Source organism: Peromyscus eremicus, chromosome 8a (assembly GCF_949786415.1).
Source record: "Peromyscus eremicus chromosome 8a, PerEre_H2_v1, whole genome shotgun sequence".
Taxonomy (NCBI): domain Eukaryota; kingdom Metazoa; phylum Chordata; class Mammalia; order Rodentia; family Cricetidae; genus Peromyscus; species Peromyscus eremicus.
The window spans coordinates 42,673,502-42,729,121 of NC_081423.1; the positions used below are offsets into that span (position 1 = coordinate 42,673,502).

Sequence of the window (55,620 nt, forward strand, 5' to 3'; positions counted from 1 at the left end):
ATTTTCTGTAGTCCCATGGTGGTTTCTTTAAGACATGCATCACTTTTATTTGAGATAACAATTTTTTTCCCTCTGTTGGGAAGTGTTTGGCGAGCTCAGGAGGCAGAGGCAGGTAGATTTCTGTGCGTTCAAAGACAGTCTGGTCTACATTGTGAGTTCTAGACCAGCCAGGCCTACATAGTGAGAACCTGTCTCAAACAAAACAAAACGAAATGAAACAAAACAAAACAAAAGAAAGAAAAGTACTTGGAAGGGGCTGGAGAGATGCTCAGTGGTTAAGAGTACTTACTGCAGCAGGCAGCCTTTAATCCCAGCACTCCAGGCAGAACCAGGTGGATCTCTGTGAGTTCGAGGCCAGCCTGGTCTACAGAGCAAGATCCAGGACAGCCAGAGCTACACAGAGAAACCTGTCTTGAAAAAACAAAGAAACAAACAAACAACAACAACAAAAGAGTACTTACTGCATCTTCAGGGGACCTGAGTTTGGTCCCCAGAACTTAAGGGAGAAAAGGATTATTTAAACATTAATTTTTTTTTTTTACTCAATGTGTGTGAATATTTTGTTGCATGTATGGCTGTGTATGGTATCCATGGAGGCTAGGAAAGGCCATTGGAATCCCCAGAACTGGAGTTACAGAAGGTTGTGAGCTGTCTCTGTAAGGGCAGCAGTGTTTTTAACTGCTGAGCCATCTCCCCAGCCCTGGTTTATTTTAACTCCAGGTTTCAGAGGAATTTCAGTCCACTGTGGTGGACAAGGCAAGGAGCCTGGAATAGCTCCGTCTGTAAAGGTGGGAATGTGTGGTGGCCTGCTGGAGGCAGAGAGCAGTCCTGATTCAGAAATGACTCAAACCTTCCAGGCTGTCTCTGGCCACCAGGTCCCATGCTCTGGATGTTCTCCAGCCTCCCAGTACAGCACCACTGGGGTCAGAGGTGCGAACACATGAGCTTCTGGGAGACATTTCACATTCGAACCCTAACCCTTATCGTCTGGGGCTTACTTGATGTAGTTGAAAATTTTCTTCAAGGAGAGGATCCGTCTTTGCCTCAGGCCCACAGTGAGGCGGTGGGTGACACAGGCAGCGGAATCCAGCCTTCCTGCTTTCGTCTAGTTCCTCTGCTCTGCTCTGTGGGGTGTGGCCCTCTGAAGGCTGATGAGAAGGCTTGGCTCATGTCCAACCCTGCACACCACAGATTTCTTGTAATTGAACTTGGCCTACTCAGCTGGCCCACAGCAGCAGGTTCCTCTCCACACTGATCACGGAAAACCTGCTCCTCCTATAATATATACACACTCTTCTCGGCTTGTCAGAACGGTGGTCCACAGTGGTCAAGGCCTTTTTGGGGGTTTGCTTGCAATTCAGCTTAGCATTTACAAGTAGGGATCAGAGGTTCAGAGCTGCATATTACCTATTATTATTATTATTATTATTATTATTATTATTATTATTATTTGGACCAGAGTAGCCCAGGCTACTGAGTTCTCCATGTAGCCCCAGCTGTCTTGGAACTTGCTCTGTGGACCAGGCTGGCCTCAAACTTGCAGAGATCCACCTGCCTCTGCCTCTGCCTCTGCCTCCTGAGTGCTGGAATTAAAGGCATGAGCCACCACCACCGGGCTTGAGCTCACTATTTAGACTAGACTTGCTTCAAATGCCTAAGAATCCTTCTATCTCAGACTCTTGAGTGCTGGGGTTACAGGCATGAGCCACCACACTTGGCAAACATTTGTTATTCTTTTTGACATGCAGGGATATAACCCAGAACCTCATGCATGCCAGGTGTATATCTATCTCCCCTAGCCTCCTGTCTCAGAATCACACTCACATGAAGGCAGAATTCTCTTCCTTCTTTCCACCCAGTCTCCTTTTCCAGTGGTGACCTAAGAAGCCAAAGGGTATGTATGTTCTTTTTATGTTCCCTCCCTTGCTTCCACGAAAGTATCAGTGTGTAGTCTGTAGCCGGAGAATTTTTCACCAGCTCCCACCGCCAAGTCCCGCCAGTCCCAGAGCCCACTTATAAATAAACACACAGACTCTTACATTATTTAAACTGCTTGGCCATTAGCTCAGGCCTATCATTGTCTAGCTCTCACTCTTATATTTAGCCCATTTCTATTAATCTTTACTTTGCCACGTGGCTTGTGGCTTACTGGTACTTTACATCTTCCTTCTCCTGGCGGTGGCTCCAGCTGGTCCCTCTTTCCTTCCTCCTTCCTCAATTCTCCTCTCTCCTTGTCCCGCCTATACTTCCTGCCTGGTCACTGGCCAATCAGTGCTTTATTTATATAGAGTGATATCCACAGCAGTAATCTGCTTTCCACACACAGGCAAGTCTGCAAAGTGGACGCCTCAGCTCGTGCTAGCCCTGGCCATTTCACAGTTCCTCCTGTCCTTGGGGTAAATGAGAGACCAGAGGAGGAAATACAGAAAATGACTGTTTTTCTTACTTTGGAAAAATATGTGTAACAGAAAATTTAGCATGGCCTGTTTGCAGCAATAGCTGGGTAGTGGTGGATATACATCGCCTGCTGCACAATCGTCTCCAGGGCTCCTCATCTCACAAACCTGAGAGTTGGCAGCCACTAGGTGCCACGTCCCTCCCACTAGGTGCCACATCCCTCACTAGGTGCTACATCCCTCCCACTAGGTGCCACATCCCTCCCACTAGGTGCCACATCCCTTTCACTAGGTGCCACATCCCTCTCACTAGGTGCCACATCCCTCTCACCAGGTCCACATCCCTTCCTGCCCCACCCTGAGTCACAGCAGCTACCATTCTGCTTTCAGCTCTGGAACCCCAGCAATCACCAGTTAACATTCAGCCTCTAAGAACCTGTGTTATATGCGAGTAGACTTGCATAGCCTTTGTACTGTTCCATTTCATCCCCAATTTCTATTAATTTGAGTATTCTTTCTCTTTTTTATTTTTGGCAGTCTTCTTGATGGACTAGCCCAATATTTCATAAACCATAAACGTCTGATACTACTGACTTCTTTTCCTTTTTTTGTTTTGTTTTGAGACAGGGTTTCTCTGTACAGCCCTGGATGTCCTGGAACTCACTCTGTAGACCAGGCTGGCCTCGGACTCACGGAGATCCGCCTGCCTCTGCCTCCTGACTGCTGGGATTAAAGGTGTGACCACCAGGCCTGGCTCTCTTTATTTTTATTGTATGTATATTATTATTTCACCCGTATGTGTGTATGTACACTGCAGGCTTGCCTGGTGAGAAGAGGGTGTTGGATTCCTTAGAACTGGAGTTGCAGGTTGTTGTAGCTTCCTGTGGATCCTGGGAACTGAACCAGGCCCTCTGCAAGAGCAGCAAATGCTCTTCTAACTGCTGAGCCATGCCTCCAGCTCTAGCTCATTCCTTATTTATTTGTCTATCTATCTATCTATCTATCTATCTATCTATCTATCTATCTATCTATGTGCATTGGTGTTTTGCCTGCATATACGTCTGTGTGAGAGTGTCAGTTTTGGGAGTTACATACAGTCGTGAGCTGCCTTGTGGGGGCTGGGAATTGAATCTGGATCCTCTAGAAGAGCATGCAGTGCTCTTAACCACTGAGCCATCTCTCCAGCCCCCTAGCCAATTCCTTTTAAAAGTTAGTTTATATTTGTTGTACAAAGCAAGAGCTTTGTAATAGTGCCCTTGCGCAAGCATTATCATGTACTTTGACCATATTTACTAGTCACTTTCTGCTGACCCCTCCCCTTCTATCACTAGTCCTTTTCAATTCCCAAATGGTCTTCCACCTATGACATATTGTGCCTGCACACACACACACACACACACACACACACACACACACACACACACACACAGAGTACGTATTTACTATGGTTCCACATATGAGGGAAAACATACAATACTTGTCTTGCTGAGAGGCTTAGTTTGATTAATATGATAGTCTCTAATTCGTCTTAGAATTGACAGAACTGTAGTCTTTATGACAGAATCAAACTCCACTGTATATGTAGCCCACATTTTCTTTATCTCTTTATGTGTTTCTGGACATCTGGACTGATTCTGTAACTTGGCTATAGTGAACAACGTAGCAATAAACATACATGTGTAGGTATCTCTGTGGTGTTCTGATTCCTTTGGGTATATGGTATATTCCCAGGGGTATGGTTAGGTCACATGATTTTTAAAAGAACCTCCATGTTGATTTTTATAGGGGCCGCCCTAGTTTACATAACTCACAGCACTTTATAGGGTTCCCTTTCCCTTGCATCCTTAAAGCAGTTTAAAAAAATGATAGCTCTTTTGGCTGAGATGAGATGGAGACTCAGTATAGTTTTGATTTGTGTTTCCCTGATGGCTGAGGATACTGAACACTTGTTATTTGAGAAGGTGAATCACTTTGTAGCTCTGGATGTCCTGGAATGCTCTATGTAGACCAGGCTGGCCTGGAACTCACAGAGATTTGCCTACCTCTGTCTCATGAGTTCTGGGATTAAATACCTGGCTCAGATTCTTTTACATGTACTTATTGGCCATTTGTACTTTGTTTTTGAGAAGCAACTGTGTGTTTTCTTTTCTTTCTTTCCTTTTTTTTTTTTTAAAAAAAAAAGATTTATTTTTTTTATTATGTATACAGTGTTCTGTCTGCATGTGTCCCTGCAGGCCAGAAGAGGGCACCAGATCTCATTATAGGTAGTTGTGAACTGCCATGTGGTTGCTGGGAATTGAACTCAGGACTGGAGGAACAGACAGTGCTCTTTTTTGTTTGTTTTGTGTTTTGTTTTTCGAGACAGGGTTTCTCTGTGTAGCTTTGCGCCTTTCCTGGAACTCGCTTTATAGACCAGGCTGGCCTCAAACTCATAGAGATCCGCCTGGCTCTGCCTCCCGAGTGCTGGGATTAAAGGCGTGTGCCACCACCGCTCAGCCAGACAGTGCTCTTAACCTCTGAGCCATCTCTCCAGCCCCAAGTATTTATTTTCTTTATGTATTTTTTGATTGGATTTGTTTTGGGTGTTTGATTTTTTGAATTTTTTGTGTATATTAGATATTAATCCCTTGCCAGATGCATGGCTGGCAAGGACTTTTTCCCACTCTGTGAAGCGTCTCCTTTTGCAGTGTTTCTTGATTGTCAAGCCACATGAAGCTACCTCTATTCTGTCCTCCAGAAATATGTACAGGTATCTTACCCCATCTGCTCTGGACATGGTTAGTTAAGATCCAGACTCTGGGGAATGTCAGTGTTAGGTCCCTTGCATGAGGTCTAAACCCTGCTCTCCCCTGTGGGAAGCACTGCATTTCTGTCCTGGTTAATGGCTCTGAAATTCTGTGGCCTCTCTGCTGCTGGCTCCTCACATGCCCTTGTGATCCATGCAGAGGTTTGCTCTGTTGCCTGGGGTGTAAAAGTCTTTCAACTGGATTCTGACTTCCTCTCAGGGGCACCTGATCTCAGGCCTTGACCAGGGTGGGTGGAGGGAGAGCGTTGTACCCACCTAGTTGTAGTTCAAGCCCTGTGTGGATTTGAAGACTGGGAGGATGAATTCTTGGAAAGTAAATCAATTTCGGAAATGTATAATTCAGAAAAAAGTCTTCTGTGTTCTCTTACTTCCTCCTGTAGTTTCAAATGTTCAAAATTTCTCTATTCATGTATTAATAAGTGCCAATATGTGTTTTTTAATTTAAAAGCCTCCCTTGGAGGCTCCTCCTTCCAAATCTTCAGATATGAGTACATGTCCTGGAGCAGCTGCAGAAACCAGGAAATTTAAATGGGACATTGTCAGGACAGGGGATTGGAGAACCATAGAGAGGGGGTATCAGGGGACCAGTGATCTGACCAAATAGGAAAGGGGGCCTCTTTAGGGACAGGGAGGAAGATAAACACAGAAAGAGAGAGGAGGGTAAAATAACAAAAAGGATGTCTGAAAAAGCCAGAAGGAATCGTATATTAATAACCAATGCTATTAACTATTTACCTAAAAAGACCCTATAATATACAGTTCTGTATATAAATATACATACATAATATAATTTCTCTTTCTTTCCCTTTCTTTCTTTCTTTTTTTTTTTTTTTTTGGTTTTTGTTTTTTCAAGACAGGCTTTCTCTGTGTAGCCCAGGCTATCCTGGAACTCACTCTATAGATCAGGCTGTCCTCAAACCCACAGAGATCCGTCTGCCTCTGCCTCCTGAGTGCTGGGATTAAAGGCATGTGCCACCACCGCCCGGCTTACGTACATAATTTCAATGACCTTTTCTCATTTTGAGCTGACAATGTTCCTTTCAAAAGCCAAACACCACCTAAAAAAACCCAATAGCAGACACGAGAAGCCCTCTTTCATGGTACCAGAAGGTGCCATTTAAGCTTCCAAAGGAGGGAGGCAACCAATAGTCCTACCCAGCTAAGACGCCTATGAACCACATCAACGACCAGTGTGGCACCATAACCCTGCGTACAGTAGTGGCAAGCATACCTTGGTGGTAACCAACAGCTCTCTAACTGGACTTAAGTTCCTCTCCACAAGAGGGAAACCACGCCTGGTGCTAGAAGCCTAGTGAACTCACAGTGCTAGTGAAGTTATGGATCTTGGAGGAGAGCCTCTAACCACTACTCTATGAAGCCAGCATGCTGTCTAACGACAGTCTAAACATTCATCCTAATGTTTACAGATAGTGTAGCCTTTACTTCTCATCAAGGAAACTCCTCTTTGCAACAAACAGAGAGCATTACAGAAAACCACAACCAGTCAAAATGCAGAGTTGTCGAGCCCAGGAACAATGGATACACCCATGAAACACTTCCACACTGAAGACTCAGGGACCATTGGGGAAGAAGAGGTGAAAAGCCTGTAAGAGTCAGCAGATCAGCGAGCTTGCTGTGAGAATGTGTCTCCTAGGAGTGTTAGAAGTGACACCCGTAGAGTCTCACCAACATGACTGCCCAAGCATGAGCTGAACAAGGACAGCAACAGACGTGCTAAGGAGGAAGGCCTTAACCCTACACCAAGAATGACGGGAAGCTAAGGGATACTGAGAGCGGAAGAAAGAGTCTTCCTCAGGGAAGAGCACACCGATTGACTGTCAGTATCAGCCCTGAAAACATACATGCAAGTAACATTATACAGACCAAGCAGGTTATAGTTATGTGCTTAGAAGTGTGTGTGTGTGTGTGTGTGTGTGTGTGTGTGTGTGTACAACAACTAAGGAAAAAAGAGGCCATGAATTTGAAAGATCAAAGAGAGTTATATGGGAGGGTTTGGAGGGAGGGAAGGGAGGGGCAAATGGTGTAATAACATAGTAATCCAAAAATTAAAAATAATTTTTTGAAGATTTACTTATTTTTATGTGCACTGGCATTTTGCCTGCATGCATGTCTGTGTAAGGGTGCCAGACAGCCCGGAACTGGAGTTACAGACAGTTGTGAGCTGCCATGTGGGTGCTGGGAATTGAACCTGGGTCCTCTGGAAGAGCAGTCAGTGCTGAGCCATCTCTCCAGTCCCTAAAGGAAACAAATTTTTAAAAATGTTTAGTCCAAGGAAAAAGAATTACAAGATGAAAATCGCTGCAGGCAGAGTAGAGGTGGAGTTCACAGGTGAGCATTACAAACTCTGAACAGAGAGGCCTCAGAGCTGGGTTTTGCTGTCTCCCGTTTGTCTTGGGCTCAAACACCCCTCCCAGTAACCCCCTTTATTTTTACCAGGCTGAAAAAGAAAAGCACCCCTGAGTGGAGAACTCAGAACACTGTAATGCTTATTTCTCGAAGCTCTGGAGGCTGCAAGTCCAAGGTTGAGGCAGCAGCAGGTTTGGCGTTGAGTGAGGGGTGATCTCAGCTGTCAAGAGAGGCGTGCTGTGTCCTCTGCATGGGATGGACACTGTCTGCCCAAAAGCTGCAAAGGGTAGATGAGGACTTATTACCTTCTCCTGGGAGCCCTCTCGTGAGGAATTCATAAATTCCTGAGGTGGAGTGCTCATGGTTTTCTTACCTCTCACAAATCTTACTTCTAATGCTGTCACACTGGGGATTCATTCTCAAGGTGACCTTTGGAGAAAACACAGTATTCCAACTGTAGCACGTGGTGACTCCCAGGCTCACAAATTGTCACAAACAGCAGGAGCTTCTCTTTTCATGGAAAAAATTCCACAAATAGGCATATTACTTATTTATTTCTAAGATTTACTTATTGTATGTATTGAATATTTTGCCTACAAGTATGTAGGCACCATAGGTGTGCCCAGTGCCTTCAGAGGTCAGAGGTCAGAGGTCAGAAGAGGGTATCGGCATCGGATCCCTTGGAACTGGAGCTAATGATGGCTGTGAGCCACCATGTGGGTGCTGAGGATTGAATCCAGGTCCTCTGGGAAAACAAATGCTCTTAACAGTTGAGCCACTTTTCCAGGCTCATAACTAGACATTTTAAAAATAAGTAAAGCTGCCAGGCAGTGGTGGTGCATGCCTTTAATCCTAGCACTCGGGAGGCAGAGGCAGGTGGATCTCTGTGAGTTCGAGGCCATCCTGGTCTAATAGAGTGAGTTTTAGGACAGGCTCCAAAGCTACTCAGAGAAACCCTGTCTTCCCCCCTCCCCCCAAGTAAAAGTATATGTAATTTCCACGGCTTCTTTTAAAAGACTTACTTTATTTTATGTGTGGGAGTGGTTTGCCTGTATGTGTTGCTGTGCACATGTTTGTGCCTGGTGCCCAAGGAGATAAGAGGAGAGCATTGGATCCCCTGGAAGTGGAGTTACAGACTGCTGTGAATCACCACATGGGTCCTGAGAATGGAACCTGGGTCTTCTGCAAGAGCAGCAAGTGCTCTTAGCCACCGAGTCGTCTATCTAGTCCCTCCAGTCGTGTGACTATTGGTAAATTGCCCGTGCTCCTGTAGACAATCTCTCAGGGATGCTTCTGTAAGTCCCCACTGAAACTCATTGGTTAACAAGAACAACAAACGTTTTATTATTTTTTTTAAAAGATTTTATTTATTTATTATGTACACAGAAGAGGGTGCCAGATCTCATTACAGATGGTTGTGAGCCACCATGTGGGTGCGCTGGGAATTGAACTCAGGACCTCTGGACGAGCAGTCGGTGCTCTTAACCTCTGAGCCATCTCTCCAGCCCTCATTATTTTTTTATTGGATTTTTGTTGTTGTTTGTTTGAGACCAAGTCTCCCTTTGTACCCCAGGCTAGTCTAGAACTCACTATCTAGGCAAGACTTACCTTGGACTCTCCAGCGCTGGGACTGTGTGCATGCTGCTCTATTCAGTTTTTATGTGGTACTGGGGATCAAACTCAGGGCTTCACACATGCCAGGCAAGCTCTGTGTCTAAGATATATCTACAACTTCTTTATTGTCACTTTGATTTGCTTTTGCCTGAAGACTGGTGATGCTGAACACTTTTCACATGCCTGCTGGGCTTTTGGTTTCTTCTTTAGTGTTCTCTGTTCATGTTCTTTACTGTTGAGTTGAGTGAAGTCCTTGCATATTTTGGCTATTAACCATTTATCTAAAATGTGGTTTACAAATGTCTTCTTAAGGTCGTTAGTGGTTTCTTCTCTTTACTCATGTCCTCTGGAGCTTTCTAGTGTGATTGGTCCTGACAGCTTATTTAACCTCTTGTTGCACGGCTTCTCAGGAGATGCCTAAAAGCCCTCACCAGAGTCAGCACTAACAGGTTTTCCCTGTCTTCTAGACAATTACGGCGTCAGATCTGTTTAGATCTTCCTCTCTCTGAGTGGACTTAATGTGATAAGGTCAGGCAGGGTCCGGTTTTATTCTTTAGCATGTAACTATCCAGTTTTCTGGAGATCATTAATTTCTTTTTTTTTTTTTTTTTGTTTGAGACAGGATTTCTCTGTGTTGCAGTTCTGGTTGTCCTGGATCTCACTCTGTAGACCAGGCTGGCCTGGAACTCACAGAAATCCACCTGCCTCTGCCTCTGGAGTGCTGGGATTAAAGGCATGTGCCACCACCGCCCGGCAAGATCATTAATTTCTTACTTTTCGGTTTTTACTTTTTGCAGTACCAGGGGTGGAACCCAGCGTCTCGGGCATGTTAGGTAAGGCTCTACCGTCTAGCTCCATTCCCACCCCCCCTTTTTTTTTGAGACAGTGTCCTACTGAGTTGCCCAGGATGGCCTTGAACTTGCAATTCCCTACTTCAGCTTCCCAAGCAACTGGTATTACAGATTTGCACCACTGGGTCTGGCTGAGAAAACATTTGTTGAAACAATCACCCTTCTTTTTTATCTTCTTGGTGGTCCTTGTCAAAATCACTTGCTCACATAAACTGGGGCTTATTTTTGTATTTTCTACCCTTTTCTATTAATCTATATATCTGTTTTTATGAAGGTGTGGATTTTTGTTACATATAAAATATATCTCAGTCAAACCGATTTACAACTGACTTACAAAAAAAAAAAAAATCTTACGTACAGCCAGTAGGCTCCCGTCTTCCTGAGTGTGTCTGGTCTGCTTCCTGTCTAGCTTTAGCATTTCAGTTCTTCTTGCTGCTGCCTCCGGATCTACAGAGTCTGTGAGAGGTGGGTCTGCCATTTCACCTGTAGTTCAGTATGAGTAGCTGTCCCATGCCGGATACTGAGAGAGTACCCCTCGCTCAGAGCTCGGGGGAACCCAGGCCCTTGTCAGGCTGTGGTCTTACCAGGAGGGGCAGGGGAAGCAGGTCTGTGTGGCCATCTTTCCCCTTGTCCTTTAGGGGTAAAGAAAGCCAAACATTTTTGGCTTTTTCCTTGGACACAGCTAATTCTCCACATCAACCTGACAGGTGAGTCCGAAAGTCACAGAGTAGGACATCTGCCTTCAAAAATAATGGGAGACGGCAAACACTTGTAGCTGCCTGCTGACCATCTCCGTGTGAGGGGAGAGAACATGGAGCATGGGGTTTCAGAGCCTGACCTTATTCTCAACTCTCCACTTACCAGTTCTGCGTATCACTGCTCACTTCCTTCTTTCCTGGAGTCCCAGCTCTCCCTGGGGTGCTTGCAGTTCGAGCTGAGCCCTGAGGTGCCACCTTCTCCCACTGCTTCTGAAGACTTCCCCAAGGACCCTGGGGAATTCTGGTCTGCAGCCCAGGCTTAGACTCAGAACTCTATTGCTTGGGTTTGGAAAGCCCATCCAGATGAGTAACTGTTAGTTTGCCTTTGACCGTGATGCAAGTTCGTTCACTTCCTGAAAACACATCCTTCCTGCCTCCAGTGTCAGTGACCATTATAAATTCATCTCATTTCCTCTTTGGCCGTACCTAAGGCTGGTATCTGGGTGAGTACAGTTTCATGGAGCAGTGTGGGTGAAAGGTCCAGGGAAGGAATGGGAAGCTATACTCAATGGCATGATTTGTCTTGGTCAATATCTAGAAATTTCTTCTATATTCTAAATTTAACTTTAAAGTATAAAGGGGTGTTCGGTTTGTTGGTTACTTGGTTTGTGCATGTTGGGGAGGTGTGGGGAGGTGGTGGGGAGAAGAAGGAGGAGGAGGAGGAGGAGGAGGAGGAGGAGGAGGAGGAGGAGGAGAAGAAGAAGAAGAAGAAGAAGAAGAAGAAGAAGAAGAAGAAGAAGAAGAAGAAGAAGAAGAAGAAGCAGAAGCAGAAGCAATTACAGCTTCCTAGGACTTCAACAGGCTTGCCCAGCATCCACTCAGGGCAGCAGAGGGTGGGATGCCTGTGAGGGAATGTGCTGGAAGCCCAGGGGCCAGCCAAAGTAAAGACCAAAGCTATTTGTGGAAGGTCCCAGGAGCAGGGAGCAGAGAACTGAAAAATCCTGGTACAGATAGGAGCTGAGGAGTCCAAATCTAGGAGGGTCTGTAGAGCTGGGGCAGCTGTCAGCAAAGGCACCAGAGATGAATGAAAGGGAGGATGTGAGCTGTTGCCTAAAGCAGGGAGAGGAGACAAGAATGGAAACGGAACAGGAGTCGTTGAGCTCGAGGTGACTGAGTATCAGCTTGCTGTCGTATAAATATCAATTTAGAGTCCATTACCATTTTCCAGCCTTGTTCCCTTCCCCTATCATTAATGGCTTCAGACTGAGATCGCCACTTAGTGTCTGTACTACTCAGCGGAAGGAACCTCCACACTCCAGTTTAGTTGAGAAACTAGATGAGAAAGAATTGTCAGGGCAGCATCTAGCCTATGAATTTTAATTCATATTTAACTAAATGTGAATCATGATTGCTCATGATGTTTGTGAAAATTTCAAAGAGCTGTTGAAGAGATGTATGCTTTGTTCCTCTCCTTTATATGCATCCAACTGCCACCTGATTAGGTCCTGTCGGTCTGTGGGACATAGAGGAGCAGTGCAAGACTGTCCACCCCTCTGGGCTGTGGGTTGTTGCTTTGTTGTTACGATAGCATCTTTTCTCCTGGCTTTCTCCTTCCGTTGTCTCTTCCCCTCAGATGAAAATAGGAGCAAGAAACCAGAACCTTCCATTAAAAGCAATCAGAAAGCAATCTCTCTTGCTTTCTCAGTGAGTAAATGGGGAAGCTGAAATTGAGAAACAGTAACGAGTGCCCTGATTTCAGCTTTGTCACCATGGGACCACGGTCTCGCGTAGGCTTGTTCTCTGTGTACCATAGCTGATTGTGTTGATGGCTTATTTATTTTGATCTCTACAGAGGAGCTTTACTTCCATGGCTCAGGACACACTCCTGGATCAAGCTCAGAGAACTTTCTGGTAAGCATTTGGTTTACTTTTCAGAGTCAGAGATGGTGATTCATAGAGTTGAGTGATGATTCCCCCCCACCCCCTTGGAGTTTTTTGAGTTAAGAAACTTAAAAACCTGTACCGAGCTATGGGGTACCCTGTGATGTTTCAATATTAGCATCTAGTTTTCTGGAAGTGGAAACTTTTAATAAGATTTTTCTTACCCACCTGGGGTTTTCATTCCTGCTGTGCCAGTGTGGACCTAAGCCCCAGGACCCTCGAAAGGGCTGCGGATGAAGATGACAAGTGTCCGCTGCAAGCTGGCCCAGTATCTAGAGGACCTCGAGGATGTGGACCTCAGGAAATTCAAAATGCACTTGGAAGATTATCCACCCGAGAGGGGCTGCATCCCACTCCCCAGGGGCCAGATGGAGAAGGCCGACCATTTGGATCTAGCCACACTCATGATCGACTTCAATGGGGAGGAAAAGGCATGGGCCATGGCTGTGGGGATCTTTGCAGCTATCAACAGGAGAGACCTCTGGGAAAAAGCTGAGAAGGACCAACCAGAGTGGAGTGAGTGAACAAGAAGATTTTTCTTCTTACAGTAAAGTACACGTAACCTAAAACGTAGAATTTTGGTAATTTCAAGTATATGGCTTAGTAATAAGGAAACTCATATTGTTGTGCAACCAGCTTCCAGAGCACTTTTTATCTTGCACAACGGAAGCTCTTAACTTACTAGGTGTTACCTAACCCCGTCTCCTAGCAACCACCTTTCTGTTTTCTGTTCCTGTGAACTTTACCACTACAGATTCCTCATGCAGGTGGAATCATGAAATGTTTGTCTCTTGTGGCTGGCTTATTTCACTTAGCAGAATGACTTCATGTATGTCAGAATTTCCTTCTTTAAAAAAGATCAATGATAAATATCCATGTATAGACTACATTTTGCTTGTCTCTTCATCTACCAGTGGGTAATTGTGTTTATGCAACATCGTCCTTTCTTGGGTTTCGAATTAGAGTCTCACATATCCCGGGCTGTCCCCAGATTCAGGATCCTCTTTCCTCTCTGCCTTCTGAGTGCTAGGAGGTTATGTCCTTTGCCACAAAGAAGTTGGCATGTTTAAAATGTTAATTTATTATCATGTTTTTTCCTCTTCTCCTGGCGGGGTATGAGAGAGTGGGAGGAAGCAGTGTGCTTCTTCTAATTCTGTAAAAACTCCCGTCGCAGTATTCACTTCCTCCCAGGAGCCTGCTGTCCCTGGTACCAGGCTCTTTACGGGTCTGTTTAGTGCTGAGGCCCACCTCTAGTTTTCCAACCAGCTCCTAGTGGATACTTGTTTGCTCTGAACAAGGGAAACGGCAGAAAGGATTCCGAGTGACCAGAACGTCACAGGCAGAGGATGCTGAGTTGGAGGGGCAGAAGGGAGTAATCACAATGGGTCATCAGATAAAGATGCTGGGTGGTGATAGCTCAGTGGTAGAGTGTCTGCCTAGCATGCACAGGGCCCTAGGTTCCATCCTACACCCCTGGGTCAGTGGAGACAAGGGGGTGCATGGCAAGCCAAGGCAATAGTGATACAGGAGAAAGAGATGGAGCTGTGTGGCGGAGAACGATGCAATCAAGTTGCATATCACAATGCAACTGTAACTGTGTCTGTACAAAGAACGAATACAGTAAGAGTGGAGTGTTAATCTAAGCAGTAGGAGTACTTACTAAGCAATTTTAGATTTTTGATACTAGAACATAAAACGTTTCTAGTTATTTATTTTGTGTGCATGTGTGTGTGTGTGTGCGCTATGGCACATATGTGGAGGTCAAAGGACACCTTGCAGGAGTTGAGTCTTTCTTTCCACCATGTGGATGCCGGGGATCAAAATCAGGTCACCAGGTTTGTGTCTTTGCTCACTGAGCCACTTGTCTCTGGCTTTTTACTAGGTAGTTGCTTCTTTCTTTCTTTTTCTTTTTTATAAAATTTATTTTGGGCCTGATATAGTGGCACACACCTTTAGTCTCAGCACTTAGGAGGCAGAGGCAGGTGGATCTACGTTAGGAGGTCAGCCTGGTCTACAAAGCAAGTTCCAGGACAGCCAGGGCTATGTAATAGAAAGACCAGGTCTCAAAAACAAAACATCCCCAAATATATGTATTTTAGGTGTATGAGTATTTGCCTGCCTGTCTATATGTGCACCATGCATGTGTTGGTACCTGAGGAGGCCAGAAGATGGCATCAGATTCCCTGGAACTGGAGTTTTAGACAGTTGTGAGCCACCATGTGGGTGCTAAAAACTGAATCCAGGTCCTCTGGAAGAGCAGCAAGGGCTCTTTATCGCTGAGCCACCACTCCAGAACACCTATACTAGGCAGTTTTGATGGATTTTGTTCCTTCAGCAACCCTATAAAGTAATTACTAGTACTATTAGCGCTTTCAAATGAATAGTATGAGCCAGGGAGATGTTCTAAATACCCAGGGCTCCCCACTCAGAGTCGGCCATAATCAGAGTAAAAAGCCAGGCAAGACTATGAAAGTACAGCTGTGTGATGTCGGCTTTCACATCTGAATTTTAAGTGTGAAAATTGTCACCAATATTTGAAGTTCTCTTTGGGTTAAAGGGAGATCTTACATAAGAATTATGTTGAGAGCTTGGTTTGCATGAATGTCTAGATTTTTGTTTTGTGATCTCATTGCTAGTCACGCTTTCTTTTCTTTTCTTTCTTTCCTTCTCTCTTATCATTCTTTCTTTAGAAAGGGTCTCACACAGCTCAGGTTTGCCTCCAACTCACTGTGCAGCTGAGGACGACCTTGAACTCCTGATCCCTCTGCCTCCATCTCCCGGGTGCCAGGGTTACAGGTGTATGCTAACACCATGCCTGGCTTATGTGGTATAAGATAGACTTCATCCATGCTGTGAAGGCACTCTGCCAACTGAGCTACATTCATGGCACTATCTTACAGAATTATTTTATATCCATAAGAATACTTAACTTACCCATAAGTTCCTGTCTGTGTCCTTAATCTATTGTATACGTTTTCCTGGAGGGGACTTTGGTTACAGCATTCCTAAATTTCTCCTAGGAAGAAAGCCCAGACTATTTGGACATGTAGTTCTTGGCTGTAGGTACATGTTGGAATCTCCTTGGAGTTTTCTATGGATAATGATGCCTTAAGCCTCAGCGCAGAGTAAAAAGAACTGCTTTGAGTAGAGTCCTACTCAGAATTTTTAAATTTTTCTATGTGAATTTGTTCTGAACTACTTGACTGACTGACAATGTTCATTTCTGAAGACCTAGAAATCTAAACATGGAAGCACAGGATATGACCCAAATGGGCTACATACATGCCACAATGATCAGGGAAGGGTGAGCCTGTCAGGGGAACATTGAGGTCGGGCACATGGTCTCCAAGTTAGGCTGCTAGGGACAGCCAGGGACAGATGATGGCAAAGGAAACACCGTTTTTTCTCATATGTACTCTGATGGACTTCTGGGCCTGGTAAAGACATTCTGAGCTTGGGAACACAGTATTTAGCTGATGATTGACAGCTATCCTTTCAAAGTAAGGCAAGCAGAATCGTGCTTACTGGGCTTTTGATGACATAACTACCTGAACCATGTTTACTCCCCTCTCCCTCTACTTTTCTTTTTATTTGCTTTTCCTCTTTGAGACATGATCTCACATAGCCCAGGCTGGCCTTGAACTCACTACGTAGCTGAGGATAACTCTGAAGTTCTGATCCTCCTGCCTCCATCTCCCAAGTGCTGAGCTTCGAGGTATGTGCTGTCATGTCTGGCTAAGCCATGTTTAATTCAGAAGGAATATGGGGTAGGGGCCTTTGACCCACCCCATAGACTAGGCTCAGTTCTATCCTCTGTGTTAGGACTCTTTGATGTACTTTGTGTTTTTTCCTTTTGTGTTTAGATGATGCACATGCTTCTAATCTCACTGTGGTATGCCAGGAAGACAGCCTTGAAGAGGAGTGGATGGGTTTACTGGGATACCTTTCCCAAATATCAATTTGTAAAAAAAAGAAAGGTATGTAGGGAGCTTCCAACTTTGTTTTGAGACTTGGAAGAGAAGGTTTGGAAAAGGAGCTGGAAAGCAGGGTGGCTTGGCCACTCCACAGGTTTCCTCTCCAGGGAACAAGGCCTGCTTCAGGAAACTCACCTTTAGCTGAAGAAGTAGATGCACATTTACATGTTTGTTTTTTTTTTTTTTTTTTAAAGTCCCAGGGAAGAGGTTTACTTCAGGTAGATATGGGCTTTAGACTACAGGTATGAGGCTGAAATAACAGATTTTCTGGCTGGAGGCAGTCAGTGCCTATGGTGCCAGCTTTCTGCTCTATCGTGAGGGGGAAGACAGAGTTTGGGGGACCTGATACACTTGAGCAGTGGAGTAAAATTATACCTCCTATTTCCCTAACCCAATCCTTACTCTCTCCAGAGTACAAGCCACTTGTTTTTCTTTTAGACACATGGGCATGTTTTATATTAATTTGCATTTTATGTTGCCTCCACCCTTTTGGGAAACAGTAATAGATATATGAGATACCTGGAGAACACATTGCCACTAAGGCCTATGGCTCCCCGGCCACACAGGCTTTAGACTGGATTTTTCAGTACCTGACCTCACCTCAAATCCAATCATAAAATGGTTGGTTACTGCCGTAACAACCACGCCTCTATTGCATTGGCGAGTATACCTTGCTATATACATATGAGTGTTTGGTGAGCACATTCTCTCTAGCTGACAGTCAGCATTCTTTACCCTTTTTTTTTTTTTGCTGTTGTTGTTGTTGCTATTGGATCCTCACGATTCTCAGTGTTCCTTCTGTAAGAGCATAGGTCCCCTAATAGATTATTGTTGGGGAATAGATGTGTGGGGGCTTTTCCTGGATTCTACCTTCCTGTCTCTGCTGCAGATTACTGTAAGATGTACAGAAGACATGTGAGAAGCAGGTTCTACTGTATCCAAGATAGAAATGCACGTCTGGGTGAGAGTGTGGACCTCAACAAACGCTACACTCAGCTACAAATGGTCAAGGAGCATCCCAGCAAGCAAGAGAGGGAGCATGAACTACTGACCATTGGCAGGACCAAAATGTGGGACAGCCCCATGAGTTCCATTAAGCTGGAGTTGCTATTTGAGCCTGAGGATAAGCACACAGAGCCTGTGCACACAGTGGTGTTCCAGGGAGCAGCAGGCATTGGGAAAACAATACTAGCCAGGAAGATTATGTTGGACTGGGCATCTGGGAAGCTCTTCAAAGACAAATTTGATTATGTATTCTTTATCCACTGTCGAGAGGTGAGCCTCAGGACACCAAGGAGTCTGGGAGACCTGATTGTCAGCTGCTGGCCTGATCCAAAGCCACCACTGTGCAAGATCCTGCATAAGCCTTCCAGGATCCTCTTCCTCATGGATGGCTTTGATGAGTTGCAAGGGGCCTTTGATGAGCACATTGGAGAGGTCTGCACAGACTGGCAGAAGGCTGTCAGGGGAGACATCCTGCTGAGCAGCCTCATCCGAAAGAAGCTGCTGCCCAAGGCCTCTCTGCTCATAACAACGAGGCCGGTAGCCTTGGAGAAACTGCAGCATCTGCTGGACCACCCTCGCCATGTAGAGATCCTAGGTTTCTCTGAGGCCAAAAGGAAGGAGTATTTCTTTAAGTATTTCTCAGATGAGCTGCAGGCCAGGGAAGCCTTCAGGCTGATCCAAGAGAATGAGATCCTCTTTACCATGTGCTTCATCCCCCTGGTCTGCTGGATTGTGTGCACAGGGCTGAAGCAGCAGATGGAGACTGGGAAGAGTCTGGCACAGACCTCCAAGACCACTACTGCCGTCTATGTCTTTTTCCTCTCCAGCCTGCTGCAGTCCCGAGGGGACATGGAGGAGCATCTCTTCTCTTCCCACCTACAGGGGCTCTGCTCACTGGCTGCAGATGGAATTTGGAACCAGAAAATCCTATTTGAGGAGTGTGATCTGAGGAAACACGGCCTGCAGAAGACAGATGTCTCTGCTTTCCTGAGGATGAACGTGTTCCAGAAGGAAGTGGACTGTGAGAGATTCTACAGCTTCAGCCACATGACCTTCCAGGAGTTCTTTGCTGCTATGTACTATTTGCTGGAAGAGGAGGAAGAGGGGGTGGCTGTGAGGAAGGGACCAGCAGGTTGTTTGGATCTTCTGAACCGAGATGTGAAGGTCCTCCTAGAAAATTACGGCAAGTTTGAAAAAGGCTATCTGATTTTCGTGGTCCGTTTCCTCTTCGGCCTTGTGAACCAGGAGAGAACCTCCTATTTGGAGAAGAAATTGAGTTGCAAGATCTCTCAGCAAGTCAGACTGGAGCTGCTGAAATGGATTGAAGTGAAAGCCAAGGCCAAGAAGCTGCAGAGACAGCCCAGCCAGCTGGAACTGTTCTACTGCCTGTATGAGATGCAGGAAGAAGACTTTGTGCAGAGGGCCATGGACCACTTTCCCAAAATTGAGGTCAACCTCTCTACCAGAATGGACCATGTGGTGTCCTCCTTTTGTATCAAGAACTGTCACCAGGTGAAAACACTTTCTTTGGGGTTTCTCCACAACTCCTCCAAGGACGAAGAAGAAGAGAAAGGAGAGAGTCAACACTTGGCCCAGGTCCAGTGTGTTTTCCCAGAGCCCCACACTGCCTGTCCTTCCAGGTAAGGAAATTTGACTTCAAACAGATGGAGCCTGTGCCTTATGCTTTCTGGCTCTTTTCCTTGGTCCTTACTTCCTCTCCTCACTTTCCGATTTTCCAAATATAATTGCCAAGCTTCGTGATGGTGTGACTGCCACCCTTTTGATGGTAGAGAGTGACTTGTGCTAGGGGTCAAGTCCAGGACCTCAAACATGCCAGTCAAGCTTTCTACCAACTGAGCTCCATTCCCATTCCTCAGCCTCTGCATTTAATTTCTTTATTCGTTCTACCTACATGTATGCCTGCACACCAGAAGAGGGCACCAGATCTCATTACAGATGGTTGTGAGGCACCATGTGGTTGCTGGAAATTGAACTCAGGACCTCTGGAAGAGCAGCCAGTGCTCTTAACCTCTGAGCCATCTCTCCAGCCCAGCCTCTGCATTTAATAAGAGCTACAGGGTGTTCCTACGTGAATCCCTGCAAATGACTGTAAAAGTAAAAACTAGCAATATAGATGGTGTCACTTTTAAGATTCTGACTTTACTTTTATGGCTGCAGCGCCGTCTCAGGATTTTCCACAGCAGTCCCGATGCAGTTGGGCAGCCTGAGTCAAAGATGCTCCTTGGATGGACCATTCAGTGTCACGTCCAGGCCAGGGGCACAACAGCTGTCTAATGTTGGAAGGGGGTGCCTGAGGGTGTTTGCAGTAAGCCTAAAGCTTACTTCTTCAAATCTCAAAAGGAACCTCTCTACCCAAGGCTCACCAGCCTGCTTCCCTCTGAGTGAACAGTGGATTTATAACTTGACATCCAGGAGACTTTTCTATGAATAGGTGCCTGGAGCCCTGTCCTGAGCTCTAGTTTGTTATCATTAGAAACCAATGTTCTTTTCTGTCCTTCTTCCTGCCATTCTAGATTGGAGAGCTGCTACCTCACATCTAGCTTCTGCCAAGGCCTCTTCTCCACTCTAAGCACCAACCAGAACCTCACAGAACTGGACCTCAGTGACAATACCCTGGGGGATCCGGGCATGAGGGTGCTGTGTGAGGCACTCCAGCTTCCGGGCTGTAACATTCAGAGACTGTGGTAAGTCTCCAGTGTGTGTGTGTGTGTGTGTGTGTGTGTGTGTGTGTGTGTGTGTGTAGAGAGAGAGAGAGAGAGAGAGAGAGAGAGGAAAATGAATGGGAGGAGACACTAGAGAGGGATCTTTGATGGGTCTGGTCAGTTGTTCCCAGGCTGCTGTAAAAAAGGACCAAGAACCAAACCCTAAAGGCTTTAACATTTTTTTACCTCAGGTTTGGATGCTAAAGTCCAAAATCACTCAACCACTGGTTGGTTCTGAGTCTGTCCCTGGCTTGTAGATGGCCACTTCCTTGATTCTTTGTATCGTCTCCCTGCTGGGTGTCCATGCTCTAACCTCTTACAGCCTTCTCTTGTGTCTGACACCGGTCCAAGTGGACTAGGGTCAACACTGTGGATGCAGGCTAACTAGGAAGTTGCCTATTTCCAAATATGGTCCCACCCTGTGGGCTTCTGGGGTGGAACTGTGACACATGAAGCTTTGGAGGAACGCATTATAAATGGACAGGCTGAGTGGACTGTGGGAAGTTTGGGAAGCTTTAGGTGGGGAAGATGAAGAAGAACTGAAAAGAACTGTTTCTAGGTGGCAAAACAAAAGCTCTGTCTTCCATCCTCTCATGGACCGGGCTTCTGGGTGAGAACTGGGAAGTTTCATCATGGATGCTAATGGCTGACAGTATCAGAACACACCAAAGTGTTGTAGGGATGTGAATTTCACGTACCCCATTCTATGCTCTATTTTATTTAAGTAATTGACTCTGAATATATGGAATAAGGAAATATTTAAATTAAAAAGAATACAATTAAGCCGGGCGGTGGTGGCGCACGCCTTTAATCCCAGCACTCGGGAGGCAGAGCCAGGCAGATCTCTGTGAGTTCGAGGCCAGCCTGGGCTACCAAGTGAGTCTCAGGAAAGGCGCAAAGCTACACAGAGAAACCCTGTCTTGAAAAACCAAAAATAAATAAATAAATAAATAAATAAATAAATAAATAAATAAATAAATAAATATAAAAAAAGAATACAATTAAAAAAGAAAATTTCTATTTTTTTCTTTTCTCTAAAAAAAGTGTGTGTTGTGTATGTTATCTGTGTGTGTGTGTGTGTGTGTATGTGTGTGTGTGTGTGTGTGTGTGTGTGTATGTGTGTGAATGTGGGCCTACATGTCACAACATGCATGTGGAGTCAGAGGGCAACTTTGGAAACTGATTCCTGGGATAGAACTCAGGCCACTAGGTTTGGGTGGCAAGAACATTTACCCACAAAGTCACTTCAACTGGCCCTAATGTGGGGAACTAACTAAATTCCGAAGAAAACTCCTTGAATTCCTTTTGAGACAGTGCTGGTAGTGACGTCATTCTTTTGTGCTTACTCTCACCTCTTTTTTAAAAATTTTATAATTAATTTAATTTTACATATCAGCCATGGATTCCCCTGTCCTCCCTCTTCCCACTCCCCCCCCCCCCCCCCCCCCCCCCGCCGCCTGCCCTCTCCCCAACCCACTCCCCATTCCCATCTCCTCCAGGGCAAGGTCTCCCCTGGGGATTCAGCTCAGCCTGGTAGATTCAGTTGAAGCAGGTCCAGTCCCCTCCTCCTTTCACCCAGGCTGAGCAAAGTGTCCCAGCGTGGGCCCCAGGCTCTCACCTCTTAAAGGTTTCAGCACACCTCACATCACCACACTGAAGAACAAGCTTCTGACACGTGGCCTCCTGGGGACACACGTGGCCTCCTGGGGACAAACCACCATCAGACAACAGTGCACGGAATGAATCACAGTTGTAATCAGTGGCTGATCTAAGCTGTGTGGGGCACTGACAGAGACCGGATGCTTACACAGGCACTGGTCCTGGGCTTTGCCTCAGCTTTGCTGACATTCGCCACAGCTCTTCTTTGTGGAGATCTGTTCACTAGGAAGGAAACTGAGTCAATTCTACCTAGACTGGGAAAACGCTAATGACCAGCCCAGCATAGAGAGACTCCGACTGTTCTTCCCCCATCCCTCCTATCCGTGTCTTCCTGGTTGTGGCGTTGGTAACCCTGCCCCACCCAGCGGAATAGGAACTTTATGAGAACACCTGTCGGCTCTGCTTCCTAAATTTCTCTTCAGTGTAGAGAGAGCACCGCGATTAGATTGTCAAGCAAAACCGGCGAGAGCATGATGCTTGTAAAGACTCTCTGTTGTGTAGATGAGGACCCCAGTGACTCAAGCCTAGTGAGGGTGCTTCAACTGTTAGAAATTCCTGGGGACAGGAGCTCTAGGCTCACCACCCTTTGGTTTACAAACCGGGATGCATCCTTTGTGCACCTGAAAGTGGATGAACACGTGCTTGGGGCACTCACCACAAGGGTCCCTACACCATAGCTTTGGGCTATGACCGGGTGAGCAGTAGCCCACTTCTTACATGTCCTGGGCATTGCTCAGGAACTCTTGGGTTACTCCGGGACACACCTGCTCCTTCCTGCCTGGTGCAGAAACCCAAGTCCAGACTGGAAGACAATAGCTATGAAGGAGGCGATGAGTCAGCTCTCCCTCCATTTGATGAACACCTGAAATGTCAGCTCAAAGGAGGGAAGATTGCTTTGTCTCAGGGTTTTAGTCCATGATCAGTTCAGTCTGTTGTTTGAGCCCGCCACAAGACAGAATATCACGGTAGCATTATGTAGTACAGGAGTCTCTGCACATCATGATGGCTAAGGAGAGGAGGAAGAGATAGAGATGGAAAGAAACAGAGACAGACGATGAGAGAGAGAGAGAGAGAGAGAGAGAGAGAGAGAGAGAGAGAGAGAGAGAGAGAGAGAGAGAGAGAGAGAACAGTATTCCTTTAAGGTCACCCCCCTCAGTGTCCACACTGGTCCCACAAGTCTTCCTCCAGACTCTACCTCCCAGAGGTTTCACCACCGCCCCATAGTTTGAACATGTGGGTCTGGGACACGTGTAGGATCCAGATTCTGATGGGGCCACACTCCGATGTCTGATTCCGTACTTAATTCGAAGGTTGGGGCGCTGTGGACTTACCCATCAATGCTGTTTCGACATCTCCTCTGTCCTGAGCAGCAGCCAGAAGCTGGTGGAGCTGGATCTGAGTGACAACGCCCTGGGGGACTTTGGAGTCAGACTTCTGTGCGCAGGTCTGAAGCACCTCTTCTGCAATCTGCAGAAACTGTGGTGAGTCTGGCCCACCCCTCAGGGAGCTCTGCCCTGAGGTCCCTTTCAGGAACTCCGCTTCGGGGAGACACCACTAGCTATCTGCGCATGTGTGAGGACTGGAGTGTTCTCAGTGGCCAGGAGGACTTCCCGTGTTTCCTTCTGCTAGTTTTCCTAGTCGTTTAACCAACCAGCGATTGCTGTGGGGAAAGCTTCCTGTGAAAACATAACAGTGGTGTGTATGTGTGTGCAAATAATCAAATAAACTATGCCTGTCTTTAAGGTATCTGAGAAAATAAAAGCACTGCAAGGCATCATGGTAGAAGAGCTTTGAGAGTTCATAACAGGCCCTCAGGCCTCTCACTAAACAGGAAAAAAGTGGGGGTATGGCAACGGAGGCACTTCATTTGTTCTGTGCCGTCCTTCCTGGATGCTTCTGGGAGACTCGAATTCTAAGGAGATAAGAAAGCGCTTGAGGGCTGAGGATGCAGCTCCCTGGGTACAGTGCTTGCCTAGCATACATGAGGCCCCAAGTTTGATCCCCAGCACCGCATGAAAAACCACTGAACCAGATGTGGTGGCAGAAAGATCAAAAGCTGGGGCCGGCCTGGGCTCCATGAGACTGTGTCTCAAAACAAAACAAACAAACAAACAAAGAAACAACAACAACAACAAACCCACCTGATCCGGTGGTGGCAGGCTCCTGTTTCATCACCATGACTTCCTTTTCTTTTCTTTTTTCTTTCTTTCTTTTCTTTTTCCAAGACATGGTCTCATTATGTAGTTCTGTCTGTCCTGGAACTCCCTCTGTAGACCAGGCTGGCCTTGAACTCACAGAGATCCACCTGCCGCTGCCTCCCGAGTGCTGGGATTAAAGGTGTGTGCTGCTACACTCAGCTTCATCACCGTGATTAATATAGACAACAAACCCACAACAAACGAATAAGGAACTAGACTAGTGTCAGTAAGGACTCAGGGAACTGGAACTTTTTGGCATTCTAGTGTGATGGTTCTTAACCTGTGGGTTGTGACCCCTTTGGGGATTGCATGACCCTTTCCGGGGGGCCACTTAAGAGCATCAGAAACCACAGATGTTTATATTATGATTTTTAACAGTTACAAAATTACAGTTATGAAGTAGCAATGAAAATAATGTTATGGTTGGGGGTCACCACAACATAAGGAACTGTATTAAAGGGTCACAGCATTAGGAAGGTCGAGAGCCACTGACATAGTGGGAATGTAAAAGAGCAGCAAGCATGGCTGTAAAACAAGGAAGCAAGAGTGCAAAACATGGCAGGCAGCATGGTGGTTCTCCCACAACTGAGTATCGGGCTGTATCGGATCCATGGGTTTTGGGGTGTGCCCGCTGGCTGTGCAACCACGTTTGCACACATCAGATCCACAGCGTGTCAGTAACAGCAGCCAAAAGCTAGAAACGTCTTTGCGTCCATTCATGGACACAGGGCAGAAAGTGGTATTTGCACACACACGGCTTTGAACGAATTCGGACACTTGCTGAAAAGTAGACAAAGCCTTGGAGGTGTTCCACTGAGAGACACCTGTCACCAAAGGGCAAACACTGTAGTGACACTTAGGTTAGTACCGTGGACACTTGAATTTGTAACAGAAGGCATAGGTGGTAGCTTCCAGGCTATAAGGTGAGGAATAAGTGGGGAGTTTGGTTTGTTTGTTTGTTTGTTTGTTTGTTTGTTTTTAATGGGTAGAGAGTTTCAGTTTCAGATAGTGGTGATGGCCGCTCTAAAGGGCACTGAGTTGTGCTGTGTTTTTTCTCTTTTGGGTGCTGGGAGCTGAACCTAGATCCTCTAACATGCTGGGCAAGCATTCTGCCCCAGCCCCTTCCCTTTTCATCTTGAGGCGGGATCTTGCTAAGTTGCCCAGGTGCCCTTTATCTGGAGACTCTCTCGCCTCAGCCTCCTGAGTAGCTGGGACTGCAGGTCTCTGCTCCCAGGCCTCAGTGGGCATGCCATGGAGCTTGTGTGGAGGTCAGAGGACAGCTCTTTGGAGTCAGCTCTCTCCTACTATGTGGGTTCTGGGATTAAACTCGGGTTGTCATGCTTGGTAGCAAGTGCCTTGACTCACCGAGCCATCTCCCCGGTCCCCATGTGTACATTTTATTTCAATAAAAACAGATGAAGGGAGTAGGGGAGATGTTCTAGTGCAGGAATGGGCTTATTACCTGTTACTTCACCAGACGGGAAGGGGATGAGGGTTATGTGGAGCTGAGGTGTAGACTTCAGCTGAGGGGAGCAGCAGCAGCGGTACCATCTCCTAGCACACGGTGCAGAGTACATGAGAGATGGCATTGACCTTGTCCCCTCTGCATGGAAGGTTGGTCAGCTGCTGTCTCACATCTGCGTGTTGTCAGGATCTCGCATTGGCTCTGAGCTCCAACCGTTCTCTGACCAGACTGTACATCGGAGAAAACGCCTTGGGGGATTCAGGAGTTCAAGTTTTGTGTGAAAAAATCAAGCACCCACAGTGTAACTTGCAGAAGCTGGGGTAAGTAAGTCTTTGTCTCTCCGTGGAAAATCTGATTCTTTTCAGAGACAGTTTATTTGGAAAACATGGATGGGGCCACTCTAGAAAAGATCCACCAGCCAGAGATGAAGGTGGGAATTGCAGCATCAGCATCGGAAGTGGTTTGAAGCATCAGATTCATGTAGCACAGAGTTGGGATTCTGCTCTGCAGATTCAAGTAGCCATGGGTTTAACCAGCTGTGGGGTAAAAATATTAGGAAAAATTATGTCTGTATTTAACATATATGAACCTTCCGCTTTGTGATCATTCTCTGAACAATACAGCATAATAACTACTTATGGTGTAACGCATATGCCATGAGAAGTATCATAAGTAACCTAGAGATAATTTACAGTTGAAGGGAGGATGTACAGAGGTGATATGCAAATACTCTGCCATTTTACACGAGGGACATGAACATCTGCAGATTTTGACACCTGTGGGGTGTCTTGGAGCCGGTTACCCAAGGACACTGGGGGACAGTTGTATTACTGCTGGTCAGGCAAGTCCTATTGGCTTATAGCAGTATAGTCGGAGCTTCTTAGGGGTTGTGCAGCCCTATTTCTCCATTGAGCACAGGCTACTCTTGCTTCTGAGACATTCACAAGAACAGTAACCCGTTTAATGTGAACACTTTCAAGATGCATATTACTTCTGCAAAGCGTATCCTCTGCACTGAGTTCTCATCCCCCTGCCACAGCGTCTTAGGTTCTGAGCTCTGGTGACTGCCTTTCTCTACAGGGCTTAGAGTAGCAGCCCCAGTCTCTGGTTCCCAAAGACAACATCATACTTATGTGGCATGATGTCTCTAAATCCTTAGCTGTGAAGTAGCTCAGCATCAGCACCAGTCATCAATGCCTGCGTTTAGAGAGGCCCAGGAGCTTCAGATCTTTGCCTGTGGATGCTGGCTAGAAAGTAGACACCCTGGTGTGATTTCCCAGCCCACACCTCTGTGAGCAGGATGCCCTCAGCCTGGGTATATTTTGCAATTGCACCCTCTGCAGGGCTTCAGCATTTGATTCTAACTGCAGCCTGTCAGCTAGGAAAGACTAAATGTCCATTCTGTCAATATCTAAAAATAAAACAAACAAACCAAATATGTCTTTATTCATATTATTGATAGAAATGACAGCTAGATAAATATTTAGGACACAATAAAACAAGCTGAGCATAGTGGTGCAGGCCTCCCAGTGCTTGGGAGGCAGAGGCAGGTGGATTTCTGTGAGTTTGAAGCCAGCCTGGTCCACATAGTGAGTTCCACAGCCAGAGCTATGTATGAGATCCTGCCTCAGAAAAAAGGTAAATGTAAAAGGTGAGTCTGGATATGTGGTTCAATTGGTAGGATTCTTGCTCAGCATGTGTGATGCCTTGGATTCCATTCCTAGTGCAGAATAAACCTGGTTGTGTGTGCAGTACTGTAATCCTAGCACTTGGGAGGGAAAGGCAGGAAGATCAGAAGTTCGAGTCATCCTCAGTTACATAGTGAGTTTGAGACTAGCCTGGGCTACATGAAATCATGTCTTTAAAAAAAAAAATCCAAAAAACCCAACACTAACAAGATAGACATTTTTCTGAGAGATAATCAATTATTCATAATTAACAACCAATATTAATTGTAAGCTCTGATGCTTCCTTGGGCTTGTCCCATTAGCCCAGCCCCAGACATTACCAAACTGCTTTCCTAAAATGCTACAGGTGCTGCTATGGCTCTTCCCCAGCGAAGCAGCTTCTGATGCTCTTTTTGATCCACTGATATGATCTGGCCTCTGAGCTCTGTTGAGGGTGCCGATGGTAGAAGTGATCTTGTTTCCCCACACAGCACTACAGGGAAGGGGTCATCAGTAGACCACAGAACAGCGTGTAGTCTGTGTTGCCCTCAGGATCCTGCCCCGACTCCTGTCTGTCTGTCTGTCCCAGCCCTTAGCTTGGCTCATGCCTGGAGTTTTGCTTTGTATATCATTTCCTCCTTGATCTTCTTTCCCTGTTTGCTGCTGTCCTTGTTGATCTGATAGGTTCCTCCTCTGTAGATTCTTCATGGACTTCTCTTCCTGTGATCCGCAGCTTTTGCCACTGATTTTTGGCTATTTGTTTCTACACTCTCTAAGATATCTTATGTACCCGTAAGGGCCAATAACTACCCATAGACAGATGTCTTCCCAAACCTGGATGCCACTTACGAGTCTTGCTACAAAAACAACATACTTAGTTTAACATAATGAATTATCCGGGTATGTGAAGCTAAAAGTGAAGAATGTCTCTGTCTCTGGAGAAAGCCACTTGCAAACCTGGCAAGCAAAATTCCAGACCCTGTGTTATACACAAACACCCATCCACACATATATCCACACATCATCAATTACTTTATCAATCCACATGTTAATCCAGGCAACTACTCATCAATATATTCATCTAAGTATCCATCTTTCTATCTAAATATCCTGTATGAATGATTTTACTAAGGTTGCTATAGCATAGTATCCAAAACTTAATGGCTTTAACATAAATGTATTGTTTCTCAATTTTGGAGGTAGGGATTAAGGCATTAGCTGGGTTGGTTCCTCTGAGGGCCATGAGCAAGGGTGTATTCTTTTGTTTCTCTTCCTTGGCTTGTACATTTGTGTCACTTGATGTGGCCTTCATCTTTACACAGGATTCTCCCTGGGTCTCTGTGTATGACACTGAGTCCCAAATTCTGGGTCTAAGGTTTTATTTATTTATTTTTAATTATGTGTGTGAGTGTGTATCGGGGGAGGCTACTGCAGCTGAGCGTGGTGCCAAGGAGATGGGAGGATGCCCGGTCCCGCGGGCCAGGTTATTTGATGAGACCCGAGGAGGCACCTCCTGAAAGATCAATGGGGGCGAGAGAGAAAGGAGACCAGGCGCGTAAAGGAAGACAGAGACATTCTGAGTTGCGTCGAGGTCTCATTTATTGACTGGGTGTTGAGGCTTATAAACAGGGCTTCAGGCAGGGAGGGGGAACAGGGGAAGCACGGAGAGAAGGATGGAAAATTCCTAAGGGAGGGTGAGGTCACTTTGGTCCCAGGCCCCTGCACCTGGCTGATTAGCACGTACTCCAGGAAGTTGTACAGCCCAAGGTTAGGCCAGGAACTTCCTGCCTTTGTAAGGCTTGATAAAGTAAGGACACTGCTGTCCGGAATCAGTCCCCAACAGGAGGAAGGCACCGGATCCCCTGGAACTGGCATTATGGTGGTGATCTGCCTGACATGGGTACTGGGAACAAACTGGGGTCTTCTAGAAGAGCAGCAGGCTCTCTTTACTGCTGAGCCATCTCTCCAGTCAGAAGCTCTGATTTTGATGAGGATGTCAGTCGTATTAGATTTGGGCCCAGCGAATGACCTCATCTTAGCCAACTATATCTGTGAGGTTTGATGTCCGGTGATGGTCACATTTTTGTTTTCAAAACAGAGCGTCCTAGTTAGGGTTTCTATTGCTATGAAGAAATACTATGACCATGGAAACTTTTATAAAGGAAAAGCATTTAATTGGGGTGCGTCTTAGTTAGGGTTTCTATTGCTGTGAAGAGACACCATGACCATAGAAACTCATATAAAGGAAAACATTTAATTGGGGCTGGCTTATAGTTCAGAGGTTTAGACAATTGTCCTCATGGTGGGAAGCAAGGCAGCATGCAGGCAAACACAGTGTTGGAGAAGGACTCTAGCACCATCTTGACTCACAGGCAACAGGAAGTAGCCTTTCTCACTGGACGTGGCTTGAGCATGAGAGTCCTCAAAGCCCGCCTCCACAGTGACACACTTCCACCAATAAGGCTACACCCACTCAAACAAGGCCACACCTCACAATAGTGCCACTCCATTTAGGGGCCATTTTCTTTCAAACCACCACAGGTGGCTTACATTTTCAGAGATTTAGTAAATTATCATCATAGTGTGAGTGGTTACAGGAAGACATGGTGCTGGAGAGTGAGCTGAGATTCCTACATCTTGACCTGCAGGCAACAGGAAGTAGTCTGAGATACTGGTCGTGACTTGAAAATATATGAGGCCTCAAAGCCCAACCCCCACAGTGACACACGTCCTCCAACAAGGCCACACTTCCTAATAATGCTATTCCCTATGAGCTTATAGGGGCCAATTACATTTAAACTACCACACAGTGTTTCTTTGTGCAGCCTTGGCTGTCTTGGAACTAGCTCTGTAGATCAGGATGGCCTTGAACTCACGGAGATATGCCTGCCTCTGCCTCCTGAGTGCTGGGATTAAAGGTGTATGCCACCACTACCAGGCTATGGTCACATTTTAAAGACCTGGAACTTCAACATCTGATGTTTTGGGAGGACAGAATTCAACCCAACAGTGAAGTTAGCTATTTAAAGTAGAAACATAATAGAAACATTTTTTTAACTTGCTTTTCATTTATCTGGCTAAATTTCCATATGGCTTCATGAAGACCTAGTTTGGAGCACAACACCCCACAGTACCTCACCATCATTTATCCAGCCTCTCATTAAGTCAAGAACCTTTCAGCAAGTTTCTCCATTTTTACTGGTACAAATCACTCTATAAAACCCATGCTTGCATATATAACTTTATGTGTGTGTGTGTGTGTGTGTGTGTATTTCTTTCACAATAGATCCCTAATGTGGAATGAACAAACTAAAAATTTTAGGCATTTTATCTATTATTATTTTCTTCTCTTGAACTTTAGTGTAGTGTCTCTGGTTGCACAATACATTTTAGTCCCGCGTCCCCTGTGTTACAGAGTGTCACACATGGGCACATGAAACTTGGCTTAGCTATTATAACCCCCTCCCCTCCAGCACTGTTAGACCCATCCCTGACCCTGCTCTAACTTGCTGAGCAGGATTCTTTCCAGAGATTTCCCAGTAAGTTCACAGAGGGCAGTCACACATTTCCACTACTTTCAGTTCCTTCCTCATCTTGGCTGTGGTGATATAGTGTGTACCTTAATAAACTTGCCTGAGGATCAGAGGACAGAGCCAGCCACTAGATTAGACATAGAGGTCAGATAGTGGTGGCACACGCCTTTAATCCCAGCATGTGAGATCTCATTCCTTTGCTTGGGAAGCACACACGTCTTTAATCCCAGGAAGTAATGTGGCGGGGCAGAGAAAGGTATACAAGGTGTGAGGAAACAGGAACTCACTCTCCTGTTAGGCTGAGGATTTTGTAGAGGTAAGAACTAGTGGCAGGCTGTTCTGCTCCTCTGATCTTTCAGCTTTCACCCTGATATCTGGCTCTGGGTATTTTATTAAAAGACCATCTAAGATTCAAACAACACTTGGCTTTTCCTTTCTTTCTTTCTTTTTCTTTGGGGGAGGGGCAGTTATCATCCCATCTTCCCCTCATTCCAAATTGTATTGAATTAGTTTTCTGTTCTAAGGGCCTGGCCTGCTTTTCTACTTTTATCATAATCTCTTCCTCATGGAAGTTTGTTTGACCCTATTCTTCCCACTGACAAATAGGAAGCTTTCACTATTTTTCATGTAATTATTCTGGTCAATAATTTTATCACAATTATTTATTTATTCTGTGTAGGGTGTGTGCATGCATTGGTGGGTGTGCGCGCCATTTTTTTCATGTGAGGAGAGGTTAGATGACAACTTGTAGGACTTTGTTCTCTTTCTTTCCTCATGTGGGTCACGGGGATCAAAATCAGATCATCAGGTTTGGCAGCAAAGAGCCTTTTTGCTACCGATTCATCTCACCAGTCCTTAATTATTCTGATCTCTACTTTCCTTACTTAAATGCAGAGATACGGAGGCGAGGGCTGTAGCTTAGCTGGTAGTGTTTGCCTGGCACGCAAAGGTCTGGGTTTGATCATCAGCACCTCTTAAATAGGGTGTGGCGGTGCGTGTTTGTAATCCCAGTACCTCAGAGGTGGAGGCAGGAGGATCAGAAGTTCAAAGTCACCCTAGACTACATAAGTTAGAGACCATCCTGGGTTATGGGAGATTCTGTCTCAGAAGGAAACAAAAACAAACAAACAAACAAAAAAAAAAGGGAATAAAAATAACACTTCTATCTTTAGTTGTAATAATGAAATAAAACAATCATACTTGATGCCATTATCCCACATAACAAAGTCTGACAATGTTAGAACATCTTCGGTTTCCATCACAAGACCGTTTTGTGAAACAAGGCAGATTGCTGATAAGTAGGAAAACCGCATGGCATTAACTGAATGCAGCACGTAGCAATCTGTGTTCAGGACCTAGAACGAAGCTCTCTGGTGATCAGTAACGTTTCTTGCTGCTGTGACATAACTTGACACACCTGACAAAACACACAAAGGAAAGGAGGGTTGATTTAGGTTCACAGTGTGAGGTGCAGCTCATGGGGGCACACAGTGGGGAGTGTGAGGTTCACAGTGTGAGGTGCAGCTCATGGGGGCACACAGTGGGGAGTGTGAGGTTCACAGTGTGAGGTGAGCTCATGGGGGGCACAGTGGGGGAGTGTGAGGTTCACAGTGTGAGGTGCGGCTCATGGAGGCACAGTGGGGGAGTGTGAGGTTCACAGTGTGAGGTGCAGCTCATGGGGGCACACAGTGGGGAGTGTGAGGTTCACAGTGTGAGGTGAGCTCATGGGGGGCACAGTGGGGGAGTGTGAGGTTCACAGTGTGAGGTGCGGCTCATGGAGGCACAGTGGGGAGTGTGAAGCAGCTGATACATTGTATCCACAAACAGGAAGCAGAGAGAACAATGCCCGTCCTCACTTGGCTTTTTCCTTTTCATTCAGTCTGAGACCCCAGCCCATAGAATGGTGCCACCCACATTTATGTAAGGTAAGGGTTTACACCTCAGCTAACCCGATCTAGAAAATTCCTCACAGATATGCCCAAAGATTTGTCTTGAAGGTGATTCTAGATCTTGTCAAGTTGACAGTCAATATCCAAACCATCGCAGGGGGACCGGCTGGAACTGAGATGTTGCCAGTGGGTGGGCTGACAGTATGTGGTTGTTTGATTCTTCTAAACATTTTATCATGCATGAAGCATACTCATCCCTCAGCCTCAATGGTTACCAACATTCTAATCATCTGGCTATGCCATCGCCCTCTTTTCTGTGGTATTAGGAATGAAACCCAGGGCCTCACACATCCTAGGCTTGGATTCAGGTGACTCCATGACAGTGGAAGATTGTTCTTCTCTGGCTGGATCTGGAAGCAGAGAGCATGGGCCTGAATGGGCTAGAGCTACAAGGCTCTTCCTCTAGTGACCTATTTCTTCCAGCCAGGCCACACCTCCAGAAGGTTCCACATGTCCAAACAGCCCCACCAACTGGGGACCCAGTATCCAAACATGTGCGTCTGTTGGGGAACACATACTTAAAGCACAACACTTGGCTGTAGACAATGTTCAACTTGACCCAAGAGTAGTAAACCAAAAAGTTTTGGACTGTTGTGAGGTCCCAGAGGTAAAGGCTCCCACCATCAAGCCTGACCAACTGAGTTTAATTCCTGGGACTCACAGAGTGGAAAGAAAGAGCCAACTCCCCAAAATTGTCCTCTGATCTCCACAGATGTGCATGTTCTCTCTGTCTCTGTTTCTATGTCTGTTTTTCTGTCTCTCTCACACAATGTAATAAAAAATTAAAAATTCTCATTCCATTGGTATCAATACAAATCAATGGCTTTCTGCTCTCAGAAGGACCAGACAGGTGGATGGAAGGTGTGACAGAGAGTGGATGCTGGAGAGGAGCACCTTGCCTGGCCCACACAGTCCCTGGCCCCTCTCTTGCCACATCACTGTAAGTTACAGCAAGTCACCAGAAGTCAGAATCCCCACTGAGCCTGAGTCTGCTTCCACCCCACACCTGCTCTTTGACTTTCAGGGAGACAATTTCATGACCTTTGATTTCCAACCGTGACAGAGGTGTGTACTTGTGGCTGCATTGCTCTCTTGCCAGGGTGGTGTCAGAATCCAGATGCCTCTCTGCAGTGCCAGAGGGTTACAGTTAAGGGACTGACTGTGGGGTGCTCTTTTAGATGAGGAGGTATGGAGGAGCGTCCGCTGCCAGGGAGAATCCGTGTGAGAAGTGTGGATGCATCCGCCCGTTTGCTTTTCTCTCTTTTTCTTGTGCTCATCCAAACAGAGCATATGCTGAGACCATTGTTCCTCTCTCCTGTGGGATCCAGAGACGTGGACTCATGGTTCAGATTACAGTCAAGATGCTGATTTCTGACCTTTCGGTTGGGGGATGCAGCTCCAAGCGGCGAGTAGTGCCTGAGAGAGCCTGGGCACTGAGCATGCTTCCCTCTGTTCTTCCTACAGGTTGGTGAATTCCGGCCTTACTTCCATTTGTTGTTCGGCTCTGACCTCCGTGCTCAAAGCCAGCCGGAACCTCACACACCTCTACCTGCGAAACAACGCTCTCGGAGACACGGGCCTCAAGCTCCTCTGTGAGGGACTTCTGCACCCCAACTGCAAGCTGCAAATGCTGGAGTGAGTTCCTGGGCTGACTGAGGTGTTGGGAACACGTGGTGTGAGGCAGACAGCAGAGTGACCATGAGGCAAATCTGAGTCTGGGGAGTGAGGTGTCTTTCTGGTGTCAGTTCATTTCTAGATGGTGTAAAGCTTAAACGCTGAGTTTCTGCCAACCCCAGGCACAAACCACAAACAAATTCATATGGTGTGGCATTGGTACTTTGTGGAAATCTGGGGGAAACAGCATTTTAAAAATGTCAGTTAACGTATTTCCCATACGGTTTTGGTCTGCACCATCCAGTACATTGGGAAAAGAAACTTCCGTCTAAAGTGGGTGGGGCAGGGCGGGGCGGGGCGGGGCAGGACGGGGGCGGGGCCAACAGTACTGTATAAAGCTGTTTCAAGCTGCTCATTCCCGGGCTTTTTATGCATGGAAACAATGCAGGCTAAGATCTTGGAGAGCGGGAGGGATGGATGGGTGAGGATATTTTCTTTACATCACCCTCCTTTTTTCGAAGATTAGACAACTGCAGCCTCACCTCACACTGCTGTTGGAATCTCTCCACAATGCTGACCCGCAACCGGAGCCTTCGGAAGCTGAACCTGGGCAACAATGACTTGGGCGACCTGGGTGTGGTGATGCTCTGTGAGGTTCTGAAACAGCAGGGCTGCCTTCTGCAGAACCTACAGTGAGTGCACCCTGCAGAGCTCCACGTGAGGGGCTCAGCGTGCTGAGGGGAAGGTGACCACCGCACAAAATTCAGAACTTCTCTGGATTAATTCGCATGTGGGGTTAGATGTCTCTGGGCCAGTTGTTGTGGATTTTTAAAAATACAGCGATATGGGAAAAATGATATCCAACAGTATCCAGATATTCAGACTAGATTCAATTGGGTGTGAAAAGACTTTCCATCCTGAAAAAAACCAACAATCTCTTGCAAATAAATGCCATTCAATGTGGCTGCTTTTCATTTAGATTTGCTTTTCTTTAAGGATGGGAAGTTTTTCACACTCAATTGAATCCCGAGTGGTTTGAAATCTGGAAAGCCTAGAGCAGAATGAACAAGGACCAAGAAAAGATGATTCATAGACAGCCAGAGCCGTATGACAAGGGGTCCCGGATGCCTCCAGGAGCTTGTAACTTTTAGTATGAATGGGACCGGAAGTCACTGGGAAGAGCAAAGCTGGGGATACTGATCCAGCCCAGAGCGATTGTCATGACTGAGCTGGGGGCTCAGGCTCAAAATAGCCTGGGAATTCTTGGATGTAGCCAGCTTGTATTAGTTAGCGGAAACAAAACACTATCGATTAGGTGGCTTAAACAGCAGGAGTTTATTTAACCACAGCTCTAGAAGCCAGAATGTCTAAAACGAGGCTCAGCTTATTTAGTTGCTGGAAAAGGGCTCCTTTTCACTCGCAGAGGGCTGTTTCACCATGTGCTCACACTCCAGGTGAGACAAGGAGAAAACTTGTTCCCTGATGTAAGGGTTCTAATCCCTTCACAAGGACTCTGTTCTTACCCTTTCACCTGACCCCAGTCACCACCTGAACACCTTTCCTATCACCACATTTCAGGATAGGACTCCAACACACGCGCATTTTGAAGGTGGGCAAACATACAGTTCAACCAGACGCTGTTGGAAAAGATGTAGGACCAGTGGTCCATTTCCTTAGTTAACTTTCAAGGAAACGTCAATAAAGAGGGTGAATTCAGTACTTGAGCTGGCTGTGGTGGTTCACACCAATAATCCTAGCACTCAGGAAGTGGAGGTAGGAGGATTTCTAATTTTAGGAACAGCCTCACTACATAACAAGATTCTGAATAAAAAAAAAAAATATGTGCAGACTATTTGAGAGGCATACCAAGAAACTGCAATGTGCAGATTTGTAGGAGATCTCAATTAGATAGACATATTGTAAAATATTTCCAAGACAATTGAGGAAATTTAAACACACACTGGACATTGATAGTAAGGTATGAGAGGACATTGCAGTTATCTTATTAAATATTACACAGTGAAATAACTATAAATACATGGAGTCAAGGCATCCATTCAAGTAGGTGTGGGAGGCCAATAGATGAAGCATGGTCGGCCATGGAGCTGCTTTAACTGTTGAACCTGGGGAAGGACAAGATGACCCTGGCCTCAGATTCACTAAGTAGCCCAGGCTACCCTTGAACTGTGGTACTCTTCCTGCTATCGCCTCCCAAGTGCTCCCATTATAGGTCTATACTACCACACCAGATGAGCTGACATTTTAAAGGCCCAGTCCCCAGCTTTCTGACGAGTCTAACCCAAAGCTTTCTTTATGTTTTTACAGGTTGTGTGAAATGTATTTTAATTATGAAACAAAACATGCCTTAGAAGTGCTACAGGAAGAAAAGCCTGAGCTGACCATTGTCTTTGAGCCTTCTTGGTAGGCATGGAAACAGGACTGCCAGGTGCCAAGGCCTGCTCTGTGCCCCAGAGCATCCCATCCTTCACGGTTATAAACCCTCCTCCTCCACCATCAGGACCACAGCCAGGGTTGTTCCAGTGCAGAGTCTGGAGAAAAGGCTCATGTGGGGAGCCGAGCATGTTTTCCCCAGGGAAGACATCGAGAATGTGAAACTGCTGGAGGATGCGGTTCCCATCATGTCCTCAGTCGGCAAGGTGTTCCCTCTTGGTGACTGCATGGAACCAACTTATAGAACGTTTTCTATAAGTTGTCCTTTTCTCCTCGAATGCTGTTTTTTTTAATCTCCCCCTCCCTCCCTCCCTCTCCCCCCTCATTTTCTTTACATTTGCTCACATCATTGTTTTTGTTTTTCTGTTAACTGACCGTACCGTATAAGCAGCTGGCTGTGTGCTAAATGGCAGGTTTGTGGTAGCCACTTAGCTACTCATTTGTTTTTATTTTTATAGTTATGTCTTTTTGTTTAGCTACCTGAAAACCCAGAGATTTATAAAAATCTATTTTTATATTTATTGTATGTACGTACTGCTTTTTTAAATTTAAAAATATATCTAGAATTCTTTTAAGTTATTTGTCCAAACTACTAAAAATAAATCACTTTAAACATTTAAAATACCTTTTTCGCAAAATGATTCAACTTTGGTTAATGAGGAAAAAAACGCCATCACTCAGACTTTGGAGGCGGGGTTTCAGCTGTACTAACATAGAGGTCAGCACCGCACGGGGGAAGGTTAGATCCCACGGAGAAGTGGTCCCAGGACATTCTCAAACAGAAGGATAACACAGAAATGCACCTTGCCCGTGGTTGACAGCGGCTCACAAGGGGTTTAACCATTTGAAGGGAAGCTCCTCTTCCTAAGCAGCACAGAGTACTAAATCACGAACACACACCGACCAATTGCTGTGCACACAGGAGCAACTTTTAAACCATACAGCGTTGCTCAGAGTGCAAATATTGTTTCATGTTCTCCAATGGACCCTCCAGACCTTTGCTATGGAAATGTGGTTGGTGAACTGTTAATATAGGAGATCATGCAAGGGCCAAGCAACCATGCCACTAAACACTCTCTTTAGATAAACCGCCCTTAAAAAATAGCCTATTTTTCCATTGACCTTCCAGTCCTCCCCAATCCATCACTCTGGTGCTGGTATTGCAGGTGGGTGCCACCATGCCACCATGTGATGCTGGAGCTCAAACCCAGTTCTTTGTGGATGCTTGGCAAGCGTCCCACCAACTGAGCTATAGCTTCCTAGAAAGACTCATTTAATAAGGAAAGCTATGTAGTACATAATTCAGTGCAAACTCTTGGCCTGCTTAGGAGTCTGTGTGTGTGGTGTGGGGGGGGGGGGCAGTAGTAGTAGCAGCAGTAATGATGGTGATTGAACACCAGTTCTGAGCTGTACCCCAAGCTTCAGTCTAGGGCTTTGACTATTTATCTACACATTTGCTTTCTGTATCATAGTAACTCAAATCGTGACACATTATCTCCCTGTTGTCAAAAATTGACGTGCATTATAAAAATCCATTTTTTATTTCTATTACATATCAGTTTGTTAGGTAATCATGCTTTAATTTACTTGTGAATTAAATCACTTAAATACTTTATACCTCTAAGTAAAAGAAGTTTTGAGGACTTGAGAGATGACTTAGTGGTTAAGAGCACTGGTTGCTCTTCCAGAGGACCTGGGTTGGATTTCCAATACCCACATGCTGACTCACAACCATGTGTAACTCCAGTTTCAGAGGGTCTGACACCCTCTTTGACTTCCATAGACAAACATCCATAAAATAAATTGAAATAAATGTTTAAAAAGATAGAAGTCCTCTATGCTTAGCCTGGGGCATTACGTATCCATGAAAATGGATATTCTAAGGGACCTCTGTTGCTCCAAGTACCTTTGCTGCTTGACACCCAGTGCTAGAACTTGAGAATAGGTGCTTTTTATTATATTTCATCCTTTGAGGACCCAGAAGTTTGTTCAGGGTTCTGCTGGGTGGTTCTTCTGTCCAGTGTTGGGGGTTATCTGGCCGGAGGATCCAGCCCCATTCAGGAGTTGAAGAGCTGGCTGCTGGCCTGGCTCACATGTGCGCTGCAGTCTCCTCAACATGGTCAGTCTTATAGATAATGGACATCTTGGTGACTCGGGGTTACCCAAGACAGTCACTAAAAGTTGCCAGGTATCTCACAACTTTGTTCAGGAAGATCTAAAGAATCTCTCACTGAGTTCTAGTGGCAAAGCAAGTCACTAAGCCTAGGCTTCACAAAATAGAGTTTGAGATTGCCAATTAGCATATCTCAACACTCAATTCTCAACACTCAAAAGTATGCTAGAATTAGGTCAAGTCATTATATTGATATATGCACTGATTATCTTTTTGGATGATTCTTACTATGCTTATTTATTGACTTGTGGCTTGGGTTTGTCCCATTGCTTATGGGCTCTTCTATGTTATTCTGGGATATAAAGGGTTCTGAGCTGCTATGCAATGATAACTCTATGGAAAATCCATTGGGAAAAAAAAAACAGTGGTCCTGGATCTGGGACAGTCATTATGTTTCACATTTCTTAAACCAAAAATTTTCAGCTCTGTGACTTGCATTTAAGCTTTGCCTTTACTGTTGGATAATTTTCTTCTTTTCCTAATTTCCATGCATTTATTGTTAACTTACTAGGCTTGATTACATTAATAGTGTCTCATCAAGACATCAGGGTAGAAACAAAGAGCTAAGTATAAAAGGATCTTCAATGTGAAAAACAAACGCAAGGTGTTGGAGGGATTGCTCTGGCTAAGAGTGCTTGCTGCCCAGAGGACTTCAATTCCAGATCTAGTGAATCTAATGCCCTCTTCTGGCCTCCGTGAGCAACTGCATGCACACATACATACCCCTCTCCCCATATAGACACATAATTTAAAATCAAATACAATCTTCAAGAATGGTTTAATAAAAAGAAAGAAAACCAAATGCAAATAAATATAAGGTGCTTGCAATAGCTCCATTTCAAGCACCTTATAGGTGCTTGTAGGATACTTATAGGCAACCAATGGGATGTTTGTGAGAATCTCAGTTTCCCTGGCTACCAGAACTCTATAACAGCTGGAGCAATTACTACCATCTTTAATAACTGATTCTTATAGGAAAAAGGGAATTGCAAAGGAGATCATTTCATGAGGGTCAATATCATACAGATTGGTACTTAAAGACGCTCAGTGTATCACCAACGTCGCAGACGCCTTCTATAAATGTTATAATAATCACCTTCAACATTTCTTGTGTGTGCTTCTGGGGAGCAAAGCCAGGACCAGGCTAGGCACCAGCTCTATGACTGGGCTAAGCATCTCCAAGCTAAGCTCTTAAATTTTTATGTGATGCTTTATTGTCTTTAACATTGACCATGCTTGTTGCCATATTCTCCTGGGGACATGCCCATCTGTAAGGTGAGAGGTTAGGTGTACCTGTTTCCACCAATGTATCCTACTCTTCTAGCCCCACAGCAGAAAGATTTACAGTAGTTCTCAGTCAGTGGTGGGAAAACTTTCTATGAAGGCAGTTTGAACCCAGGAAGAAGAAAATCATCTATGGTAACAAAAGAAGAGTGCAGTCACATAGTTCTTGTGACATATTGGGAAAAAATACATCTATCAAGATTTCAGTCCATGAAGAACAGATGCTTATTATAGATAAGACTGTGTGTCAGGCTCATATTGTGCACATCTGGAGTGACTGCAAAGGAAGAGAAAGGCTTAAAAAGAGATAAATAGGAAACCATAGAGGAAATATAGGAAGAGGGGGAAAAAAGGAAAGAACTAGGAAATGAGGAATCCAGTAGTCTAACACGTACTGGTGAGCATCAAGTCATTTACACAACTGATTCTTGAAGCTATATGTCTTCTTGGGATTGTGCTTCGAGAATCAGCCTCTTAGATGCTCAACTTAAGCATCATCACCACATAGAAAGTGAAGTATTTTGAGATGGTTTTTTTTTTAAGCTTTCAAATTTCTCAAAGAACTTACAGTTCTAAGCATTTTCCACAGTCCTGGGAGTTGAACTCAGGACCTCACACATGCCAAGCAAGGGCTGTACCACTGAGTTATACCCCCACCTTCCAGAGTCCTTGCTCAGCCTTCTACGATTTATGCAGCTCTTCCCAGGTTAGACCTTCACCGTCCGCACAGCCTCCCAATCCTTGCCAGGAGTCTTCTGAGAGCCCCCTTCACGTCCTTATTCCTCAAGGTGTAGATGAAAGGGTTGAGGGTGGGGGTGATTATGGAGTAGAAGAGGGAGATAAACTTGCCTTGTTCTTGAGAGTAACTGGATGGGGGCTGCAGGTACATATAGATGGCAGGTAGGTAGAAAAGGGAAACCACCAGCAAATGGGAAGAACAGGTCCCAAAGGCCTTGTGTCGTCCCCTGGAGGACTGGATCCTCAGCACTGCCCGAGCAATGAAGCCATAGGAGAGAAGGATGAGGGCCAGAGGGACCAGCACAAAGAAGGCCACCAGCACAGCCAGCGTGGCATCATTCACTGTGGTATCGGCACAGGACAGCTTGATCATGGCTGGCACCTCACAGAAGAAGTTGTTCAGCACCTGCTGCCCACAGAAAGGCAGCTTCACTGTCAGGATGACCTGAACAAGGGAATTGCCAAAACCGCTGAGCCAGGCCATCGCCACCAGCTGCTGGCAGAGCGGGCGGTGCATGATAATGGCATACCGGAGCGGCTCACAGATGGCCACGTAGCGGTCCAGAGCCATGGCGGCCAAGACAATGCACTCAGTGCAGCCCAGCCAGTGGAAAATGGCGTACTGCACGGTGCAGCCACCATAACTGATGGTCTTCTGGGAACTGCCCATGTTGACCAGCATCTGAGGGACGGTGGTGGTGGTGTAGCAGAGGTCCAGGAAGGAGAGGTGGCTAAGGAAAATATACATGGGGCTGTGAAGCTGGGGGTCCAGCTGGGACACGGTGATGATGGCGATGTTTCCCAGCATAGCCAGAACATAGGACACCAGGAGAACTACAAAGAGTGGGAGCTCCAGCCATGGCCTGTCTGAGATGCCCAGGAGAATGAAGTCCTTTGGGGGGTCCCAGAAGTAGCTCTGGTTGTCACTTCTCATGATGAGGCATCTTCTGGCAGCCGTGATGAGTCAAGGGAGCTCGAATGAGTAACTGTCAATGGAGAGAATGAATCATTTCCTTATTCCATGTCTGCTCTTTCTCAGACTGCATCCTGTCTGCCCCCTCTTTATGCAGAGACCCCTGGACGGGGAGTCAGAGCAGCAGGATGTACATCTCACACCCCTCCGACTCTGACCTCCGCCAAGCCAGCCGCCTTCCTAACCTTCCACCCCTGCGTGTTACAGTGGGAGCGGGGAAGGAGGCTGGCTTCAGCTGCAGACATTGCAGGAGACAGAGGGGCTTATGTGCCCAAGTTCCACACAAATTCAAATTCGGTCATGACTACCACAACTCCCACTGAGGGGACGTGTCCACTGTCTGAGGCGCTTTTATCTTGTCTTCTGGAGATAGTGGTAGGGTAGAAGAGAGAAGTGACACAGAGCAGGAAGAGCTTTGTAAGCAAGGAGGGACTCTCATGATAAGATCACAGCCTTCTCACCTCTGAGAAGTGGCTGAGACCTGTCCCTGTGAGGATATGTTGTGTCTCTCAGGACTATGGAAGCCCTTGTCCTATGATTGTTCTCGATGGCAGATCTAACACTCACTTAGGTAGTAAAAATAGCAGAGTTCCAGGCTCTCCAAACACCTGGAGTAGCCAAGAGATATGCTACTTCAGTTCCTGATTTGTTCTGATGCCTAGTGAGACCCCAGAGGACGCAGTCGTGAGCATGGAAGAAAGCCCTTGGAACTGTTTGATGAAAGATCAGAAGTGGGACAGGGAGCGCTACCGCACAGCCAGTTTGATTTCTGGGTGCCATCACTAGCAGGGAACACATGATCTGCCGTCACTGATTCATGGGACTGAGGTAGGAGACCAAGTGAAATTCGGCCGTTAGGAATAGGTTCCAGTAAGCCTCTGACTGCCTGGGGACCAGAACCATCTGGAAAAATTCCTCCAATGACAGTCAAAGCTGCTCCATGGATCAAAGCCCCCCTGTGTGCAGGTGCTGCATGGACCAAGGCTCTCTGTCTCATGAACTCTGATAACTGTGATAGCTTATGATGGAGCTCCAGTGCTAGGGAGAAATTTGTCATCTCTGCACCAGAAGAAAAGCCACCTTTTTACTTCCTACCCACTTCTGTTTCCCCTGTCTGTAACTATTTAAAACACAGTTCTTGCCACTTAAACAGCATCCTCTCTAAAAAAAAAAAAAAAAAAAAAAAATCCCCAGTCTTCAAGGGTTCCTATTATTTTCTCTAATAGTGTTGGTTGAAGCGCTCAACTCTGGAGACCATGGTCTTCATTCCCTGTTGTCTGCAAGACATGATCCCAGGGTCTAAGTAGTCTGCAGCTGCAGCCATGACAGCATGCTGCCTGACCTACTGAAGGATCATTCTAGAGTTCCAGCATCCTGAGCTTCCCCAAGTACTGTATATATGCCTTTGAGTTCATGATGGGGATGCAATGCTTCAGGATAAGCCTGAAAATCAATCTCACATGTGGTTAATTTATAGAATATTCATCTTAATTCTTGGTTAGGTGCTCTGTGCACACATCCAAAAAATTAACAGAGGTCTCTTTAATTTAGATGTTGCAGCAAGTTTACCTCCAGCTGACATACCAAAGAACTCTGCTGTTATTTGAAAACAACCCAAACTCTAAAGTTTAGATAGATGAATGCCAATTACTTCTACTCTGTATATTGTTTCAAAACCAGTGTTCTTTGCCATAATGTTCTCAGTAGGCTCGTGAAACATTCAATTATTGCACAATTCTATCAACAATCCTTAAAAGCATTAACTTCAAAGAGCAGGATTTATCTCTAATGAGCTCTGGAACTTCATTTTAGCACAGGGAGCTATGAAAGGGCACAGCACATTTAAAAAACCCATGTTTTAAGGCTCACACTGGAGACTGAGGCTAGATTCATCTGCATTCACGGTGGTAGTGGTGGGATAACAGCCCTATAGTGTCCTCGGCAGCCTCCTTGGGGGCAAAACAGCTGCATTCCAGGCCACCACTTACGCTGCTATCCGGCTTTCTTTTGCTCGATTCTCTACTCATTTAGGCCTCTACATTTCCTGGCTTTCCTTCTGGAACGCAGCTATCCGGTCACTATACCACCAACACATGCCCCTCGGTCACAAGTGTTCTCTGAGGTCCAAGTTCCCTCCCAGAGTAAACACATTAATTTCCGGGCATAGTCACACTGGAGCAGAGTTCTTCTAGACCTGTGCCTCCAGTTGTGATTTTGACAGTGTCTTCCCCTCTTGCCTGACACTGTGAAACTTCACCCATCAACCATGCTCCCGATGCTAATACATCTTTTCCTCTTAACCCCCATCTGATTTCTCCCTGGTCACCATGACTCAAAGCATCCAGGTCACTTCTAATGAGGTTCTATGCACTCCCGCCTCCAGCCGTGATCTTGCGTTATTGGTTCTGTCTGCACAAGGCTGGTGTGCAGCGTCTCATCTTCCTTTCTGTCCTGGGTAGCAATGCCTGCCTAGACCTCAGAGCTTGCAGACTTGCTCTGCAGGCAGTCTTTACTCCCCCACCTTGCACCCACACACAGTGATGTCATCTTCCTAAGACTTGGGTTCTAAGAGCAAAATGCCTTCAAGCAATCCAGTTTCCCAAGTGATAAGGACCATGTCCTTCAATGGCTGGAAACACAGTGGGTGTTTTGATGACAGTGCTTGGACTATGCCTGCTGGAGGGCGAGGATATGGACATGCAGATACACCCTTATTACATGTGTCATCCTTCGTGTGATACAGACCTCTGATTGATCTTGATTTTTATCTGTCTATCTACCCACCCACCCACCCACCCACTCATCCATCCATCCATCCATCCATTTTTCTACCATCTATTAAATCATTTGTCTACTTATCTATCTTATCTCATCCTTAACAACTGCTGTTGAAATTCGCTTGGAATCTGATAGAATTGTGACTTACTCTACCATTAGAAAAGGAAAAGCAATTCAGAGCAGTAAGTAAAATTTCCAGAAAGCAGCTCCTAAGATGGGCAAACAGACTCAGCCACAAAATTTTATTTCTTATTAACTCTTTCTTCAATCTGAAAATTTAGTTTAAAATTTCCTCCATCTGGGCAGTCAAGACAAGGCCCCAGTTCCTGCCCTCTTAAGTAGGATTAAACTCCAGGGCTGAGCCTTGGCGCTAAGTACGGATGGCAGCATTCTCCGTAGCTGATGTTAGTGGGTGCTCTTTCAAGACAAGGGGGGTGTATGCAGGGGTGTGTCCTGGCTCAGTGGCAGTCTTTCTCTTAGAGTTCTGATTGGTGTATTATGCCGTTCCCAGTATGATGAGGCAGTAAATACACACTCACCATTACAGTTTTTGGCTGGCATCACTCTACTAAGTGAAGCAAAAGCTTCATTCTACAAGTTAGCCCCCACCTGTAATTTTATCCTAAAGCAGATGTCACAAAACCTCTCTGTGATACAGACTCCATCTTGTCCGGAGTCCAGGACTGACCCTTACCTTCCATGGTTCTCTGGCATCACAGAGGACCTGGCTTAGGGAAGGAGGATTCTTTGCAGCCTATGCTGGTCTGCACTGGGAAGGGGTGCTTAGGAAGGCAGTCACTGCAAATGCAGACGTGTACTAGGAGAATGCTGTCTGCTTGTTCTGATGAACCTGCAGAGACCTCATGCCTACCTGAACCCAGCCCTCAGCAGGTGCAGAGAGCTCATTCTTGGCCTGGAGGTGGGAAGGACTCTTCCTTGCTGCTGGTTTGCTGGGAAGACTCAGGGCCATCTGTGCTTTCCTCTGGCCACAGGCGGGCTACAGAATCACAATAACCTTGTGCTGTGGACACTTGGATATGGTGAAGCCAATTCTGCACTTATACAGACTGAACACCTTATTGCCGAAGCCAGGGTGTTTGGGCAGCAATGATCACACTTAGTCAGCTCATGTCACACTTCCCTGTGATTTCACAATTATTCCCCAGGTTGAACTTGACCTCATCCTCTGCACTCTTTTCCAGGAGGGCTCTGCTCTTTGTCCCCAGACGCAGACAGCATAGAAGCTTGCTCTCCTCTGGCTGGGAAGTTATCCCTGATGTTTTATTTAATTAGTGTCTAAGGGATTAACTGATCATTGATGTAGTGTGAGCTATAGTATTTGCAATTAATGGTAGATCCTAGAAGACCAGAGGAAATGGAGCAGTCATGGGGCATTGAAGGGTCCTCCTCCTCCTCCTTCAATTCTTTAATGTTGGGGAGGAGGTCACTGTAAAGCTAGCAGAGGACTGACTTGTGTAGCCTGTGGTTCAGGTAGAGAACAAGCTGAGCTGGCTTCAGGACCAAAATCAATCTCTGAGTCTCTAGGCGGTCACCTAGTTTCACTGTACCCCATTTCTATTGACAAAGCATAAGAAACACTAATCTTGCCCTCCAACGCCTATCACAAGGGAGAAACAAGTTGGTTTGTAAAGTACGGAGAACAATGGCCAGCACAGAGGAATCCAAGTTCATATTTGTTCCTAATTACTAATGTTGTCTGAGCTACTTGTTCTATTTGTTGCAATGAAGGGATGAAAACTCTGGACAGAAATCAACATGAAGGGCAAATCCTTAGTCATGAGCAGCAAATCGTGTGAACAGAAGCTAACTGTGGAGCCATGGTGAATGGGAGTGCTTTTAGACAGTTACCTCTTTTCTAGTTAACAAACAAACAAACAAACAAACAAACAAAAAACAAACTGCAGGGGCTGGAGAGTTGGTTCTGCCGTTAAGAGTGCTTGTTGCTCTTGTAGAGGACTCAGGTTTAACCCAGTATCCATGTGGTGGCTTACAACTGTCTCTAACTCCAGTTTCAGGGGATCCAACACCCTCTTTTGACCTCCTTGGTACTAGGCATACACATAGTACACATACATACACACAGGCCAAAAAAAAAAAAAACCCTCAATATAAGAGGATAAAATAAATAAAATCTAAAAAAGTGTTATATATATTTGAATCTTTTCTCTCTTTTGCTTAATTAGGCTAAGGATTTGTCTATCTTTAAAAAAAACTACCTCTTGTTTCATCTCTTCTTGGTATAGCCCTTTTATTCTATATTTCATGAACTTATCTCTTGATTATTTATTGTAGGGAGCATTGAGGTCCTTGTGTTCACAATTAAGCACCAGGAGAACAAGGAATGTTAAACACACAGGGGTTTGTATGTTCCTTAAAGGGAAGGATATATAATCTGTTATTCCCTTAGAAGGCTGGGAGTAGACATGGTTAGTAGCCTGGTGGCCTCAGTGCTATCTGTGTGGCTGAGACCATACCAGATCCTTCCCCAGACACCCTTGTTTCTTTTTTTCATCTATGTATCTATGTATCTATGTATCTATCTATCTATCTATGTATCTATCTATCTATCTATCTATCTATCTATCTATCTATCTATCTATTATGTATACAGTGTTCTGCCTGCATGTATGCCTGCAGGCCAGAAGAGGGCACCAGATCTCATTATGGATGGTTGTGAGACACCATGTGGTTGCTGGGAATTGAACTCAGGACCTCTGGAAGAGCAGTCAGTGCTCTTAATCACTGAGCCATCTTTCCAGCGCCAGACACCCTTATCATGAGCTTGTTTTCTCAGTCAGTCTGTAGAGCCTATCTTTATGGAAGGTGTCACATGTACTTTACAAAGACTTTCCAGGTAGTCACATCTGATCTTTATTTAGCTTACTTTGTTCCTCAAGGAGATTTATGTGTGCTTTCTTGTGCACACAGGATTGAGTTAACTATCACCGGAAGGTCTTCACCAAATTGTCCTGTGCTTAAATATCTCTAAAATAAACTACTCAGGGTCAGACTCCCAAAGTTTGAACCAACACTGGCTATTTAGTCCTGTTGAACTGAACTGCCTGATTGTCTCCCAAGGATCGCTACTCTTCCGGCCGCGGTGGTCACAGAGACCCCCCCCCCCGCCACCCCCCCAGTTTATTGCCATGTGATAATATTTTTTAACTGTTTGTAAGACCTTGAGCTACATCTTCAGACTGATTGGAGGTTTCTCTGAGTTTTGATATGGGCACTCATCGTTATAAACGTTTCTCTTTGAATTGCCTTTGCTGCATACCAAAGGTTCTAGTAAGCTGTGTTTTCGTTTAATTACAGGAATTTTTAACTTTTCTCCATGATTTTCTTCAATGATGGCACAGGCCATTCAAGAGTGTGATGTTCAACCTCTATGTGTTCATGTAGTGTCTATCATTTCTCTTGTTATTGACTTCTAGCTTTATTCTATTATGATCTGATAAGATTCAGGGAATTATTCTTTTATATTTTTTGAAATTTGACTCATGGTCCAGAATGTTTTCTCTTTTGGAGAAAGTCCGTGGGAACTGAGTGGGACATGCATTCTACAGGCTTTGGGTGGAATGTTCCACAGATGTCGGTTTCACCTGTTTTATGTATGATACAGCTTAAGCGTGAGGGTTTTGATTTGGTTTTGATCTGGATCATCTCTCTTCTTCAGTTACCCACTATTATTGAAGCTGGCTTTATCTATGCCTTTATGACTAGTGTTTGTTTAATGGAATTAGGTATATTAACATTTGGGCATATCTATTCACAATCGTTGTGTCTTATTGATAGTCTGCACCTTTTATTAAAATGCACTGGCTTAAAACAACTCTTTTGACCAATTCTGACTTGATATTTACTGTGTTCAATCAAGAATGGTTACTCCTTTTTGTTTCTAGCCTCTGCTTGCTTGGAATACAGTATCCCACCCTTTGACACTCATTCTGTGTGAATCTTTATCAATTAGGTGTGCCACCTTCAGGCAACAAATAGTTGGATCTTGTGCTTACATCTAGTCAGCTTGTTTTCATGTCTTAATTGGAGAGCATAGAGCATTAACATTTGGATGATTATTGAGAGGACTTTGATAATGCCTGTAGTTTTACTTATTTTATCTGGCAGGTTCATAAACTATTCATCCTTTTCTTTCTTCCATATTTACGTTAGGGATTTATTGAATTGAATGGTGTCTAATCTTCATTAGTTCTCATTTATTAGTCTATTCCTTGCGTGAGATTTGTTATTTCATGGTCTTTTGTTCTGTGGCTACCTTTCTTCTCCTCCTGTGTATAGAATTCTTTTATCTATCTTCTGAAGTGCTGGCTTTGTGGTATGACTTGCTTTAGTTTGTGCTTATCTTGGAAGATTTTTATTTCTTTACTAAATTAAAAAGGTATCTTTGGTAGGGAGATGTCTCAGTGATTAGAAGTGTTTGCTGCTCTTCAGAGGACTTGAATTCAAATCCCAGCACTCACCCTGAGATACTCACAAGGGAATATAATATTGCTTCCAGGGGATACAACACCCTCTTCTGGCTTCTGCCAGACCTGCTCACATGTGATAAACATAGACACAGACACATAAATAAAAATAAATCTTTAGAAAAGAGAGAGGGAGAGATTAGGGATGAAGATGTGCCTCAGAGGTTATGAGTATTTGTTGCTCTTTCAGAGGCCCTGAATTCAGTTCACAGCACCCATATCAAATGCTCACAACTGCCTATAATGCCAGATCCAAGGGCTCCATCTGGTTTCCACAGGCACCCAAATACATGTGGCTCATGTAGCACATACATACAAATACTTTTTTTTAAAATGGGATATTATTGCTGCTGTAATAATTTTGTTTGGCAGTATTTACCTTCAGGGCTTGAACTGCACTGTCCAATACTCTTCTAGGTTTCAGAGTTTCTGCTGCTACTCTAATGTTATTATTATTATTATTATTATTATTATTATTATTATTATTATTATCATTTTGGTTTTTCAAGACAGGGTTTCTCTGTGTAGTTTTGGTGTCTGTCCTGGATCTCACTCTGTAGACCAGGCTGGCCTTGAACTCACAGAGATCGGCCTGGCTCTGTCTCCCGAGTGCTGGGATTAAAGGTGTGCGCCACCACTGCCCGGCCTGCTCTAATGTTATTTTGATGAATGTTTTGTAGCTGAAGTTTTCTGCAGTCCTGCCCAGGGGCCACAGCTGCTCAGACCCAAATAAACACACAGAAGCTTATATTAATTACGAACTGTATGGCCTAATGGCTCAGGCTTCTTGCTAGCTAGATCTTACATCTTAAATTAACCTATTTCTATAAATCTATACCTTGCCACATGGTTTGTGGCTTACTGGTATCTTTACATTTTGCTTCTCATGGCGGTGGCTGGCAGCGTCTTCCTGTTGCCAGAATTCTCCTCTCTGCTTATCCCGCCTATACTATACTTCCTGCCTGGCTACTGGCCAATCAGCATTTTATTTATTAACCAATTAGAGAAACACATTCACAGCATACAGAGTGATATCCACAGCACTTGTGTTTTTATAAATGAGTTGGCTTTTTTTTTTTTTTGGTTTGTCTTAATCAGTGTTCTATTGCTGTGAAGAGATACCATGACCACAGCAATATATAAAAGAAAGCATTTAATTGGGACTGGCTTACAGTTTCAGAGGCTTAGTCCATTATCATCATGGCAGAGATAATGGCAGTATGCAGGCAGACATGGAGCTGGAGAAGCTGAGTTTTACACCCATATCTGCAGGCAGCAGGAAGAGAGACTCTGGGACTGGCTTGGGCTTTTGAAACCTCAAAGCCCACCCCCAGTGACACACTTCCTCCTCCAACAAGGCCACACCTCCTAATCCTTCTCAAGTAATGCCATTCCCTGATGATCAAGCATTTCAATCTATGAGCCTATGGGGGCCATTCTTATTCAATGCCCCCACAATAAAGCTCCACTTTTCCTCTGGAAGAGAATCCTGCCAGGTTCCTTTTTGTGGGTGGGGGAAGTCTTTTGAGATTTCCATGGAGCCTTAGATGGGCATCAGATCCCCTGGAGCTGGAGTCACATGCAGCTGTGGGTGCTGGGCATGGAACTTCTGTCCTCCACACAAGCTGAAAATACTCTTACTCTGACCCGTCTTCTCACTACTATTTATTGCCTTTTAAAACATGTTTTTGCCATGGGTTGTTTCTTCCTTAGCATCTCTATCTGTTCCAATAGGCTCTTTGTTATTCTGTTGTTTCATTTGCTGTTCTTAATATTTTCAGCTTTATGGTGTTTCTGTTTACTTAAAGAGACTAGACAGATCATGAGCCCTAGGGGAAAACCTACTACTGTAATTCTACTAAAGGAACACAGCAATAAAATGACTCCTGGTGACATATTGCTGTCCCTATAGGTCAGTGCATCACTCAACCCTCTCCAGAGAAGCTTCTTCTTGCAGGAGATGAGAGCTAACACAGAGACCCACAACTGGACTATGTGCAGAGAGTGAGAGACTTTGGAGCACTCAGCCCTAAATGGGATGTCTCCATCAAACCCCTCCTCTTGAGCCTCAGGGATCTATGCAGAAGAGGAGACAGAAAGATTGTAAGAGCCAGAGGTGGTGGAGGACCCTGAGGAAACAGTGCCTTCCAGACACAACAGGACTGATGCACATGTGACCTCAGAGACTGTGACGGCATGCATAGGGCCTGCACAGGTTCAAACCAGACACAATCTGCCACACCAACTCCAGTGTCGTCCGTGTGACATGAACAATTATGTCAATAATAGCAGACGGGAGATACGTGTCCCATGGGACTAAGCTCCCTGGAGGTCCCTGGCAGAGTGCCCATGTTATGCCTCCTTCTTGAAGGAGACGTGCTTCACGGATCATGAGCTCCTTGGGCTATGGGTTGTGTATAATTGCTTTTCTGATAGTGTTCTAATTAATCTATAAAACACAGCCAAAATTAATGAATGCTTGGGTTGTGAACTATGGAGGAAAGGGGAAGCTGGACATGGACCTTATTTAGATACAGCAGAATGAGCTATTCCTTAAAGACCCCAAACCGCTAGATAAAAGAAAGTATAATAGTTCAGGCACTTCTAGGGAATGAACACTCACCCACTAGGAATCCTTTAGGAATCCCAACTGAAGTGATTTATGGCAGAAAAATGTTATCTCATAGGAGACAGATGGTGGGCCCCTCTGTTGAGGAAGTTCAGCATGGGAAACTTAAGGACTACATCAGAACCCCTTCCCCTTACAGGCATAAAAGTATAAGAGTCCGTATTTCAGCAGGTAAAAAGGTTTTATATTAAAAGAGATATGTGATAAAAGAACTAAAGAAAGACTTAGGGAGGATCTGCAGCATCCAAATTGGCTAAGTGGGTCATGAGAACCAGAAAAGTAAAAATGACTAATAAACTAGCGAGTGGCTGAGATAAAGATGAAGGACACAGCTGCAAGAAGCCTACATAAGTCTAAGGACTATACTAAGTTTAAAAAACACAGACTGCTCTTTGGGTCATAAAGTTCTTGTGGGTGAAGGGATATGTCTTGTGTCGATTTATAATTGTGTGCTTGCTGTTTTTTTAAAGATGATGTAATTGAATTATTGCTAAGCTCTTGTTGTTCCTTGTATGACTTGATAGTTTTCTGTATATAAACTACTGATTTGCAGAAGTAAAATTGCAGCAGATTCAAACCACTTCTGAGTGTTTTGTCTGTCTGTCATTCGCCAAATCCTTGCCTTCCTGACTACCCAAGCTCTGGTCTCCCTACGGTCGTGGTACCCCCGATGGGCCAGTCCGTGGCAACAATCCCAGCACTGAGAAGAGGAAGTGGACACAGTCCTACCCCTGACCAAGAAGATATTTGCAGCTGATACCTACCTGCTGAGGAAAGGAAAACCAGTGTTCTCCAGCGGGCTGTCACTGGGGATGTCAACCACACCCCATGACAGAGCCCATGCTTAGGAGCTGGACAGCACAAATGAGCTCCTTTTTTTAAAAAGTGGGCTTTTTGTCCTTGTTTTGTTCATTTTCTTGCTGACTTTTTGTTTTGATTTTTTGAGAGAGAGAACATGAAGTTGGGTGGTAGGGGAGGAGCTAGGAGGATCTGAGAGAGGGGAAAACATGATAAAAATATAGGATATGAAAAAAAAACTTTGATACAATATCTCTCTAGGTAGCCCTGGCTGTCTGGAAACTCAGTATATAAAGATCAGCCTGGCCTAGATTTCACCTATATCTACCTATTTCTGCCTCTGGAATGCTTAAAGGTGTGTGTGTGTCACCATGCCTGGCCTGAAAAAAAAGAAGAGATGGCTGTGAATAGCTGACAAATTTGGGTTATCACAGAACTTCATGCCAGGTTAGACCCAGCCCACAGAGACCCCATAAGGAGCCCTTGAGCTAAGTCAATACTACTAAAGGAAGTCCAGGGTTTGGAGCGCTAGCATGCCAACTAAATATACCTGCTTTTTCCTGCAGCTTAGTGAATGAGAAGTAAGTTTGGATAAAATGAACCATCTATTATGTGCACTCACGCCACTGAGATTAGCTTCATGACACAGATTTCTTTCATCACTGAACCTGTACCTCAGATGTTGACTTTGTTTTTGTTTTTGAAGACCAAGATTCAATATTTTTCATGTTTGTATCACCAACATACAGCAGTCTGGCATGCATTAAGGACTTTAATAAATGACTTTTTAATCATTTTTAACAATATATTTTGCTTACATTCTTTTCCCTCATTCAACTCCTCCTAGGTCCTCCTTACCTCCCTACCCACCCAACTTCATGTTTTCTCTCTCTCTCAAAAAAAAAAAAACCCAAAAAACCAAAACCCTGAAAATCAAAACAAGCAAACACTCAAAAATCCCAATAAGACAAAAAAAAAAAAAACCCAAACAAGACAAAACAAAAAACACACAAAAAATATGGAGCCTGTTTTGTGCTGGCCAGCTCCTGAGCATGGGTCCTGTCATGGGGTGTGGTTGCCATCCCCAGTGACAGCCTGCTGGAGAACACTGGTTTTCCTTTCCTCGGCAGGGATCAGCTGCAAATACCTTCTTGGTCAGGGGTGAGACTGTGTCCACTTCCCCTTCTCAGTGCTGGGATTGTGTCTGGTTTGAACCTGTGCAGGCCCTATGCATGCCGTCACAGTCTCTGAGGTCACATGTGCATCAGTCCTGTTGTGTCTGGAAGGCACTGTTTCCTCAGGGTCCTCCACCACCTCTGGCTCTTACAATCTTTCTGTCTCCTCTTCTGCACAGATCCCTGAGGCTTGAGAGGAGGGCTCTGATGGAGCTATCCCATTTAGGGCTGAGTGCTCCAAAGTCTCTCACTCTCTGCACATAGTCCAGTTGTGGGTCTCTGTGTTAGTTCCCATCTCCTGCAAGAAGAAGATTTTCGATGAGAGTTAAGTGATGCACTGATCTATGGGGACAGCGACATGTCACCAGGAGTCATTTTATTGCTGTGTTCCTTTAGTAGAATAACAGTAGTAGGTTTCCCCCCGGTGCCTGTGACCTACTTAGCCTTAGGTTCTTGGCATTATTAGCAGTGTCAAGTATGGGTCCCATCTCTGGAGTGGGCCTTAAACATAATTTTAAATGTGGTTGGTTACTACCACAACCTTTGTGCCACTCTTGCACTGGCATACATTGCAGGCAGGTCACTGTGGTAGGTCACAGGGTTTTTGGCTGGTGATATTGATGGTTACTCTTCCTGTAGCGGGCAGAGTACCTTACATCCCATGAACATTAGTTAGTAGGGGCGGAGCTTCTAGTTAGACACTAGCTCAACTTCTATGTCTTTGTGATGACATAAGTGTTGTCTTCAGCAATAGGGCTCTACCATCAGTGTGTGGAGAACATCCAACAGCCTTGGCAGCAGTCTGAGATGTTTGGGGGTTTCATGGGATACATTTGGCCAATGAGTCAACAAGATACAACCATTCCTGGCATTGAAGGTTTTACTCCATGGCATAAAATGTCCAGTTGGGGCACTGACTCCACTATGATGTGGTAACTCCAATTAGATTCCTTTCATATAGGTATACATTTTAAGAAGCTTCTACAGTAGTAGGTTTCCATATGGCTTTTTGGGGAGGGCAGGGCAAAGGAGGGAATGTGGGTAGGAACAAGTAACAGTAAAGGACTCTTGAGACCCTACTCTTCTAATTTCCTTGATCTGCATTCAGGTTTATGAACTAGGGCTGCGAGAGGCGCTGTCCAGGTGCTGAAAAAAAACTGCATGCAGCCAGAGGCTCTGGATTTGTTTCTGCAGAACACTGAGCTTCCCTCTCAGTCCTGAAATGATGCATGCTGGTGTTTTGTTGCTGTTGTTTTGAGACAAAGCCTTACTCTATAGGTCAGGCTGGCCATAAACTCAGCATGTAGCCAGTCTAGCCTCAAATCCATGACAATTTTGCCTCAGCCTCTCAAATGCTGGGATTACAAATGTAAGCCACAATACCCTGCTTTTGTTTTGTTTTTGAGAGAGGGTTTCACTATGAACTGGAACTCCTTATGTAGACCAGGTTAGCCTCGAATTCATAGAGATCAGCCTGGGGACTCCCTGAGTGCTGGAATTGTGGGTGTGAACCACCATGGCTGGCTGCTGTGTTCTTTAAAAAGAGAAAAAGAAAAGAAAAAAAGAAATGAAACAAAACACACACACATAAATCAAACATTTGTTTGTTTGGTCAGAGATATGTGTGTGTGTGTGTGGGCACGTGTGAGCCGTGGT

The 55,620-nt window shown here is 45.2% G+C and overlaps 2 protein-coding genes across 2 annotated transcripts; one reads left to right on the forward strand and one right to left on the reverse strand.

Annotated features, from left to right (window-relative positions):
- The first annotated feature begins 12,879 nt into the window (after positions 1 to 12,879).
- Nlrp3 (NLR family pyrin domain containing 3) lies at positions 12,880 to 37,034 on the forward strand. Its single transcript, XM_059269373.1, has 9 exons — positions 12,880 to 13,189; positions 16,537 to 16,650; positions 17,537 to 19,292; positions 20,187 to 20,357; positions 23,345 to 23,515; positions 25,847 to 26,017; positions 34,311 to 34,481; positions 34,982 to 35,152; positions 36,786 to 37,034. Exons 1-9 carry the CDS (start codon positions 12,907 to 12,909, stop codon positions 36,883 to 36,885), a joined length of 3,108 nt encoding a protein of 1,035 aa, XP_059125356.1. The 5' UTR covers positions 12,880 to 12,906; the 3' UTR covers positions 36,886 to 37,034.
- A 4,049-nt stretch (positions 37,035 to 41,083) lies between these two features.
- Positions 41,084 to 42,040, reverse strand: LOC131916072 (olfactory receptor 2B11). The gene has a single exon (XM_059269374.1). It carries the CDS (start codon positions 42,038 to 42,040, stop codon positions 41,084 to 41,086), a length of 957 nt encoding a protein of 318 aa, XP_059125357.1.
- Between the last annotated feature and the right edge of the window lie 13,580 nt (positions 42,041 to 55,620).

Excerpts from the sequence above, each read along its gene's own strand:
- Nlrp3 (XM_059269373.1), top strand. The coding sequence starts at position 12,907 with ATGAAGATGACAAGTGTCCGCTGCAAGCTGGCCCAGTATCTAGAGGAC. Across the intron at positions 26,018-34,310 it reads TGTAACTTGCAGAAGCTGGG|GTTGGTGAATTCCGGCCTTA; the intron begins GTAAGTAAGTCT and ends TTCTTCCTACAG. Across the intron at positions 34,482-34,981 it reads TGCAAGCTGCAAATGCTGGA|ATTAGACAACTGCAGCCTCA; the intron begins GTGAGTTCCTGG and ends CTTTTTTCGAAG.
- LOC131916072 (XM_059269374.1), bottom strand. The coding sequence starts at position 42,040 with ATGAGAAGTGACAACCAGAGCTACTTCTGGGACCCCCCAAAGGACTTC.